This window comes from Squalius cephalus (genome assembly GCF_949319135.1).
Source record: "Squalius cephalus genome assembly, chromosome: 3".
In the NCBI taxonomy this organism is placed as follows: Eukaryota; Metazoa; Chordata; class Actinopteri; order Cypriniformes; family Leuciscidae; genus Squalius; species Squalius cephalus.
Window position 1 is genome coordinate 60,104,524 of NC_137124.1, and position 60,948 is coordinate 60,165,471.

The 60,948-nt window shown below is 44.4% G+C and overlaps 1 protein-coding gene across 1 annotated transcript; it reads left to right on the forward strand.

The window, feature by feature from the left end:
* Positions 1-38,716: 38,716 nt before the first annotated feature.
* On the forward strand, positions 38,717-57,764 carry LOC307154846 (cadherin-1-like). The gene is made up of 13 exons (XM_079864991.1): positions 38,717-38,844; positions 40,185-40,299; positions 48,290-48,540; positions 53,727-53,870; positions 54,001-54,156; positions 54,793-54,937; positions 55,099-55,274; positions 55,357-55,485; positions 55,578-55,763; positions 55,847-56,091; positions 56,590-56,741; positions 56,813-57,037; positions 57,153-57,764. Exons 1-13 carry the CDS (start codon positions 38,803-38,805, stop codon positions 57,389-57,391), a joined length of 2,205 nt encoding a protein of 734 aa, XP_079721117.1. The 5' UTR covers positions 38,717-38,802; the 3' UTR covers positions 57,392-57,764.
* Positions 57,765-60,948: the final 3,184 nt, after the last annotated feature.

Below are 60,948 nucleotides of genomic sequence, written 5' to 3' on the forward strand. Positions count from 1 at the left end.
GAGTTGTTGCAACCAAGGCCTTCGGGAAGGGCTCCATCCTGTGTGATTTCCACGGAAAGGTGATCACAGGTGCTGAGGGCAGGGAGATGATGGCAGAGATGCAGGACGAGCTGGGCCACCTGTGAGGAAGTCTGCATCGATGCGGAGACCTTCCCCTGCGAGTGCCATCCGTCTCTGGGAACCACAGGGAGATGGATTACGCACTCCAAGAAGAACTACAACGTGCAGCCACGCCACTGCATGCTGAAGCTTCAGGGAGGAGACAGGCACGTCCTGCTCTTTCAGGCCACCAAGGACATTGCGAAAGATGAGAAGATCCGCTTCGACCACGGCGTCAAGAAGAGGTTTTTTTGTGGGGAGGAAGTGGAGCTGGAGTGGCTGGACGTCTGATTTGTGAAAGATTCTTGTTTTATGTCACAATACTGGGAGCTTGTGTATGGACTATGGACTATCTTCTTATGTTTCGAATCAAGAAATCGGACGACGTCATCTATATTATTCCTATAGACCCCCTCTAACCTTTCGGCAGGAAAGCCCATGGTGATAATGTTGGGATAAATATAGGTTAAATCCAAATCGAACCCATCCTCCTGGTACCTCCTCTTATTCCGACTGACTATTTCTTTAATTTTAGCAGTCATTGCCATGACGGCCCCCCCCCCCCTAGCCCCAGCCCCAGCCCCCTGTAAAGGTGTGAACGTCAGCCTGAGGATCAAAGTTTATCAACACTATCATTCAGAAGTTTGGGGTGAGTCATTGTTTTATTTCTTTTTTGGAATAAATTAATGCTACTAAGCAAGTAAATGTTAAATGGATTCGAAAAGTGACAGTAAAGATTTAGATTGTTATATATTGTTATATGTTATGTTAAATATTTTTATTTTGAATAGAATAGTATAGGCTATTATTACTATAATTAAACACAAATGTCGCTAGCCTGACTTCGTCATACTCATATTCTAGTCAGAATGTGAGTCTGATACTGCTCCATAGAGATTTGATTATGGGGCGTGTCTCAACCGAACCAGGAAAAAAAAAAACTCTGCACTCAATTGGATAGACCTACAACCAATCAGAGTAACGGAGTAAATGACGCATGTTCTTCATTCATATTTTCAACCAACAAAATGTCGCGGCTCTCTGTTCCTCTTTTAAAATGAATGCGCTGTGCATATCTTCTATAACAGACGCGATGGCGGAATCTACACATGATGTTTCATAAACAAAGTTCGGGAGGAGCACGTACAAATAATCAATCCAATATCAACTTGTCATCAAACAATACCATGTCTAACGTTACCCTTTATCAGCATGAGGAAGCATATTCTCTCTGTCAACTTACCTAACACTCCTTGACAGTTTTTCAGCATCCCTCCACCACCCCGAATCCTCACTCTTGTCTTGTTCTCTCACAACCAGGAACACGGGGGAGTATGGCTACCGAGCCCACAGCCCTCTCCTCGGACAGAACGTCATATACGCATTTAGTCTATCTGACTTATTTGTGTGAACTCGTGAAATCTTATAGGCTATAAGCATTTATTCTATCTGACTTATTTGTAAATGTGAACTCGTGAAATCTCAATTCTCCAGCTGCCCTCGTCTTTGTTGTAAACTAATTCAAATCAAGCGCTCTTTGGTGACGTGGGTGATTACGTTACCGTTGCTCATCTGTCAATCATCGTATAAAGCCCGCCCTGACATTGTGATTGGTCCGAACAATTTTTGTTCGGGCATAATAGCTCCTCAACGGAGCGAGTCCAGACCGAACTTCCCGACCAAAAAATATTGTGGGCGGGGTTCGGGCTGGCACCCAGGCTAAAATGTCGCATGAATGCAAAATAAAACGAAATTGAATTTATTAATTTATAAAGATTTTATTTTTAAGAAATGCTCACAATGACTTTGTCTCCTCAGAAGACTGAATTGCCTGGGTGTGTATATATATATATATATATGTGTGTGTGTATACTTTGTTTCAGACAACAAGATGAGAAACAGAGTGTCCAGCGACAGTGGGGAAGACACTTCCTGTGGAAGTGGGAGTTTGGTAAGTAGAAATAATATTGATAGAAAATGCTTTGTCATTTGGCCAAATCTTAATCTTTATTAACTTGATTTATAACAAATTAAAGCTTGTGGTAATAATTCACATTTCATTTATTTTTTCAATGTTTTTTTTTTTCTTCTCCAAGGCAACCACTGTGATTTTAAGCCGCACTGTGAGTACACTTGTCATTAAACAGTGCCTCTGTTTTAGACAGAGATTATCCTATGATGTGCAGTCGGACAGATGTTGTGTTTTATTTTGCAGGACAGTGAACATACATCCTCCTCTGAGGAAATCATAGGAGGAGGTAATATTCCTCCTGTTCTTCTTCTTCCTCCTCCTCCTCCTCCTCCTCCTCCTCCTCCTCCTCCTCCTCCTCCTCCTCCTCCTCCTCCTCCTCCTCCTCCTCCTCCTGCTCTTCCTCCTCTTCCTCCTCCTCCTGCTCTTCCTCCTCTTCCTCTTCCTTCCTCCTCTTCCTTCCTCCTCTTCCTCTTCCTCCTCCTCCTGCTCCTCCTCCTGCTCCTCCTCCTCTTCCTCCTCCTGCTCCTCCTCCTGCTCCTCCTCCTCTTCCTCCTCCTGCTCCTCCTCCTCCTCCTCCACCCAACAGCCCCAATCCCCCCCGCCAAGGAGCAAATGATGACGATTTTGAGGTAATGGATATATTCAGTGTAGGCTGTCAAACTCTCTAGTTGCAATTCTGGTGTTAATTATTCGTTAGATTTTTTTGACAGCAGGATAAATTAGCCCATGTGTTGGTCATTCACGGTGTATTGTGGAAGTGTCTTTGCAATTTATGCAAATCTTAAGCTTTTTTTCTGTGTTATTAATTTTTCGTTTGATTTTTATTCATCTTCAGTATTTTGCAGACGACGAAGAGGAGGATGAATAATTATTTGTTTTAAATAAAAATAAATATTTTATATATCATGGTCTACTCTTCTCATTTTTAAAATGTATTTCCAACATAGCCAGTATACAGTATAATTGTTTAGCAATGTTTTATTGATCACCCATATCTAGTTTTCAGTCTTTTTTTTTTTTTTTGACGCAAACAGAAAATACCTGTATTTTAATCTGAGCCTAAACTTACTAAGTGCTTCTGTGTGTATTTATGCACACCTCCCACAATCTCTAACACAAAAACTAGGCCATTCATGAAACTTGCAGAAGCACCTTTTCTGAGATAACTGACTCACAAATAGCAGCAATTACAACAGTGTTTCACCATTAATGGCCAATTCTCACATACGGTGACATGAACATGCATGCCGGGCGGTCACTGGCCTGTTATAATGGCTACTTTAAAGTTTCATTGAGCTAGCTATATCACAAAAGGTGCTTCTGAAAATGCTAACAAAGAAAATGTGCATTGTCCCTTTTAAAATAAAACAAATAATAAAAAGAATGGGCAGTTAGGTATGCAATTTATACTTTAAAATAAACTAGGTCAAATTTGTCAGGCCTGTCCGCCTAGGGTCAGAGGTCAGATCTATTAAAGTTTTTGGTATGTATTTCTGCCCAGCATTTTCAAATATATGTGATACACACATTTAAAGCTTAGCTCTTCCTCTATACTGCAAGCCTGAGACAACCTGGCAGCTGGTGACCAATGTGCAGGATAAATTAGCCCATGTGTTGGTCATTCACGGTGTATTGTGGAAGTGTCTTTGCATTTTATGAAAATCTTAAGGTTTTTTTTTTTCTGTGTTTTGTATCAATTTAAAGCTTATAATACATTCATATAAGAAATATGTATTTTTTATAAGATATTTGTTATATGTTGCATTTCTGATTCTCCAGGTATCCATACAACAAATTATTATGGGCCCATGAAAGTTGTGTGAAAATTATTTGAAACAGATGCTGTTTTGAAACAATCTGTATTGTAAAAAGCACAATATTTTTGCTATTTCTGTTGGATTAGAAATATTACACAGAAAGGCATCACTCTCACGTTCTGAAGCGCGGCCACCATTTTTAATCGCGCTCGCTGGTTTTCAGCAAATATCTCAGCTAAAACAGCACCAAAAACCATAAACAATGTACTGTTCTTTTCAGATAGATTATACGTTTACAAAGAGCTAAGTTTGTAAATATGATCATATGATCATATCACACCAGTACTCAGGTCATTACACTGGCTGCCAGTTACTTATAGGATTGATTTTAAAGTATTATTACTAGTATATAAATCATTTAATGGCCTAGGACCTCAATACATTGCAGATATGCTCACGGAATACAAACCCAACAGATTACTCAGATCATTAGGATCACATCAGCTAGAAGTTCCAAGAGTTCACTCTAAGCATGGTGAGTCTGCTTTTAGCTATTATGCCAGCCGCAGCTGGAACCAGCTTCCAGAGGAGATCAGATGTGCTCCTACATTAGTCACATTCAAATCCAGACTCAAAACACTTCTGTTTAACTTTGCATTTAATGAATGAGCACTGTGTCACTGTTTGTCCGACTGTTTATACTGTGTCTTATTTTAGTCTTTATTCTAAACTGTTTTAATTATTTTTAGTTCTTTCTCGTTTCTTTATTTTAAACTGTTCTTTATTCTAAACTGTTTTAATTATTTTTAGTTCTTTATTGTTTCTTTATTTTAAACTGTTTTGTATATTCTTATTTCTTCTGATTATTTTTAATAGTATGTAAAGCACTTTGAATTACCATTGTGTATGAAATGTGCTATATAAATAAACTTGCCTTGCCTTGCCTTGCCTAAGCAAACGACGGATACGTCGTGTTTCCGCTGAGATATTTCGCCGTGGGTTACCGTCGCGCCCAGGCTGAGCCAGAGGCCTGCTTTCAGTGCTTAACACACGGGATTGTTTGTTTAGGGAGAAGGTGAGTGCCTTTTTTTCATTTGTAATGAACATTATGTTACGTCCCACATAAATCTAGGGGTAAATGGGGACGCAACAAAAGTAAAACCAAATTTTAGAGAGCGTTAATCTAAGTCCTGCCACAGCACCACAAGCCACAAGTATCCAGAAAAAGATTTGGATCAAATACAAAGAAAAACATAAAGGAAGCAATAGTTTCAGGAGAGGATAAGGCCAAAATAATAAACCAAAGACAATATAACTGGAATAATTTACCTCTAACTAGACTAACAAAGAAAAGAAAAGAAAAATAACAGAGTTATACCCTAACTCCCTTACTAGCCCGAAAACAGGTTCAAACAAAAGGGCATCCACCTCCCTACAGCTTCCAAATAAAACCAATAAACCCAAAACACAAATACGCAAACATTAAGGTAGCTGCTAAAGAGGATGTTAATAGTAGCAGCTATTAATCAAGCAACAAACTCAAAAGATAAAGAATATAACCCTCGTTAACTAACATAACAGAAAGTAGGTGCTTGGAAAAATATCACAATGAACCAACAAGAATACTACAATACCAAAATAGAATAATCAGCAGCTCAATAACCACCAATTGTAACTGCAACAACATGCTGGGCAGGAGAAAGACAACGTTCTGGAGAAAGCTCTTGGATGAATGTTTTCTCGCCGTCTGGAGCTCTGCTTTTATGCTGGCTCACTCTTAATTGGTAATCAGTTACAGCTGGGAGCGATCAACTACCTGCCAGGCAGATTGAGTAGAAGGAGCAAAAGAAAAAGAAACAAGACACATTAGAAGTAAATATAAAATCAATAATTACTTCGTCTCTGGACGTAACAATTATTAACTGAAAACAGCTAGGTGATACAGATGATGATGATAATAACAGTGAAGACGACACATGATGACAGGTAGCCAATGAGAACAGGCCTGATGAGACATGCATAGAGAGACATGCAATATTTATTATTTGTGCTGACGTCATTGCCATTTAGCTCAAAATAAGCTCTTTAATTTGATAGTCCTAGTTAGTGTTTGTGTGTGTATCCATCCTGCCTGCACCTGTTAGTAAAAGTTTATATTGGAGATAATAGTTTGTAAAACATTTTTGTGGTTGTTTTTGCAAAGTGTGTATTACATTAACCATTTTTTCTATTTATTTTTCATTTAGAATTTTCCTAACAGCAGGATTTACACCCTCTGGCCTCACTGCGGGAAGGCGCCGAGCTCTCTTCCTGGGCATCTGAGAGCGTGTGTGCATGTGTGGAAGAAGATTCAGGCCATTTTTGGAGCTGATGATCCAATTGTCAGGTGTGTGCCTCACTGCTTTGTCATTTCCTGTTGCAGTACAATACTCAAAATTCCATCAAATGTGCGTGTGTGTGTGTGTATGTGTCAGAGGTCTGCACGGGCTTTAAACTGAAGCCCGAACCCGGCCCGTACCCGCGATCATTTAACCCGACCCGACCCGACCCGACAATTACATTTACATGTTAAGCCCGAACCCGACCCGACCCGAGGTCCACTCTGTTTCTCACACCAGCCTACCTAGCCTACCATTTTTGCAATATGTTGTATTTAATGATTGCTTGAAACGGTAAGGCCATCCTTAAAAATATTTTGGTTTGCAGTAACAGCCAAAAAAAGAAAAAGAAAAAAAAAGGTTGGTAGGTCAGTCTGTATTATTATTTTTTTTTCGAGATTCAATGTAAAAAAAAAAAAAAAAGTACAATTTTGGTCATGGTGATTACGTCCGTATGAATTTAAACAAATTCGCATATCGGGACTTCACTGACAGTTTTCCAGAACTTCGTGCCAAGTTATATATATATATATATATATATATATATATATATATATATATATATATATATATTAAATAACAATTAGAAAACCTGTATAAACTGAACACCGAAGAATAATATTATAGCGGTGGTGACGTGTTCATGTAACATGTAAGGTGCGCTGCCAATAACGCGCCTAAAAGCTGTCAGAACTGGGAAAAGTAGCCTAATGATTATTAGTATGTCAAATATATCAAGGAGACATTTCAATTGTTTATTAATAAACAAGTGTTTTCTGTGTCAAAGATTAAGTTGACGATGCTGATTCGCGACCTTCGCAGTAGTGAATGCGCCAGAGAGAAATTCACATTTCATTACATAAGCAGAGAACTGTTTTCTTTCGTTTTGAATTGTTTTGTTTAAAAGTACACATTTCATGCTTTCTATATATATATATATATATATATATATATATATATATTGTCTCAAGTCTGTGAGGCAAGTAGCTTATAGCCTGCTGTGTTTCGGACCAGCTCCAGTTCACGCGCCGGCGACTCCGTGTCCTGATTATATTGCCTGCTATAGCCTATTTAGCTTCTTATTCGGCTCCATGCATTCTAAGTGCCTACAGTATACAGATCCATGTGCATGTGTACCATGTATTTGCTACATAAAGAAATAAAAAACACCTTAAGGACATCGATCTCATTTTGTATATTGACACATGTCATAAAGATGCTCCTTGTTTGTTATATTAGGCACCCTAAGGTGGCAGAGATCAGTGTCAAAATGTTTTCTAACTGTTCAAAGACAGCAAATACATTGTTAAACAAAAGATTCTTTTAGAGTTCGAACATGTTTATTCATTAAACCTGTTTCTCAAAGTGAACAAAGGGGGTGGAAAAATTGAATATCAGTATAAAAAGGTTAAAGGAGCTGTATGTAAGAAATGTATTTCAATTAATCATAAAATGGCCCTGATATGTCACTAGACATTAAGAAATCATGTTCATTTCAAATACTTATATCACTGACAACAGTAGTTCGGCCAGGATATTGTCATTTAAAAAGTGAAGTTGCAGCCCTCAACTGATGTTGATGTTGTCATCTTGTGTTTTGGCCTGAAGCGCCACCCTCCACCTATCTACCAATCACGGAGTCAGTAGTGTTTCGGCATCCGGGTTGCCAGCTCTGCTCTAGTTACCACACCTGCAGCTACAAACGTTCCTGCTGGATCCTGCAGCCTATCTGGCAACCTCGAGTCAGGGGGAGGGGGAGGGTATACACCGCTCTACAGTAATTTGAAAGTGATTGCAGTACCAGTTTTGGCCACAATCTTACATACGGCTCCTTTAAATATACATTCAGGTTAATAATAAAGTTACTATTTCTTTAGTTTTGTATATAGTTCTCCATGTTTTGTAATGTAACCTTTGATTAATCTTGTTAATAAAATGCAATTTCCCTTAACCTAATAATTTCATTTTTTTTTCTTTTTTTAGTCAGGTGATACAATATTTTAAACCTTGACCTGAATAGGCCCAATTACAGGATGAAAATGGGCCAATTTTAAACCACTTAGTGGGCCATCTACACGAATTATGGGCCATCTACACAAATTATGGGCCATCTACACGAATTATGGGCCATTTTCAAATCAAAATTGGTTGTGATCATTGGGCCATCAATGGTTGTTTACAGGGCAATAAAATATCTTAAAATAAATACAACAAATAATAAGAATATATTTATTAGATGTGTGGTCATGCTTCCTTCCCTGATATGGTCTTAATTTAATATTCAACGATATTATTAATCTGCCTATTTAGGGTGGACAATGATGCAATTTTCTTCTAGAAACAAACTTTGTTGTATTATTTTCATGTTATCAATGTGAAGCTGCTTTGATTCAATCTGTATTGTAAAAAGCGCTATATAAATAAAGGTGACTTGACTTGACTCTTACAATAGGCTTCATAAAATGCATAATTTTAGAGATATTATCCATTCCACCTAGCCTGGGTGCCAGCCCGAATGCCGCCCACAACATTTTTTGGTCGGGAAGTTCGGTCTGGACTCGATCCGTTGAGGAGTAATTATGCTCGGCTCCCAGAAGGCCGAGCCAATCAAATTGCCAGGACGGGCTTTAATCGATGATGGACAGATGATCTGCGGTTACGTAATCACCCACGTCACCAAAGAGCGCTTGATTTGAATTAGTTTACAACAAAGACGACTGCAGCTGGAGAATTGAGATTTCACGAGTTCACACTTACAAATAAGTCAGATAGAATAAATGCGTATATGAGATTTCACGAGTTCACACACAATAAGTCAGATAGAATAAATGCGTATATGACGTCCTGTCCATACTACAGTATCAGACTCACATTCTGACTAGAATATGAGTATGACAAAGTCAGGCTACATTCCACCTCATTATAAACCTACACAATAACTGCCCATTCTTTTTATTCTTTATTTAATTTAATTTACAATATAAACTTTTACTAACAAGGAATAATGTAAAACTTTATCTATGATAAAACTTTTCCAGATGCTGGCTCCTCCCACCCGATAAACAATAGCAATCAACCTGATTGGTCTGCTTCACGATGACCTCACACACTGTATACACACTGCAGCTGGTGAACCACACATTCACGCTGTTTTCAAATCAGATTACAGAGACAACCTTCTGACCTTTGCAAGGACATCTTGAACTTTTTGGGAAAATGGCATCTGAATCAGACAAGTAAGTTCACATTTCTTTTCTCTAGTTGATTTTTCCTATCTGTGTTGTGTCTGATCAAATATTTGTTCCATGTTATTGCCATGCTATTGTTATATGCTGTTATTTGCCTATTTGTTATTTGCTTGTTATTGCCTGTTATTGTTATATGCCAGTTGACAAAGTATGGATAAAAACATGATAAAACTAATGTTGAGCAAATTGTGAAAAACTAAAGGATAGGTTTCACTCTTTGTTTTTCTACACTGTAAAAAAGAAAAGTTGACTTAACCTACAATTATAAGGCAACTTGCTGCACAGCTTTTTTTTGAGTTTACTCAACTATAACATCTCTATAGTTAAATAAACTCTATAGTTGAGTAAACAAAAAAGCTGTGCATCAAGTTGCCATATAATTTTAAGTTAAGTTAACTTTTCTTTTTTTTTACAGTGTATTATCTCTTTAAAGTAAGACTTGCTTCTCATCCCAAAAACTAAAATAGGTCAAGGGTCAGGTGTGAATTGGTCAGTCACTTTAGCACACACCAGGCCTCTGTCTTAAGAAGGCTCATAAACTGGTTCTGGTAGCATTACAGTAGCTTTTTATGATAAGTTTTGCTGGTCAAGGGTCACATTAGGCCTCTGTTTTAAGAATTCTCTGTCTTCATTCATTTTCACATTTGTAAGATTTGGTGTGTCTGCTTTGTCTCACAGCCAGAAATCCGACCGTCGCATTGTTCACTGCTTGCTGTGTGAAAAACCACAGGAGATGCTGACGACGCATCTGAGCCGGGTCTGCATGAAGAAGAATACACCCGAAGAACGGCTGGAGGAGGCGAAGAGGGCCAAGGAGTCTGCCAAGGTGTGGACACGGCAAGCCAGGAACTGGGACTACAAGGAGATGGTGAAACGTTACCCACACAGACCATCCAGGCTGGCTCTTCTGGAAGAGCTGCGCCAAAGAAACTTTTTTGTGGCTAATGCTCCTAACCAGGCAGACCTGGAGTCCGAAGAGACGTCCACCAGCACAGCTGCCGTTCCCACAGCCAGTGAACCTTCTGGAGCAGCCGGTGGCGTCTCGGTGGCAGAGGATAGCAGCTCCGAAGGCAGCACCACCGATCCAAGCGACCGAACATGGCAAAAGTAAGTTCTAAACCTCACACACATCAGTACAGAAACTGTGAACAAACTGTAAGGTTGCTTTGAGCTAATTTTCTTCTGTCTGTATTTTTTTCAGAGATCAGTCGCAGTACAGCACAAGTGTCAGGGTCAAGATGACGCAAATGGGGCTCTATGAAAAGTTCCCTGCAGAAGAGGCCATGCTGACAGACTTTAAGGGCTACTTGATCAACACCCTGCAGGTCCCAAACTGCCAGCAGGAGGTAAGATACATCCCATTTGCGTTTCTTTTTAGTCTGTTCCGTATTGCTCTTTGTAACCGGGAAATGTTTTAATTTATAGTAGCACAGCACGTGTAGAGCAGCTATTACACTCCATAAAAGAAGGGGACTCAGATAAAACACAGCTTTATTAGGGGTGTCTGTGTGTGGCTTTTCTTCTCACTGCATCATCTCACACTTCTTTTTTTCTTTCACCACAGGTAGACAACGTCTCCAGGATGCTGAGGTACATCCAGCCAAGTGGGGATGAAGTCAGCTTGGACTTCCTGCTAAAGTCCACTGAGACCAAGGATTACCTCACCCAACTCCGGCGCGCTGACATGGGCCCAGCCACCATTCTGAACTACATCAAGAACATGATCCGGTTTGTTCAGTATTTGAAGACCCACCTGAACTTGGCTGCAGCAGATCCTGACTTCTACAGGAAGTGCCAAGCCTACCTCGACCTCCTTGCTTCCATCAGAAAGCCAGTGGCCAAGTCCAACAGCAAGGTCACCTGTAAAACCAGGTCAGTTGCTAATCTGCTTTCCATTTGTTTTTCTTTAATGACTTCCTACATGTTGATAGTACATATGTGCTGGCTGTACATCGGGGGTTATGTGATACAGACATGTGTGTAATTCTCCGCCACATTGTTGTCTTGTATGTCATTCTAGGTATGACCGGTTCCTTGAGGGTGAGAAGAGCCTTCAGGAGTGCCAGGCAGTCCTCCGGAAGGCCAAGAAAGACATGCTGTCCGTTTATGGGAGGCTGCTGGAAGGTGACCACGTGGCTTCAGAGGAAAAGACCATGTTCCGCTACTACTGTGAAGCAATCATGATCCTCGGTCACTTCCAGAGACCAGGAGTGGTGGAGGGAATGACAGTAAGTGTTAAGACCTCAGTTTTCGTGGGGGCATCAGCCTAAACAGATTATATTAGGTAGTCTGCGAAGAGGACGTTTATGTCAGTTATTCACTCTGTGTGCTTTTTTCAGACAGCAGAGTGGGACGACAGAAAGAATTCTGGGGGAAAGGTGTGCGTGGCTGTAAGCGAACACAAGACTGTGACAATGCAGATCGCCGTGTTTGCCCTCACAATGGAAGAGGCAGCAGTAAGTACACTTTGTACAGGCTAAATTGCCTTACCATGAAATACAGTAACACCAGCAATGAACCAACAGATATTTACAGATGTATTTATTTATTTTTTGTCTCTGCAGATGCTGGACGCATACTACACATGGATCCGCCCTGACTCCATCCGGCCGGATGTAGACAATGCAAACACGTTGTTTGTTTCGTCGTCGGGCACGAAGATTAGGAGTGCAACCAATGACCTCTCTCGTCTGCACCAACAGTAAGTATTAACAGCAGTCCATAAGACCAAAAAGTATCTGTTGGATTAGCATTCAACTACTAACGGATTTGTGCATTTATTAAACGGATCAGCCTCTAGAAAATTATATAATTCAAGTTTGGGAGTTTCATCTGATATTTCTGCCCCATTGCAGCTACAAACTGCCCAACATCAAGAGCCAGCAGATACGCAGGACCGTGGAGACAGATGTGGCTGCCAACTTCACAGAGGAGCAGAAGGCATCTGTGGCCCACTACATGGGCCATTCGACTGCAGTGGCAAACCAGCACTACCGGACGAAGACCCTGGACACTGTTGTGGCCTCTTCAAACTCCCTGACACGGTATGTAATTATCTGAAACAGTTATAATTATAATGTCTCTCAACGCTCATCCATCAATTTGTCAGTGTGTAACCTTGAAACCTTTTCAATGTTGCAGCTCCTCTTCTGACGACTCTGGCGAAGAGGGCACCCGGGCAGAGAAGAGAAGGCGAGTGGAAGAAGAGGATGGCAGCCCAACACCGGACTTTGACGTTTTCCTACAGGCCTTCCCTGTAGAAATCACTGGCCAGCCACCAAACAAAACCCAGAGAGCAAAAGCTGGGTTCCCCACCGATAGAGTCTTTTATGACAAGTGGAGAGCTCTGCAGTACAGCAAGCGAGAGCAACATCTTTTGTGTAAGTGTAGATACTTTCTTAGCCAATGATTAGATTTGCTCCAACAGAAACATTAAGAACTCGTGTGTGAACCTGAATTTTAATTTAAATGTTCTGTCTTTGACAGCAAAATTCTCAAGACGTGCCCCAACTGCAGCAAAGGTGGCTAAAGTCATAGAGGCAGAGGGGTGGACGGCCAATCATGCCCGCCCAGAGGACATCATTGCGAAGTGGAGGCCGCTCAGCAGAGCACAGGTGGAGAGTGACTGGGCCATCATCAGGGGGTAACCAGGCAGAAATGGTCGGGTCTGGCTGTGAAGGACTTTGGGGAGCAGAAAGGTATGTACAAATGTCTTATGAGCACAGTAAAATCCATCAAAAAAAAAAAAAGAATATAATAACATCATGAACAGCACATTAATGACTCCCTCTTTTTGACCACAGGAGTTGTTGCAACCAAGGCCTTCAGGAAGGGCTCCATCCTGTGTGATTTCCACGGAAAGGTGATCACAGGTGCTGAGGGCAGGGAGATGATGGCAGAGATGCAGGACGAGCTGGGCCACCTGTTTTTCTTCAAACATGGCCCTGACGAAGTCTGCATCGATGCGGAGACCTTCCCCTGCGAGTGCCACCCGTCTCTGGGAACCACAGGGAGATGGATTACGCACTCCAAGAAGAACTACAACGTGCAGCCACGCCACTGCATACTGAAGCTTCAGGGAGGAGACAGGCACGTCCTGCTCTTTCAGGCCACCAAGAACATTGCGAAAGATGAGAAGATCCGCTTCGACCACGGCGTCAAGAAGAGGTTTTTTTGTGGGGAGGAAGTGGAGCTGGAGTGGCTGGACGTCTGATTTGTGAAAGATTCTTGTTTTATGTCACAATACTGGGAGCTTGCGTATGGACTATCGATGTTTTATGTCACAATACTGGGAGCTTGCGTATGGACTATCGATGTGTCATAACATTGGTAGTTCATGTAAATGGAGCCTCAGTTGTGTCATAATATTGGTAGTTCATGTAAATGGAGCCTCAGAGTGAACATTGAAATGATTGACTACATCTATGTCCTGGAGCTGGAGTGGCTGGATGTCTGACAACCCTGACAGACTCTATAGTAAGACTCTCTATAATATCTCTAAGCTATGTAACATGCTATCTGTTTCTGATGCAGAAAAGTTAGTTCATGCATTCATGACCTCGAGACTAGATTACTGTAATGCTTTATTAGCTGGTTGTCCTGCATCCTCAATAAACAAGCTATAGTTAGTCCAAAATGCAGCTGCTAGAGTTCTTACTAGGTCAAGAAAATATGATCATATAACACCAATTCTATCATCTCTACATTGGTTACCTATTAAGTTCCGTATCAATTACAAAGTATTACTACTGACCTATAAAGCCCGCCTAAATGGTTTAGCTCCAGTGTATTTAACAGATCTTCTATCGCCCTACAATCCATCGCGCTCTTTAAGATCACTAAATTCGAGGCTTCTGGTCATACCTAGGATATCTAAGTCCACTAAAGGAGGGAGGGCGTTTTCACATTTAGCTCCTAAACTCTGGAATAGTCTTCCTGATATTGTTCAAGGCTCAGACTCGCTGTCCCAGTTTAAAACTAGATTAAAGACGCATCTCTTTAGCCAAGCATTCACATAATACTTACCTTTTAAGTTAAATCGGATCAAATGCATTAATATTATGAACAGCAGCTATGCTAATTATTTCCCATCTGCTTTTCTGTTGTCATCTCAGGACGCTAGTCCCGAGGTAAATAGAGTTCGTCAGCTCCAGATTGTATCCAGCCTCTCATGGAGACTTCAGATGCCCCAACACCCGTGAAGAGACGACTCGACGCCCGTGGAGAGACGACTCGACGCCCGTGTAGAGACGACTCGACGCCCGTGGAGAGACGACTCGACGCCCGTGGAGAGACGACTCGACGCCCGTGAAGAGACGACTCGACGCCCGTGAAGAGACGACTCGACGCCCGTGTAGAGACGACTCGACGGCCGTGGAGAGACGACTCGACGCCCGTGGAGAGACGACTCGACGCCCGTGGAGAGACGACTCGACGCCCGTGGAGAGACGACTCGACGCCCGTGGAGAGACGACTCGACGCCCGACTTGACGCCCGTGGAGAGACGACTCGACGCCCGTGAATAGACGACTCGACGCCCGTGAAGAGACGACTCGACGCCCGTGTAGAGACGACTCGACGCCCGTGGAGAGACGACTCGACGCCCGTGAATAGACGACTCGACGCCCGTGGAGAGACGACTCGACGCCCGTGAATAGACGACTCGACGCCCGTGAATAGACGACTCGACGCCCGTGAAGAGACGACTCGACGCCCGTGAATAGACGACTCGACGCCCGTGAATAGACGACTCGACGCCCGTGTAGAGACGACTCGACGCCCGTGAATAGACGACTCGACGCCCGTGAAGAGACGACTCGACGCCCGTGGAGAGACGACTCGACGCCCGTGAAGAGACGACTCGACGCCCGTGAATAGACGACTCGACGCCCGTGAAGAGACGACTCGACGCCCGTGAATAGACGACTCGACGCCCGTGAAGAGACGACTCGACGCCCGTGAATAGACGACTCGACGCCCGTGAATAGACGACTCGACGCCCGTGTAGAGACGACTCGACGCCCGTGAATAGACGACTCGACGCCCGTGAAGAGACGACTCGACGCCCGTGGAGAGACGACTCGACGCCCGTGAATAGACGACTCGACGCCCGTGTAGAGACGACTCGACGCCCGTGAATAGACGACTCGACGCCCGTGAAGAGACGACTCGACGCCCGTGAAGAGACGACTCGACGCCCGTGGAGAGACGACTCGACGCCCGTGAAGAGACGACTCGACGCCCGTGAATAGACGACTCGACGCCCGTGAATAGACGACTCGACGCCCGTGAAGAGACGACTCGACGCCCGTGGAGAGACGACTCGACGCCCGTGAATAGACGACTCGACGCCCGTGAAGAGACGACTCGACGCCCGTGAATAGACGACTCGACGCCCGTGAATAGACGACTCGACGCCCGTGAATAGACGACTCGACGCCCGTGAATAGACGACTCGACGCCCGTGTAGAGACGACTCGACGCCCGTGAATAGACGACTCGACGCCCGTGAAGAGACGACTCGACGCCCGTGGAGAGACGACTCGACGCCCGTGAAGAGACGACTCGACGCCCGTGAAGAGACGACTCGACGCCCGTGGAGAGACGACTCGACGCCCGTGGAGAGACGACTCGACGCCCGTGAAGAGACGACTCGACGCCCGTGAATAGACGACTCGACGCCCGTGAAGAGACGACTCGACGCCCGTGAATAGACGACTCGACGCCCGTGAAGAGACGACTCGACGCCCGTGAATAGACGACTCGACGCCCGTGAATAGACGACTCGACGCCCGTGTAGAGACGACTCGACGCCCGTGAATAGACGACTCGACGCCCGTGAATAGACGACTCGACGCCCGTGAAGAGAAGACTCGACGCCCGTGAATAGACGACTCGACGCCCGTGAATAGACGACTCGACGCCCGTGAATAGACGACTCGACGCCCGTGTAGAGACGACTCGACGCCCGTGAATAGACGACTCGACGCCCGTGAAGAGACGACTCGACGCCCGTGGAGAGACGACTCGACGCCCGTGAAGAGACGACTCGACGCCCGTGAATAGACGACTCGACGCCCGTGAAGAGAAGACTCGACGCCCGTGAATAGACGACTCGACGCCCGTGAAGAGACGACTCGACGCCCGTGAAGAGAAGACTAGACGCCCGTGAAGAGACGACTCGACGCCCGTGAAGAGAAGACTCGACGCCCGTGAAGAGACGACTAGACGCCCGTGAAGAGACGACTCGACGCCCGTGAAGAGACGACTCGACGCCCGTGAAGAGAAGACTAGACGCCCGTGAAGAGACGACTCGACGCCCGTGAAGAGAAGACTCGACGCCCGTGAAGAGAAGACTAGACGCCCGTGAAGAGACGACTCGACGCCCGTGAAGAGACGACTCGACGCCCGTGAAGAGAAGACTAGACGCCCGTGAAGAGACGACTCGACGCCCGTGAAGAGAAGACTCGACGCCCGTGAATAGACGACTCGACGCCCGTGAAGAGACGACTCGACGCCCGTGAAGAGAAGACTAGACGCCCGTGAAGAGACGACTCGACGCCCGTGAAGAGAAGACTCGACGCCCGTGAAGAGAAGACTAGACGCCCGTGAAGAGACGACTCGACGCCCGTGAAGAGAAGACTAGACGCCCGTGAAGAGACGACTCGACGCCAGTGAAGAGAAGACTCGACGCCAGTGAAGAGACGACTCGACGCCCGTGAAGAGAAGACTAGACGCCCGTGAATAGACGACTCGACGCCCGTGAAGAGACGACTCGACGCCCGTGAAGAGAAGACTAGACGCCCGTGAATAGATGACTCGACGCCCGTGAAGAGACGACTCGACGCCCGTGAATAGACGACTCGACGCCCGTGAAGAGACGACTCGACGCCCGTGAAGAGAAGACTAGACGCCCGCGGAGAGACGACTCGACGCCTGTGAAGAGACGACTCGACGCCCGTGAAGAGACGACTCGACGCCCGTGGACATGATTAACTAACTGTATTTTTTTTATTTGTACATTTCTGAAATGTATTTTCTATAAAGCTGCTATACATATTTCGTTACTGTTTTAAAAATAAAAATTCCTTTAATCTATTGATTCATTTCATTCTTTCTTTTATCAGAAAGAGAGACGACTCGACGCCCGTGGAGAGACGACTCGACGCCCGCGGAGAGACGACTTGACGCCCGTGGAGAGACGAGACGACTCGACGCCCGTGGAGAGACGAGACGACTCGACGCCCGTGAAGAGACGACTTGACGCCCGAGGAGAGACGAGACGACTCGACGCCCGTGGAGAGACGACTCGACGCCCGTGGAGAGATGACTCTACGCCAGTGATGTTATGCCCTAAATTAATACATGATTAACTAACTTTATTTTTCTATGTACATTTCTGAAATGCACTTTCTGTAAAGCTGCTTTGAAACAATATGTATTGTGAAAAGCGCTATACAAATAAATTTGAATTGAATATTGTACATATATGTATGCTTACATATTAATGCTTACCTTTTATACTACAGTTAAATCAGATCAAATGCATTATGAACAGCAGCTATGCTAATTATTTCCCATCTGCTTTTCTGTTGTTATCTCGGTAAATAGAGTTCGATGACTCAACGCCTGTGATGAGTGGTGAGACGACTTGACGCCCGTGGACATGATTAACTAACTGTATTTTTTTTATTTGTACATTTCTGAAATATATTTTCTATAAAGCTGCTATACATATTTCGTTACTGTTTTAAAAATAAAAATTCCTTTAATCTATTGATTCATTTCATTCTTTCTTTTATCAGTGCCAGTGCAATTACAGGCAGTTCTAGACTTTTTGATTATTTATTTTATACCCTTTATTTATATTGTGCTTTTTACAATACAGATTGTTTCAAAACAGCATTTGATTCAAATCATTTTCACACAACTTTCATGGGCCCAGAATAATTTGTTGTATGGATACCTGGAGAATCAGAAATGCAAGTATTTCATTTTTATGTAGGCAAGGCTAGTTTATTTATTTAGCACATTTCATACACAATGGTAATTCAAAGTGCTTTACATAGATAGAATTAAAATAGTCAAGAAATACTACATAAAACAGTTTAATAAAAAATAGAATAAAGTACAGACGAAATTAAAATAAAAGGAATAAGAATATAAACAACAGTGTACACTTGAGCAACAAATTTGAGATTTTCTGTACTTACCCTAAGACCAATCTTATGGGTTGTGTTGTCTCAGACATGGGCCAATATCAGTTAAAAAAAAAAACATTTCCCTTAGGGCTTAAATGAACCTCATCTCTTAAAGGAGAGCTCCAGTCAATTTTAACATTGAGCTAATTTTTTTGTAAATTTGGAGTGCTGTCAGTACAGAGAACAATGACAAAAATCAGTGTTGCCTACACCGTGTTATCCTCTTTTTAAAATTTGCACCCTGTTGACTTCAATGGGGCAATATTTAAACCTGCTTTTAGCCTCTTAACATCCTTCATGTGTCATTACAAGTGCCCAGCCATGTGAGTGATTCCTTCAGAGTGAACACGGTGAATCTGACTGCAGTAGATGTGAAAGATATGGAAAAAAATGATGTTATTTCAGCCAGCGCACATACCTGTATTTATATCCTGTTTTCGGTCGAAGTCCAAAGTAGTCGATTGTCGAGTTCACGCGCGTGATCATAGGTAACTAAACCTATGCGCGTGGAGAAGATTATCAAACTTGACCATCTAGAGATAGTAAAAGTCGTAACAAGGTTTCCGTAGGTGAACCTGCGGAAGGATCATTACAGGTCTCCAGGCCCGCTGTACCAAACAGCTGCAGCTATGCAAATGCCCTGAAACAGGCTCAACTGTAAATCTCCTCTTTCGCTTTCTGAACAAGATACAATAAATTCATTCACATCTTTGTAAAATACAAATGTTAAGCTTTATTTTGATACAAAATAGATGAAAATAGCTTAGGATTTGGCTCATTTACAAAGTTTTTGGTGAGAATAGGTTCACAACAAAGCTTTGAATGACCTCGACAAGGCCTCACTTGACCCCTGTTCTCTGACTCAGATTTTCAGTTGTGATACACCAAATTGTAGCCCCAAATCCCCCCTTTCCATCAAGCCCAAACACATTAATTTAGCCCAAAGGGAAAGCTAATAATAATCATTACAATATACCCAATTCAGGCAGTATTCTCAGTGCTCCAAAATTTTGTCCAAAAAATAAATTAAATATTAACCAGGCTGTTCAAGATTTTCAGTTGGTTGATACATAAATGTACAGAGGAGATTCAGGCCTTTCCATAGATATCAATATCAACACTGTAGGACAAACAATTCAAGCCCAAGCTGGCGTGCTTATGCATCTATTGTGCATAATTATGAAAATGGCATAATTGGCATTTTGATATTTTCATGATATTCTGGAGTCGTCGGAACCGGCTCTGGAAGATGAGAACAATGGTGCCTGAACCGACTTTCTAACGTGAACGGAAACCGAGAAATTGGCAAAAAAGGATTGGGGTATATTCGCGCTGCATATGTGATGGGGTCCACCCTAAAACTTTTAAAAAACTTAATAAAAAATCAAAACAAGGTCCTGCGAACGAAGCGAAGGCGTTCAGGTGACCAGGGGGCCTGGGGGCACCACGCCCAGCAATAGACTCACCAATCTAATGCAGTCTAGTGCTGAAAAATAAGCCATATTCAGCATTGAGGCGTTATTGGATTGGTTGGACGCTAGCCGTTGGATCTTTGTCCTCTGCGTTCGCCCGGCCCTCTGTCACAACTTACCTTTGGATTCAACGCCCTTGGGCGTGCGGTTTCCGATTTGGCGTTTTGAAATATGCATCATATATGTTGCATATTGAGGGCTGACCCGAATTTTTTTTTTCATATTGAAAAATATAGCTCATCTGAATCGTTACGAGAAATCATACGCCAATCTGCGAAAATCTACTTTGGGTGTAATACTCGAGTAACCCTGTTGAGATTCATGAGGCTTCATTTCCCAATCCCTAGTAGTTGGTGAATGAAGCTGAAGTCCGAATCCAGCGTAGTGACGAAGAACACAGACGACGAAGACACGATAAACAGTCCAACGTGTAACAAAGATCACAGGAGACAGTCAAATCGAGACAGGAACTAACACCGGGAACACCACAACACTCTGACAACAGAGAACACTAGTCACAGAGAATATATACATGAGTAAATGATCAGTGGTGATTGGAGGACACACCCACGCTAATGATACACACAACACAACGATCACACAAGACGAGGACAAGCCAGTGAATTCATGAACCGTGACACAAACTCCTTCTGATTTATATTATTTATTTATTTATTTATAATTTTTTTCAACAATCCTCCTGGAGTTTTGGACCAAAAACCATTACAACAGTTCCCCTTTTTTGCATTAAATCAGTCTGCTGATCTCACAGAAGTGTTGACTTCCTCTTTTAGGAGCCAGCCACTTCCTGTCCAAGCCTTTCACACTCTCATTTGCTCTCTGGTGGAATGAGCTTTTTTCTTCCTAATCTAGTTGTCAGATTAACCTGGAATTGTATAATATATATATATATATATATATATATATATATATATATATATATATATATATATATATATATATTGTTGGCTCCTTGACAAATTCTTCTCTTGTAAGTCGTTTTCAATAAAAGCATCTGCTAAATGCATAAATATCAATGTAGTAACAGTGTATAAAACTTTTCCAATTAACATAAGTATTATGTTTTTTTTTTCGTTTTATGATTAAATCAAGTCCCATTTACCAACATTCTAGGATTATTGTAAAATGTCTATTATACTGTATGTCTGTTCAAATAAAAACTGTTTAACAAAATTCACAAGTTATCTTAGTTAACACAAACCAAACCTCTTAATCTTTGCAATGGATCAGTTTTCAAAGATTGTCCCAGGGATTATCAGACACATGTTTTAGACATCTTAAAACTCAGGTCATAAAACAAAGCTATATCTTTAAGCGCATGCAATTACTATTGTACTGTTTATTAATGTATCTATTTAGCACTCATAGAGCATCCTTTCCTCGTTTTTATCTCAAGTCAAATCAAATCAAATCAAATCAAAGTTTATTGATAAAGCATCTTAAAAACACAGTGTGTACCAAAGTGCTGTACAATGTCAAATGGATTAGATAAAACAGTAAGATACAAGGAAAGAAATAATACAATATAAAAATGAAAAAAAAAATAAAAAAAATAATAATAATACAAATATAATCATCAAATCAAAGCCTAACAGTCCTTACAAAGTAGCAAAGGCCTCATCAAACAAATATGTCTTAAGACGATTTTTAAACATATTTACAGAGGTAGAGGATCTGTAACTGTGCGTTCACACCGCCGCCGACTTGAGCTGCAAAGAAGCTCTGGCCGCCCAGTCAAAGACGCTTGTCAAAAAGTACGGGGAAGCTTGTTGACGCTTTGGCCGCTCTGACGTAGCAGCATTTTGTGTTCGATCATGGGAGAAGAGAAGTGTCACACCATGAAATGTAAACAGAAAAAACAAGCAATGCATTTGGAAATTTAGGATATCGCGCAAGATTTGTCAACACAGAAAACATTTCATCCCTGGAGAGGTTTTTTTTCGACACCATCGTATCAATTGATTTTGATTAATATGCGCGAGGGAGAGAGAGAGCAAGAGTCTTGCATTCAAGACAGCGCTCGGGTGAGTGCGCGCGCGCGGCCGGGGCTCTCTCTCTCTGCTCGTTCTTATGCCCTGTCAAGCTGACAGGACTTTAAAACACATGCAAATGATACACTTTCACTCTATGATGGTTAAACTCTGCAATTAATAATTTTTTCTCGGAACTAATGTTTTGGTAGGAACGAAAGTTTACATCGTATGTTTCTCCGGAATCAGCCAGCGCGAAGGACGTCTATATTCCGATTAGTTGCTGGAGTTTTGCCGCTGCTTGCCGCTGAACCGCGCCATAGCTCATTACCATAAAGTTGAGCTTCTCTCAACTTTCAGATTGACGCTCAAAACGCTCAAAACGCCCAAAACGCAACGCCGAGGAATTTGACGCTCCTTGCAGCTGAGAGAAGCCAGCTTCCATTGAAAATGAATGACTTCCGGTAACTTTGGAAGCTCAAGTCGGCGGCGGTGTGAACGCACAGTAAGTATAAGTGTCACGAATCTGGTCACTGCACTTCCGGTTGGTCACCACCAGAGGTCGCCCACTCACAGCATGGACTCTTGCACTTCACTACAATCCCCATCATTCATTGCATTGATGACACACACAGCTGATTCCACTAATCACACTCACACCTGAGAACTATCACACTCTTTATAAGCCTTGGACTTTTTTCTCCCTGTTGCTGAGTATTGTATTGCGTTTAGCACTCCCCTAGTGTTAGCTACTCTACAGAGCCAGCCAGTGGTCTTAGTCTTGCCTTGTCCTTTGTGTTTTCCTGTGTTCTGATTCGTGCCTGTGTTTCCTGGATTAACCTTTAGCCTAGCCCTTTGGACTCTGTTTGCACCTCGTTTGGATCATTGCTGTTTACCTGGATTACCTCTCCTTGCCTTGTCCCTGTTGGGTATTGTTCGCCAATCGTCTACCCACGCTTTCCCTAAGGTTTATTCTGTGTCATACCTCTGCCATATCTGTTTGCTGTTTATTGACTCTGCCTGTATGATGACCATATTTTGGAATGAAGCCTTGCATTTGGATCTGCACGTCTCACGTCTTGTTCGCCCCGTTACAATAAGGTCTCTAACCATCTGATTTTAAGTTATAATGCAAAAAGTGAATTTGCTGCTAGAAGTAAAAAAAAAATAATAATCTGTACAAATTTAACAATGAATTTATGCTATATTTAATTCTGCTATTTAAATCAGAGATACATGTGAAGGAAGACAAAAGGATTCAAATACAGCATTTTACATGGATCAGTTTGGATTTTTATACTCAGAGTTTTGAACCTTGTAAAATCTGTACCAAAAAAACTGTAACAAACACAACACATATGTTACAAGAATCAATCAGAAATGCTGCAATTCATTTTTTTTTTCCTTGTCTTTGCATACAGTTGTCACAATTTGTATCAAGAATGCACACGAAAATGATGATTTAGGTACCAACAGTCTTAAAAATAACTCAAGCAAGCAGGCAAATAAACGAGAACGGACAACTAGAACTGAAAACACAGAAACTTAAATACACAGGCAGACGAGGTGATTAATGACGACACAGCTGAGCGTGATGGCAAATCATATTAGTGACCAAGACAACAAAGCGGGAAAACTGAACAAAGGAAAACAGGAACTGATGAATGCAAACGTCTAGGTTACTAACGTAACCCCCGTTCCCTGAAGGAGGAAACGGAGACGTTACGTCAACACTGACATATTGGGGTCTCACCTGGGAGCCCAATGACCTTCAAGTGGTAACAAAACAAGCCAATGAACATTGGCCAGTGAGATTTGCATGCCGAGTCACACCTACCCGAACATACGGGTATAAATAGGACTGGCATTGCTCACTTCCTTCATGTTTTGGTGAGGAGCCGAAACAAGAGCCCGGTCATTCAGCGGTGGTTCAGGGTTGTGGAAGGAGGATGTAACGTCCCTCCTTCAGGGAACAGGGGTTACATTAATAGCCTAGATGTTCTCATTCAGTCAGTCAAAGCCACTTGGAAAACCCCAAATCCACTGAACTGTGTTATGAGTGTGAGATGCAGATGCTGGCAAGCTGGCGCGTACCGAGTTAGCAAACTGCTTTCACAATGCCGTAACCTACCCAGCGCCCCATGTAAGCCAGAGTGATCCTCCACGCCAGGAGGGATGGAAGGACAGGGTTTACTCTGGGGGTGGTCAAAGCTGCTGTTCCTACCCCAGGGAAGAGTGCTTCGGAACTCAATTCCCATTGTTTTTCAGCCATGACCAAAACTCTGGGAAAGCGTGCCCAATCCCAAAGTAGGGGAACGCTACGGACACCACACCTTGCCTGAAGGGAGGTAACGTGTGGAATTACACTTATGGACTGACCCGTGGGGCAGTGCTACATATGGAAGGTCTCTGTGATAGATCCTACCTAGCCAGAGAGGAGCTTCTACGGCGCAGACACAGGGCAGAACAGAACCACCCAGGGAAAGACACGGGTTTATCAACAGGGAAACCGCAATGTTGACAATACAGATATGGGATTACAGAGGGGGAATCACATCATATGGACATCTAGTCCAGCTAACCGGCCAGACATGATTGCCGAAGGATACTGGAGGAATTCAATCAGGGCTCGCCAAGAGGGGAACTCACCTGAAGAGCAAGTAGGCGATTGAAACCCCTGTTATGGGGCCGCAAGCAAGAGCCCGAGCCATTACCTGTTCGTACTCAACACACGGGAAGAGTCCGGCTCCACTCTGAGATTGCAGAATCTCGTGAATGTGTTGGGTGTTGGCCAACCCGCAGCTATGCAGATGTCTGCCAGAAATGCTCTGCACGCCAACGCCAAAACCCTGAGTGGAGTGAGCCCTAACCCCGAGGGGGCACGGCTCGCCTTGGGACTGGTAAGCCAAGGCCACGGCATCCACTATCCAGTGCGCCAACCTCTGGAGACAGCCTTTCCCTTCTGCTGACCACCAAAGCAGACAAAGAGCTGCTCTGAGCCTCTGAAGCTCTGTGTGAGGAACACATGGTCCACAAGAGACAGACCACAGGGTAAACACCCTCTGCTGACCTCACTAACACCTCTTTTGTGCGTGAGACATCATTTGCTATTTGTGAACACAGAGCTGGATCGAGTGCAAGAGATAAGCGTGAGGTTTTGAAAGAGTGACTAGTGTGATCAGTTTGGTTTTGTGTGCTTAGAGAAAATGGTTCTTCGAAAAATAGTACCAAGGAGGGAAAAAGTGTAAGTAGAAGAAGACAAGACTAAAACAGGACAGTTTGAGTAGGCTTTCAGCTGAAATTGCAAAGTGTTTGGAATGATTTTATCATAAATATTTTATTGTAAATATTTTACTGCTATGATTTTCTATATATTTCAAGATTATACTGCAGAAATGCACAAAATGTGCTGTCATTCTGTTTTGAATGTCTTTTATCAGTTTGGAAAGTACTGTGTTAACATTTGACAAATGTGCTGCACTAATATAGGGATTTTTAGGGTTTATGGATTTTAGAAGATGCTGTCAATAAATGAAATGAAAAATTATTCACTGTTTAGTTCTCACAGACTTCTGTATCGCTGACTGTGTGAAGAGTTTTGACTGTGGCTTCAGTTTTGACCGATGCGTGTTAGCAATGGAGAAAAAAGAAGAAGCTGAGAATAACAGTTTGGGCTAAGATTCAAGATGGTAATGCAGACTGTAAAAAGATTTTTTTTAAAGATGACCATAATCAATGATTCTTGTTAGCAATTTAAACAAAAGTTTAGTCACTTTTATTTGCATGGCACTTTATACAATACAGACCGTTTCTAAGCAGCTTTATAACAGGAAAATGAAAAAATGAGAGTAAATGCTGTTTTGACCAGAATCTTTTGCAGGAGCAGCGCGCGCTAGTGCTTTCACAAATGCTGCGTTTGCAGTGTGTGTAACTGATCCGCGGCTGTACCATAAACACATACTCACTATTTGTATTTCAAATCCAGAAGTTATCAGAAACTTTTATTTTAAAAAAAGTTTTTTGTCAGTATTGCGATTCTCTTTGTACACATATACACTCTTTAATAAACGTATTCACGTTTAAACACAATTTAAACAACGTATTATTCAATGCATTACTTCTATATAATTATATAAGTTGCTGGTAGTGGTGAAATATTTAACCATGCACTTATATTAAAATCGCATAAATTTTTAATTAAAACTTAAAATTGACAAAAACAGCAGACTCATACCCTTTCTTTAGCATAATTTAAATCTTTATACAATAAATCTTGCATGTCACAAAGAAATTGTTTTTCCACCTGCACGAATGAGACGAGTGTTGTTCATTATGTCGCCTTGTTGAAGTTAATTGTAGTTCCCTTTCGAGGGAACTCGCGATGCGTCGATAACGCTTTGGGAACGCCCCCGGCGTGAATGCGTCTGAAGCATCTATGTCAACTAGTCCAATGGAATGAATGAAATGCGCGTCACGGGCGGGTGACGTCATGACCAGGAAGCTATAAAAGCGCATCCGGTGAAACCGGCTTTAGCTTCTGTTGCCTCAGCAAGCGATCTGTGTAACTCTGTCTGTCTTATTTACTGTTGTCTGTCTATTGAAATGGAAAAGCAAATGTTCAAGCTCTGTGTTCCTCCTTGCCCGCGTTATTTAACGGGTGGGGATACACACGAGCTTTGTGTCATTTGTTTGGGAGTGGAGCATGCGGTGTCAGCCTTCGAGGGGGCTGACTGCCAGCATTGCGAGCGGCTTCCTCTCCGCACGCTCCGCTCCCGGCTGTCACTTTTTGAGGAAAGTGGTCGGCCTCGCGATCCTCAGGGTGCGGGACCCGCGTCTGCCGAGGCAGCGCGGAGAATGCATTCCTGGGGATCGCAAAAGGATCTCTCAGAAGGGTTGGAGACGGGTCCGAGGACCTTATCTCCTTCCTGTCCTGGGGGATCCAGCGCTCTCTCCCCGGTGTCAGAAGCCCGCGCTGCGGCTTCTTCCGCCCGGGAAGAGAGCCCAATGCTTCAGTGCTCCAGCTCTGAGGAGTTGGATGTGCTGAGCATTGACAGTGAAAAAAGTAAAAGCACAATAAGGGAAGAGGATTCACAGTCCTCTTCTCCAGCGTATGAGGAGTTGGTGGATGTGATTACTCGTGCTGTTGAAAAGTTGAATATTGAATGGCCAGCCGAGAAAAGGGACGCTCGTCCTAAAAGCAAACTAGATGAGCGTTTCCTTCCATCTATTAAATCACTTCCACCACGAGGCCTTCCATTTTTTCCAGATCTGCACAGTGAGCTGTCCAGATCTTGGAATAAACCATATTCCTCTCGTCTCTATAGTCCCCATGTTCACGTTTATTCAGATATTAGGGGGCTGAGAGAATATGGTTATGGGTCGATGCCACAGGCTGAACAGACGCTCGCGAGCTATCTGTCGCCTGGTTCAGCATCGTCCCTGAAGGCCTCAGCTTTGCCCACAAAGCCTCTGAAAACTACATCATCTCTCGTGGGCAAAGCATATACGGCAGCAGGTCAGGCTGGAGCATGTCTACACACTATGGCAGTGCTCCAGGCTTATCAGGCTGATCTGCTGGGGGATTTGGACAGAAACGAGGGGGTGGGGCCCGATGAGGTTCGAGAACTTCGTCGGGCCACTGATTTGTCTCTCAGGGCTACTAAGGAGACCGCCAGAGCAATTGGGCGGTCTATGGCAGCCCTTGTAGCCACTGAGAGGCATCTTTGGTTAAATCTGGCAGAAATAAAAGAAAAAGATCGTGCTTTTCTGTTAGATGCACCTATTGATCCCTCTGGTCTCTTTGGTGAGGCTGTTAATTCGGTTGTGGAAAGATTCCAGGAGGCTAAGAAACAGTCAGAGGCATTTAAAAAATTTCTCCCTCGCCGTGTCCAACCCCCTGGGGCTGCTGGGCGTGAGCAGTCCCAGCCGTCAAGCTCCTCATACAGAGCACAACAGAAAGAGAGTGTTGCGTCTCGTGCTCCGCCACAAAAACACTGGAAACAGACGCAGCACTCTCAGCCGAAGCCTTCAAAGCAGAAGCCGGATCTGAGGACCGTCCTTCAGGCTAAGAAGGCTTCGGCTCAAAAGAAAAGGTCCTGACTCCTATGGAGTCAGACCCATGAGGGCAGCCCCACCCGGGGTGGAGCGGATCACACCTCAGCATACGGTGTCCGCTCCACCTCGGTGTCCTCAGGGAGCCATTCTGCCAACCCCGCACCCTTGGTCTCGGGGCGCAGTGGTTCCCAGCGATCGTCTGGTGCAATGTCAACTCGACATTGCGTCAGATATGAACCTTCTGAGGGGGGTTCAAAAACATTCAGTTCGGGTGGTTCCTGCCGATATGTTTCGGGCCCCCGGGCCGAGTGTCTCAATTACACCAGAGGCCAGCCTCGAGAGGCTGGTTCCCTTAGTAGATTTTCTGACAGAGTGGAAGAATCTGCCAAATATTTCTCAATGGGTCCTGCATATAGTAGAGAAAGGATACAGAATCCAGTTCGGTTTGCGTCCTCCTCGCTACAACGGGGTGGTGCCCACGCTGGTACACCCCGAGCAGGCTCTGGTGATGGAACAGGAGGTGAAAGCTCTTCTGGCGAAAGAAGCTATAGAGCAGGTGTTTTCACCCGACAGAGAATCGGGTTTTTACAGCCGCTATTTCATCGTTCCAAAAAAGGATGGGGGGTTGCGTCCCATTTTAGATCTTCGTCTGTTGAATCGTACAGTTCAAAAACTCAAGTTCAAGATGCTGACACTCAAACAGATCGTGACTCAAATCAGATCCGAGGACTGGTTTGTCACAATAGATATGAAAGACGCTTACTTCCATGTCTCCATCCTCCCTCAGCACAGGAAGTTCCTGAGGTTTTCTTTCGGGGGCAAAGAATACCAGTATCGGGTTCTTCCATTCGGTCTAGCTTTATCACCCCGCACATTCACGAAGTGCGTAGATGCAGCTCTGGCCCCGCTCAGGCTGCAGGGCATACGTATTCTGAATTACATAGACGACTGGCTGGTTCTAGCGGAATCAGAACAGTTAGCGGTTCGGCATCGAGATGTCGTCCTCGCACATATGCGGAAATTGGGGTTGAGGCTCAACGCCAAGAAGAGTGTGCTATCTCCATTACAGAGGACCACTTTTCTGGGTGTGGTATGGGATTCAGTCACGATGCGAGCCAATCTATCGCCCGTTCGTGTAGCTGCTATCCTAACAGCCATAAAAGAGCTAAAGCTAGGTCAGTCACGCACTGTGAAGCAGTTCGAGAGACTGTTAGGGCTCATGGCAGCGGCGTCCAACGTGATACCTTTTGGCCTGCTGTACATGAGACCTTTGCAGTGGTGGCTCAGGACCAGAGGGTTTTCCCCGAGGGGAAACCCGCTTCGTATGATCAAGGTCACGCGGCGGTGTCTCCGCGCTTTGGTTATATGGAAGAAACTTTGGTTCCTGTCCCAGGGTCCGGTGTTGGGAGCTCTTTGCCATCGAGTTGCTATCTCGACAGATGCTTCCCTCACCGGCTGGGGAGCGGTAATGGAAGGCCGCTCAGCTCAGGGTCTGTGGAGGAGTCATCATCTCTCTTGGCACATAAATTGCCTGGAGATGTTGGCTGTTTTCAACGCGTTGAGACATTTTCTCCCAGACCTGAGGGATCACCATGTGCTTGTCCGGACAGACAACACATCGGTGGTCTCTTATATAAATCGTCAGGGGGGTCTGCGGTCGCGTCCACTATGCAAGTTGGCACACCAGATCCTCCTATGGTCCCTGGGGAAGATACTCTCTCTGAGGGCAGTGTATATTCCAGGGGGCCAGAATATCGGAGCAGACGTCCTGTCGAGGCAGGAGCTGAGGCCAGGGGACTGGAGACTTCACCCCGAGGTGGTGGAGAAGATTTGGGAGTTTTACGGCAAGGCCGAAGTGGATCTGTTCGCGTCTCAGCATACGACGCACTGTCCACTCTGGTTCTCCCTTACCCACCCAGCCCCCCTGGGGCTGGATGCTATGGTGCAGACGTGGCCGAGGCTACGTCTGTACGCCTTTCCCCCTGTTGCTCTGCTCCCAGGAGTTCTGGAGAGAGTTCGTCAGCACGGAATAAGCCTATTGCTAGTAGCACCACGTTGGCCAAGTCGAATCTGGTTTGCGGACCTGATTCATCTACTAGACGGTCCTCCCTTGGAGTTACCGATCAGGAGAGACCTTCTGTCTCAGGCCGGGGGCACAATATTCCACCCCCGACCAGAGATTTGGAAACTTTGGGTTTGGCCTCTGAGGGGGCCCAACTCATAGAGAGTGGTCTTTCAACCGAGGTTGTTGAGACCATTCTAAGCTCCAGAGCTCCCGCTACGAGGAAATTGTACTCTTTGAAATGGAGAGTCTTCACTACTTGGTGTCACCAGCGTCAGTGGGACCCGGTTAACTGTTCAGTAAACACAGTACTGGAGTTTCTGCAGGATCGCTTTGCGTCAGGTTTATGTCCATCCACCTTAAAAGTATACGTGGCAGCCATTGCGGCCTTCCACGTCCCGGTGGGTGGTGTATCGTTGGGTCGAGACCCCCTGATTACTCGTTTCCTTCGTGGCACCCTGAGGCTAAGGCCTGTAACACGCACTAGGATGCCGGCTTGGGACTTGGCGTTGGTACTGGAGGGCCTATCTGGGGCTCCGTTTGAGCCCTTAGAGTCGGTCTCAGAGAAATTTCTGACTTTCAAGACTATTTTTCTTCTAGCCATTTCGTCCCTCAAGAGAGTCGGAGATCTTCAGGCCCTTTCGGTTTCTCCCACCTGCCTTGAATTCGCACCGGGAATGGTCAAGGCATTCTTGTATCCTAAACAGGGTTATGTCCCTAAGGTGCCAACCATTATTCCGAGGCCTATTGTGCTTCAGGCTTTCTGTCCTCCACCTTTTACTTCTCCGGGCCAGGAAAAGCTGAACTTGTTGTGTCCAGTGCGAGCATTGGATACTTATGTTCATCGGTCTTCTCCATGGAGGAAGTCCGATCAATTGTTTGTCTGTTTTGGATCATCCAAGAGAGGTTGTCCGGCTTCTAAGCAGACAGTTAGTAAGTGGATAGTCGAGGCTATTTCTCTTACCTATGAGTCCTCTGGCCAGCCCTGTCCTTTGGCGGTCAGAGCTCATTCCACTAGAAGTATGGCGGCCTCTAAAGCCTTAATATCTGGAGTGTCCCTCCAAGACGTTTGTGATGCGGCGGGTTGGTCTTCTCCGCTCACATTTGTCAGATTCTATAGCCTGGACCTGGATGCTGCCCCAGGGTCTCAGGTGCTCAGTGCTTAGTGTGGGTTTTTTGACAACAGGCTTACACGCAGGCATTTGGAATTCTGGCGGCTTGGGTATTCTCGTTCCCAAAGCGTTATCGACGCATCGCGAGTTCCCTCGAAAGGGAACGTCTCAGGTTACGACTGTAACCATAGTTCCCTGAGAAAGGGAACGAGACGATGCGTCGCCCTGCCATACTTCCTGCATTCCTGTAATCGCCTTGCTTCGGCAAATTTCGAAGCTAAAGCCGGTTTCACCGGATGCGCTTTTATAGCTTCCTGGTCATGACGTCACCCGCCCGTGACGCGCATTTCATTCATTCCATTGGACTAGTTGACATAGATGCTTCAGACGCATTCACGCCGGGGGCGTTCCCAAAGCGTTATCGACGCATCGTCTCGTTCCCTTTCTCAGGGAACTATGGTTACAGTCGTAACCTGAGACGTTCCCTTTCAGTCGCTCACGTTCGACGTAACGTCGACGTGACGACGTAATTGGGATCACTTCAGGGAGCCCTATCAACTTCGAGTGTCTACAGAACGAGCCAATGAACGTTGGCGTGCGTGAATCGCGTCACGCGCCCCCGCCCCGCAGCGCGGGTATAAACAGGAAGCGGGCGCACGCACACATTGTCTTTCACTTCGGAGCCGAGCTTCTATGAGACTTTTTGTCTATCAGAATCAGCTGTTTGAAGACTTCAAAAGAGGATCATATCTCTGTTGCTGTGTTGGTGTGACGGCGCGATCAGTGGTGGCCGCGAGCATTGCAGCTCTCAACTGCTGTTTTCACAGCACTGTGTTTGTGTCTGTGTGTGTGTGTGTGTCGGTTCGGTGGGCGTTTCCCCTGTGTGTGCATTCACACTGCGGCTACCCCTGGGTGCCTCAACACAAAGAGAGTTTTTCAAATCCTTTTTTATTTTCAACTAAAAGAGCAACACAAGCGTGACCCTGCGTCTTTTTCAAGATGTCTTTCCGCTTGTGCGTTTCTGGGTGTGGTCGTTCCCTGGCGCCAGCAGATGGTCACAAGAGTTGCCTCTCGTGTTTGGGCATTCAGCACGCTGAGGCAGCTTTTGTGGATAGTTCATGTTCCCATTGCGGGAATATGACTATCACAGCGTTAAGATCGAGACTCGCTTACCTCAAGGGAGGTGCAGTCCCCTCGCCTATGCCCCGATCTAGAGTCTATTCTGCCCCGCAGAATAGACCTACTTTGGCGCATGACCAGGGTGATCTGAGGATTACCGTGAGGGCTTCCCCGTCGAGTCATTCTCCGCGGGCCCCTCATGCCTCACATACGCTGCTGCCATTGGAGCCCCTTAGTGAACGTCTTGGTCCTTCCCCGGAACGACCAACCGTTTCCTTTGGGGCCCCAGCTGACGATCAGATGTCGATCGCAGCATCGGAGGGGGAGCTGTCCTCTGGAAATGACGACTCGGCTGCGTTGCCCCCCTCGGGGTGTGTAGCGTTGTCCGAGCCAGATCCAGAATGGACTGCTATGCTTTCCCGGGCCGCCGAGAAGGTCGGGCTTGCGTGGAATCCTCCACCACGTCCCGAACCTTCTCGGTTGGACGATTGGTTTCTCGGGGCGGGCCGTGCTGGTTCTCAGTGCGCCGCCCCGGTACCTTTCTTTCCGGAAGTGCATGAGGAGCTTTCTAGGACGTGGAAGGCACCGTATAGTGCCCAAAGCCGTTCTAGTGGCTCCTCACCCCTCGCCACCCTCGACGGCGGGGCAGCTAAGGGGTATGTGGATATCCCCCCAGTGGAGCGGGCCGTCGCGATGCAACTGTGTCCGGCGTCCGCTTCCTCTTGGCGGGGTAATCCACGCCTCCCGTCCAAGGCCTGTAAGTTTTCGTCCGGTCTAACGGCGAAGGCTTACAAGGCCTGTGGACAGGCTGCTTCCGCCCTCCATGCCATGGCGCTCTTGCAGGTCCACCAGGCCCAGGCGCTCATGGACATGAACGAGGGTGGTTCTGACCCAGAGCTCCTCCGGGAGCTCCGTGTGGCAACCGACCTTGCCCTCCGGGCGACGAAGGAAACCGCACGTTCAGTCGGTCAGGCGATGTCCAACTTGGTGGTCCAGGAGCGCCACCTCTGGCCTAACCTGGCGGATATGAGGGACACCGATAAATATCGGTTCCTGGATGCCCCTCTTTCCCAGGTTGGGTTGTTCGGCGACGCGGTCGAGAGCTTTGCCCAACAGTTCTCGGCCGCACAGAAGCAGACGGAGGCCATCCGACACATCCTGCCCCGGCGGACCGCTGCCGCTCCCACCCGTCCGCCGGCCGCAGACCCTCCGTCTACTCGTCGCCGAGGTCGGCCTTCTGCGGCGTCCTCCGCTCCCGCCAGGCCCCAGCAGCAGCAGCCATCATCCAGGCCTCAGCGCGGAGCAAGCCGCAGGAAGTCGACCCCGCCCGTCCAGGCCGCTGCCAAACCAGGAGGCAAGCGACGGTGCAAACGACCCTGAGACGGGCGGCCCAGAGGTGGATCAAGTTGCTCTTCAGGAGATGGCGAAGGCGCCACTCCTTCCCCCGGTGGAGGGCCGGGCGGAGAATCTTTTGTTTCCTTTTCTTTTGTTCCGCCACTGACCCACGGGTCAGTGGTACCCACATTTTCAAAAAAAGAGCAATTTCTGAAACCTCTGGGCCCCAAGAGGGCGCGCTTGGCAGTCGACGACGCCGCCATGCCTTGTCACTCCCGAGCCCCTCTTTCATCGCCAGCGAACAGCAGTGGCTGTGTTCCGGACGTGCTGTCGCCTCCACACACTCACTCTGCCCTTCGACGGAAGCAGGTATGTGCTGCACCACACACTCAGACCCCACTTCGGGCCGCTGTGCCGTCCGAGTCGGGTCCCTGCATTCCGCCGCGCTGCCCCACCCCGGGTACGTCTGTGGTGCCGTTAGTCCCGCTTGTTCGGTCTCTGGGAGCCTGGTTAACGCTTCCCAGCCCGTCTCGCTGGCTCATCCGTACCATCAGACTCGGCTATGCGATTCAGTTCGCCCGGCGCCCCCCTGCTTTCAAGGGCATCCTGTTCACCCGTGTTCTGGCGGACAATTCCCCCGTGCTCAGGGCGGAGATCGCAGTCCTACTGGCGAAGGACGCGATCGAGCCGGTCCCTCCAGCCGATATGAAGACCGGCTTCTACAGCCCGTACTTCATTGTACCCAAGAAAGGTGGTGGGTTACGACCAATCTTGGACCTGCGCGTCCTGAACCGGTCCCTTCACAGGCTACCGTTCAAGATGCTTACGCAGAAACGCATTTTCAAATGCATCCGTCCCCAAGATTGGTTTGCAGCGATCGACCTGAAGGACGCGTACTTTCATGTCTCGATTCTCCCTCGACACAGACCGTTTCTCCGCTTTGCGTTCGAGGGACGGGCATATCAGTACAAGGTCTTACCCTTCGGGCTGGCCCTGTCGCCCCGCGTCTTCACGAAAGTCGCGGAGGCGGCCATTGCTCCCATGTGCAAGCGTGGTGTTCGCATTCTCAACTACCTCGACGATTGGCTTATTCTGGCCCAGTCGAGAGAGCAGTTGTGCGAACACAGGGACATGGTGCTCAGTCACCTCAGCCACCTAGGGCTTCGGGTCAACTGGGAAAAGAGCAAACTCACCCCCGGGCAGAGGATCTCTTTTCTCGGTATGGAGTTGGACTCGGTCAACATGACAGCGCGCCTCACCGAGGCCCGTGTCCAGTCAGTGTTGAACTGCGTGAGCACGCTCAGACGCAGAACAGCGGCACCACTGAAACTGTTTCAGAGGCTCCTGGGGCATATGGCATCTGCAGCCGCGGTTACGCCGCTCGGATTGCTTCATATGAGGCCGCTCCAACACTGGCTCCACGATCGAGTCCCGAGATGGGCGTGGCAGAGCGGCTCGTGCCGGGTTCAAGTGACTCCGCACTGTCGCCAAACTCTCAGCTTGTGGTCGGACCCTTCGTTCCTACGGGCAGGTGTTCCCCTGGAACAAGTGTCCAGGCACTCTGTGGTCTCCACGGATGCCTCTACCACCGGCTGGGGGGCCACGTACAACGGGCATGCAGCTTCAGGTCTGTGGACGGGGCCTCAACTGCATTGGCACATCAACTGCCTCGAGTTGTTAGCAGTACGTCTTGCACTGAGCCGTTTCAAAACGCTGCTACTAGGCAAGCACGTACTGGTCCGTACGGACAGCACTGCGACCGTTGCGTACATCAACCGCCAAGGTGGTCTACGCTCCCGCCGCATGTCACAACTCGCCCGCCATCTCCTCCTCTGGAGTCAGAAGCATCTGAGGTCGCTTCGTGCCGTTTACATTCCGGGCCTGCTCAACCGTGCAGCCGAGCTCTCACGGCAGCAGGTGCTACCGGGAGAATGGCGACTCCATCCCCAGGTGGTCCAGCTGATTTTCAGGCGCTTCGGGACCGCTCAGGTAGATCTGTTTGCCGCCCCGGACACGTCTCATTGCCAGTTGTTCTATTCTCTGACCGAGGGGACCCTCGGCACGGATGCTCTGGCACACAGCTGGCCCCGGGGCCTTCGCAAGTATGCGTTTCCCCCAGTGAGCCTTCTTGCACAGACCTTGTGCAAAGTCAGGGAGGTCTTGTTAGTTGCGCCGTATTGGCCCAACCGGACCTGGTTCCCGGAACTAGTGCTCCTCGCGACAGCCCCTCCCTGGCCCATCCCTCTGAGAGAGGACCTGCTCTCTCAGAGACGGGGCACCTTATGGCACCCGCGTCCAGACCTCTGGAAACTCCATGTCTGGTCCCTGGACGGGACGCGGAGGTTCTAAGTGACCTACCCCCTGCGGTAGTTGACACCATCACTTCCGCTAGAGCCCCCTCTACGAGGCGCCTCTATGCATTGAAGTGGAACCTGTTCGTTGACTGGTGCTCCTCTCATGAGGAGAACCCCCGATCTTGCTCGATCAGAGCCGTGCTTTCCTTCCTGCAAGAAGGGCTGGAGCGAAGGCTGTCTCCCTCCACCCTTAAAGTGTATGTTGCCGCTATTGCCGCACATCACGATGCTGTTGATGGTAAGTCTTTGGGAAAGCATGACCTGATCGTCAGGTTCCTGAGGGGAGCGAGGAGACTGAATCCTCCTCGCCCACTCTCTATACCCTCTTGGGACTTGTCTCTGGTCCTTTCGCACTTCAGAGACCACCCTTTGAGCCTCTGCAATCAGCTGAGTTAAAAATTCTGTCCTGTAAGACAGTACTCCTGGTTGCATTGGCCTCTATCAAGAGGGTAGGGGACCTGCATGCATTTTCGGTCGACGAATCGTGCCTAGAATTCGGCCCGGATAACTCTCACGTCATCCTGAGACCCCGGCCCGGATACGTGCCCAAGGTTCCTACCACTCCCTTCCGGGACCAGGTAGTGAACCTGCAAGCGCTGCCTTCGGAGGAGGCAGACCCAGCCCTGGCTTTTCTCTGTCCCGTTCGCGCTCTGCGTCTGTACGTGGACAGAACGCAAAGCCTCAGGACCTCAGATCAGCTCTTCGTCTGTTACGGAGGCCAGCAGAAAGGGAAGGCTGTCTCCAAGCAGAGGATGGCCCACTGGATAGTGGATGCCATCGCCTTGGCTTACGAAGCCCAAGGCGTGCCCTGCCCGCCTGGGTTGAAAGCCCACTCCACTAGGAGTGTCGCTTCTTCCTGGGCGCTGGCTCACAGCGCCTCGCTGACAGACATCTGTAGAGCTGCGGGCTGGGCGACACCTAACACGTTCGCTAGGTTTTATAGCTTACGTGTTGAGCCGGTTTCTTCCTGTGTGCTCGCTTCTACTAGCCGGTAACACCGAAGTTCCCGCTCTAGTGTCGGCTTGCTGCGCCACTCCCTTCCTAGGAACGGATACGTGCGCTTTTTACTCCAGTCGAGTTCCCCATTGGCGAACCCTGTGAGTTCCTCCGCACCCCTTCGGCAGTCGGACGTTGCGGAGCGTCCGACGCCAGGCCTAGTGCTCGTATGCTTGTGTAACTTGTGCTAGGCTGGGTTCCATATGTGGTGATCCCTGCGGCGATCCCATATGTGTATTCTTCCACGACCAGCTCCCTGCGGTGAGCCCGTGTCTTCCCTTGGCAGAGTCTGCTCTGCCGTCACTGTCCGGTGTGTCTCCCCCTTCGGGTGGAGCCACCCCAGTGACATTCCATATGTCGCACTGCCCCTTCGGCCAGTCCATATGTGTATTCTCCACATGTTACCTCCCTTCGGGCAGGATGTGGCTCCGCAGCGTTCTTTCCCCTGGAGAGGTACGCTTTCCCAGTGTTATCCAAGAGTTCCGCTGTGTGGGGTATAATGGAACAGCAGTTGAACTCCCTCTACGCAGGTCTTCCGCCCCAGCAGTTGGGGGTCTGAGAGTCTTGCGTAGGGCGCTGGATGTGGCAGCAACCGTGGCGTTTTCCATGGGATCCCAATTACGTCGTCACGTCGACGTTACGTCGAACGTGAGCGACTGAAAGGGAACGTCTCGGTTACTGATGTAACCCTCATTCCCTGAAGGAGGGAACGGGAGACGTAACGTCCCGTCGCCACCGTTGCTGACCATCGCTGCATGGCCGTCACAAATCTCGGCTCCTCAGCGAAAAACAATGTGTGCGTGCGCCCGCTTCCTGTTTATACCCGCGCTGCGGGGCGGGGGCGCGTGACGCGATTCACGCACGCCAACGTTCATTGGCTCGTTCTGTAGACACTCGAAGTTGATAGGGCTCCCTGAAGTGATCCCAATTACGTCGTCACGTCGACGTTACGTCTCCCGTTCCCTCCTTCAGGGAACGAGGGTTACATCAGTAACCGAGACGTTTTCCTTGATTTACCCCAAAAAGATGACTGTGAAAAATAGTAGTATTTAATTAAATGCGTTTATGGTGAAATTACTACATTTTCAGGTCAATCTGTGTTCATTTTGACCACAAAGCATGCGCTGTCACGCATCCGCGTGCAGTGTGAAAGCTCTAACCTGTTAACATGGGTACGGAAAAAAATACGCACGTGTAAAACGGGCGTTACAGTTTTACTCCAGCAAAATAATCTTCTTTTTTTTGCTTTGTTGCCTTTTGTACAACACTGTCAAAAAGTATCACTCGGTGGGAATATTTTTCACCAGGTTTCTAGCTGAAAGTATGTGACTGCCCTTGATGTTATAATGTTAACAGATACAGCCTTATTAAGATAGTACAGAACTCTTTGGCTCCAGTCATGTTATTAAAATACTGCACTAAATTGTGAAATACTAAAATAATTGTGAAATGAACCTTACACTGACAAATTCAAGTAGTTTACATTTTGAAATGAATCATTTTTTGAACCTGACACCATTCACACTCAAAACAGGAAATATACCCATGACCAGCAAACACAGTTAACACTCCAACCCCCAGTGAAAACTTAAAAGCCATCTAGGAAGTAGGACCTGAAGGACATTTCAAGACATTTTGTTTCGAATCGAGACAATGAAGATTGGGAGATTGGGAGTTATTATTTTCCTCTGTAAGGTAGGATTTTATCCAAGATGATTTCCAAAACCTTTGGACGTCTGAGTGATTGTCCTCATCATCTTCAGAGAATATGTATATATTTTTAATTGTATTGCTTGATAAGCTGATTTTATTTGACATTATAAATGCACTTTCTTTGATATGTTTAATGAAGTTTAGAGCTAGTATTAAAAAGCTAAATTTCTTAACATCCACCAAAAAGCAATACCAAAGGTTTAAGAGAGAAAAATAAAATGCCTTTTGTTGCCGCCAATGTTATTTTTATATGATAAGTCACCTTAATTTTGCAGGGGTTGATTTTATCAAAACAGGTTTCTGCCTTTTTCCTTCTGTTATATGGAGTCAAATGTTTTAAGACTTTTGGGTTTCACTTTATTTTAAGGTGTCATTGTTACAGTGTAATTAATTATATATTTAAGTACTGAGTAATATTAAGCAACTACATGTACTTACTGTAGGATTAGGAATTGGTTGAGGGTCAGTTACATGTAATTATGCATAATTTACTGTTATTTCTATGGTAAGTACATGCAACATATGTAACAAGGACACTGTAAAATAAAGTGTTACCGACTTTTGTTAACTTTTGTTATGACATGATGTAACCAGTGTGTGATTGTGGTGCTTCATTTACAAATACATAAAATCTCTGCAGTTTCTGCACCAATAATGTGCAACTTCACATTTTACTTATGAAACATCTAATTCATTTAAATTACATTGGAAATTTTTCTAGACATGACGCTTCATCTGTCAACAAAGGTTTATTTGTGAACTCTCCATGCACACTGTGCCTCGTTTACAAAACAAAATAATCCGCACAAACATATAATCTTCCAACACAATCCGGGTTGTCTGACTGACAAAATAATTCATGTAATTTGAAAGATGTAGTCATTTAATACATTTGGTAACACTTTATAATAACGTTCAGTTGAACTAATCATTTACAAAACATTCATAAATGATTAGCAAGTGATATACTAACATTTTATGTATGTTTTGTAAATTCTGTTACAAGTCATTTACAAGTGAATATACAAAACATACATACAATAATTAACATATCACTTATTAATAATTTATGAACGCAGTCATGTTTCTAATCACTTGTAAATGACTTGAAAAAATTATTAGTTTATCATTAACTAACCACTTATAAATGACTTACAACTGAACGTTATTATAAAGTGTTACCATTCATCTTGTGGCAAAACAATGGGAAATGATCACAGTTTAGCCCAAACATACTGCTGTTGTGCTGGAAGTGATTTAATTATCCAAAAGTAAATTTCAAAATGTGTAAATGTTACAACATTTAATATGTTTCAAATTAGGTCCTTTTGTGTGGATTTGCGGAGGAGTCTTCATGTTCTCCAGGCTTTGAGTCGGAGTCGCTGGTTTTTAAAGTGCACAGAGATGACCTTCACCAAGAAAAAAGACTAGGAAGAGGTAAGCTGTGTTCTCTTTAAATAAAACACTGAGGCAACTGAACTTTTGGAGTTTTTATATAAATATTTTTAGTATTAGGCTAAATACTATTTCTACACAATGCAATCTGTTTAACTGAGGTTTAACTGTGAACTACAGCAATCGATTTAAATTGTATGCATGGACTGTATCTACTAAATTTGCTTTCATCAGTGTTGAGTGTTGAGAGGTCTCTTGAGTGTAAGCGTGGTAGTTCACTGGGAAAAACTAGGTTGCTGCTGGAGGAGGTGTTAGTGAGGCCAGCAGGGGGGCGCTCACCCTGTGGTCTGTGTGGGTCCTAACTCCCATGCATAGTGATGGGGACACTATACTGTCAAAGAGCACCATCCTTCAGATGAGACATTAAACCGAGGTCCTGATCTCTGTGGTCATTAAAAATCCCAGGATGTCCTTTGGAAAAAGAGTAGGGGTTTAAGTTAAGTCAAGTCACCTTTATTTATATAGCGCCTTTAACAATACAGATTGTTTCAAAGCAGATTTACAGAGATAACAGGAAAATAATGCAACAAAATTTGTTTCCAGTAGAAAATAGCGTCACAGACCCAACTTAAGTAAGCTCAGTGATGATTCATTTGTGTTGTAAAAAAAATTACCCCTCCTTGAACTGCCACCTTATGGTGGTGGAGGGGTTTGAGTACCCGAACGATCCTAGGACCTATGTTGTCCGGGGCTATATGGCCTTGGTAGGGTCTCCCAAGGCAAACAGGTCCTAGGTGACGGGTCAGACTAAGAGAGGTTCATAAACCCTTTATGTTAGAAGTAAATATAAGGACCGTGACGAACTCCGCATGGCGCAGCCGGGGCCCTACCCTGGAGCCAGGTCCGGGGTTGGGGCTCGTATGCGAGCGCCTGGTGGCCGGGCCTCCCCCCATGGGGCCCAGCCGGGCTCAGTCCGAAGGAGCGCTCCCGTGGGCTCACCACCAGCAGGAGGGAACGTAAGGGGCCAGTGCATAGTGGATCATAGTTGATTATGGTCATAGTGGTGGGGCCCTCAACAACCCGATCCCTGGACACGGAATCTAGCTTTAGGGACATGGAACGTCACCTCGCTGGCGGAGAAGGAGCCTGAGATTGTGCGTGAGTTTGAGAGGTACCGACTAGAGATTGTGGAGATCACCTCCACACACGGCTTGGGCTCTGGAACCACACTCCTTGAGAGGGGGTGGACTCTCTACCACTCTGGAGTTGCCCATGGTGAGAGGCGGCGGGCTGGTGTGGGTTTGCCCCCCAGCTCCGCCGCCATGTGTTGGAGTTCACCCCTGTGAACGAGAGGGCCCGACCCTGCACCTTCGTGTCGGGATAGGTCTCTCACTGTCATGTGTGCCTACGGGCCGAACAGCAGTGCAGAGTACCCGGCCCTCTTGGAGTCTCTGGGAGAGGTGCTGGAAAGTTCTCCGACTGGGGACTCTGTCGTTCTACTGGGGGACTTCAACGCCCAAGTGGGCAGCGACAGTGACACGTGGAGGGTGTGATTGGGAGGAATGACCCCCCTGATCTGAACCTGAGCGGTGTTCTGTTATTGGACTTCTGTGCTAGTTACAGCTTGTTCATAACGAACACCATGTTCAAGCATAAGGGTGTCCATCAGTGCACGTAGCACCAGGAAACCCTAGTGTCGTTCTTCGGCCGTATGTCTTGGACAGTTGGGTGAAGAGAGGGGTGGAGCTATCAACTGATCACCACCTGGTGCTGATTTGTATCCGATGGCTGGGGAGGAAGCTTGGCAGACCCAAACGTACTGTGAGGGTCAGTTGGGAACGTTTGGCCGAGTCCCCTGTCAGAGAGATCTTCAACTTCCACCTCCGGCAGAGCTTTGACCGGAACCTGAGGGAGTCTGGAGAACCTTTGAGTCCGAGTAGACCATGTTCTCCACCTCCATTGTTGACGTGGCCACTCGGAGCTTTGGCCGTAAGGTCTCCGGTGCCTGTCAAGGCGGCAATCCCCGAACCTGGTGGTGGACACCAGAAGTAAGGGATGCCGTCAAGCTGAAGAAGGAGTCCTTATCAGGCCTGGCTGGCTAGTGGGACTCCTAAGGCAGCTGATGGGAACCGGCAGGCCAAGCGGATTGCAGCCCGGGTGGTTGTGGAGGCTAAAAATCGGGCCTGGGAGGAGTCATGTGGAGTCAGTGAGGCCATGGAGAAGGACTACCGGTTGGTTGTCCTACCAACACTGTTTACAGTGGAGGTGGGCAGCTGTTGACCTCAACTGGAGATGATGTCGGACGGTGGAAGGAATACTTTGAGGATCTCCTCAATCCCACTGACACGTCTTCCATTGAGGAAGCAGAGGCCGAGGGCTCGGAGGTGGACTCATAAATCACCCAAGCTGAAGTCGCCGAGGTAGTCAAGAAGCTCCTCGGTGGCAAGGCACCGGGAGTGGATGAGATCTGCCCTGAGTACTTCAAGTCTCTGGAAGTTGTGGGGCTGTCTTGGCTGACACACCTCGGCAACATCGCGTGGCGGTCGGGGACAGTACCTTTGGGCTGGCAGACCGGGGTGGTGGTCCCTGTTTTTAAGAAGGGGGACTGGAGAGTGTGTTCCAATTACAGGGGGATTACACTTCTCAGCCTCCCCGGGAAAGTCTATGCCAGGGTACTGGAGAGGAGAATTCGGCCGATAGTAGAACCTCGGATTCGGGAGGAACAGTGCGGTTTTCGTCCCGGTCGTGGAACACTGGACCAGCTCTATACCCTCTCCAGGGTGCTGGAGGGTTCATGGGAGTTTGCTCAACAGATCCACATGTGCTTTGTGGATTTGGAGAAGGCATTCGACTGTGTACCTCGCGGCGTTCTGTGGAGGGTGCTCTGGGAGTATGGGGTCCGGGGCCCTTTGCTAAGGGCTATCCGGTCCCTGTACGACCGGAGCAGGAGCTTGGTTCGCATTGCCGGCAGTAAGTCAGACATGTTCCTGGTGCATGTTGGACTCTGGCAGGGCTGCCCTTTGTCATCGGTTCTGTTTATAATTTTTTATGGACAGATTTTCTAGGTGCAGCCAGGGGCCGGAGGGTGTAAGGTTTAGGGATCACACGATTTCGTCTCTGCTTCTTGCGAATGATTTTGTCGTGCTGGCCCCATCAGACCAGGACCTTCATCATGCACTGGGACAGTTTGCAGATGAGTGTGAAGCAGCTCGAATGAGAATCTGCACCTCCAAATTTGAGGCCATGGTTCTCAGTTGGAAAAGGGTGGCTTGTCAACTTCAGGTTGGTGGAGAGTTTCTGCCTCAAGTGGAGGAGTTCAAGTATCTTAGGGTCTTGTTCATGAGTGAGGGAAGGATGGAATGGGAGATTGACAGACGGATCGGTGCAGCTTCTGCAGTAATGCGATCGATGTACCGGCCTGTCATGGTAAAGAAGGTGCTGAGCTGCAAGGCGAAGCTCTTGATTTACCGGTCAATCTACATTCCTACTCTCACCTATGGTCATGAGCTGTGGTTCATAACCGAAAGACAAGATCCCGGATACAGGCGGCTGAAATTAGCTTTCTCCGCAGGGTGGCTGCGGGATCCCTTAGAGATAGGGTGAGGGTTACTCTGAGGGAAGGAGCTCAGAGTAGAGCCGCTGCTCCTCTACATCGAGAGGAGCCATCTGAGGTGGCTCGGGCATCTGTTCCGGATGCCTCCTGGACGCCTTGCCGGGAAGGGATTATGTCTCCCGGCTGGCCTGGGAACACCTCGGTGTCCCCCCATAAGAGCTGAAGGAAGTGTCTGGGGAGAGGGAAGTCTGGGCATCTCTGCTTAAACTGCTGCTCCCACGACCCGGCCCCGGATAAGCGGAAGAAGATGTATGTATGTATGTATGTATGTATGTAAAAAAATATATAATAATAATAATTTAACCCCGGCATCCTGGCCAAATTTGCCCATTGGCCTCTGTCCATCATGGTCTCCTAATCATCCCCATGTAAACTGATTGGCTACATTACTCTCCACCAATAAGCTGTTGTGTTGTGGGCGTTCTGGCGTAATATGGCTGCAGTCGCATCATCAGGTGGATGCTGCACATTGGTGGTGGTTGAGGAGATTACACCTTCCATATGTAAAGTGCTTTGAGTACCTAGAAAAACGCTATATAAATGTAACGGATTTGTTAATTGACAAAATTAATTTGTCACACTAGTTCATACTAGTGTGACACATTCCTCTCGATGTGGCACTGCATACTATAGCAGTATTGCAGATGTACCAATTTGATGTCATGAAGGATAAGGATGATGGGGCTTGCTTGACTCCTGAGGCAGTCAAGGAGCTCAGACGACCAAATGACTTGTTGCTCTGATTAACTAAGCTTGTGGCTCATGTCACTGGTCATTATATGGCAGGGTTGGTGGTGTCTGAGAGACATTTGTGATTGAACCTCACAGATACATGAGAAAGAATTCCTTTCTGCTGGATTCTCCTGTTGCTCAGTTGGGGCTTTAAAGCGACGCAGTGAATGCTGTCATCAATAAGTTTCCCGGGCGGGCTCAAGAGTTTGCTGTGCCTGTGAGCCAATCCATCTTCAGCTCTTAGCAACAGGGAAGCAGCGAAGGGGTCCGGACTCCCGCAAGAAGAACTGGGATCAGTGGCTTCACTGAATTGAGCATTCGCACCCTCTTAAGACCATGTATCTGAAGATGGTAGACGTCTGGTTTAAGAAATGCTTTTTATGGAAGGTAAATAAATGGTGAGGTAAATAACCTTTGTGAATCAATTTGTGTGATTCATTTAAATACTCTCCTCCCATAAATACTGTATCTGAAAGGGAAACTCCTAGAAATGAATATGTAATAAGATCAGCCACAGAAATAACCCTTTCCATGCCTTTTCAGCTCTAATTTTTTACTGTGTCTTCAGTAAATCATGACAGTAGTCTTTTAATGCTAAAAGAGGCTTGTTTGCGATGGTGCATAGCGGTAGTAAATCTTGCCAAATAGAGTTCCTTTAGGCAGAGTTTGTTGTCATGATTATAACAGACGCCTTGTTCAGTAGGTTGGGGCACCGTTTATGAAGGAAGTCCAGGCTAACACTAACCCTTACTCTCCCAGACTAGGGGCAGTGTGTGGTATTCCCAAACAAAAATATGAAAAATTTAGTTTTAGCTTCTGTACAGGGCTGACTGATTCATTTTGGTCATTTGTTGGAGATCACAAAGACCAGTTTAAATGTAAGAATCCCCTCTACTAGGAGGTTTTACGCTAGGTGACTATTTGCATTGTGGTGCAGAGAGTGCTACAGTGCTGGTATTCCTTCAGGAGCCATTTTTTCTGCAGGTGTGGCTCCAGCTTACTTGTTGATGAGCATGCACCAGTTGATGGTGTTTCTTTAGGGAAGCATTCACTTGTCTCCTGTTTCATGTATGGGGTGACATGGGTGAAGCCTTTTCGTACTGCTTGTGTTCCTTCTTGGAACTTATCTATAGTCTTGGGCTGTGTCCACACTAGTGCGTTTTCGGTTTAACACAGTATTTTAAAATGAAAACGATCCTCATCCATACTGGTGTTTCCCCGTGTTTCAGAAAAGATCTCCGTCCACCCAATTGACCAAAAACGCATGTCACAGGATCATTCATGCACACTGGGCATTCAAGTATAAACAGTTGCCAATTGTTGCCGATTACTCTAATAATAGCTTGCCTCTTGCGCATGTAGGCGGCTGCAGTATTATAAAATGCAGATTTTAACTGCACAAGGGCTACGTTTACATGCAACCAAATAATCCGTCAGTAATCGGATTGACGGCTCAATCTGACTGAAAAGCATTCATGTAAACACCTTAATCAATCTGATTGAGCTCGAGCCGAATGAAATTTCGATCTGATTGAAAGGGGTGGTTTATTCCTTTTCTAATCCGATCGAGAGAACATGTAAACACTTAATCAGATTGAAAACCGAAACTGAAAGGACTGCGCATGTGCATTGTGCAATGACGTTGAAATAGCGTAATGATGTATGACACACGGAATGAGCTGTTGTTCCTGTAGAATAAGGGGCCGTTCACATATCGTGTCTTTTGCATGCTCAAGTTAGTTATTTCAAATGTAGACGCACGACAGACGCCACGGGAGTGCAAGCACTTTGGAAAGGAGACAGCGCCTTCCACGTGTTTTTAGACTAGATATGTGAAAGGCCCCTTAAGTGTCATATAAATGTCCCGTCATTCTTAAATTTTCCTTTCACTCTGGATTTCACGACTGGATTTGGGCGCAGGGAGGGGCATTTTTACAGCGTTATAAATATAAGCAGCTCAGCACAACGGTTCATATGCTCATTGTCTCCAAATTATTACCAGAAATGAATAAATATTAAGTCTGCTGTTTAAAACAAAAAAATAACCAATGTAGGAAAATAGCAGGAAACAGCAGGAAACCCTTTATATTTGTGCAGTGTGCGCAAGTCAAAAAATGTATTCCGATTTGAAGCTTGTGACATTTAAACGCGCACATCAACCCGATCCCATGTTAAGCGTTCATGTAAACACTACGTTTGGATTCATCAATCGGAAGGAATTCAGTCTGATTGAAACAAAAGTTGTGCATGTAAACGTAGCCAATGGCTGCTAAAAAAGCACCACAAAGTCAGCAAAACTTGCAGTTCTGTCTCCATGTTATTGTTTGAGTAGCCTTAGGCTATGTTTTCACTAGCGTGTTTTTGTTTTAAAACGCATAACTTTTGCTGCGGTTATGCCTGGGTCCGGAGTTTTCGCCCCTCGAAAATGGAAATGCTGCAGACCCCGTTTTAGTTTGAAAACTCTGGGGTTGCATTTCAGTGTAGACGGACAAAAATGGAGACTTTTGAAAATGACGGTGTGGCTGCCCACATTCACTCCCTGATTGGGTCTTCTAGATCATTACATATCCTTCCCTGATTCATTAAGCCCCTACCATATGACCATTACGCTACCAGAAGAATATAACAGACCAGCCACGATGACAGTGTAGTCGTTTGTTACTTTGAGAAAACAATTCCACCTCTCATTTGTCCACACAAAGGCATCCTTGCTTTTCCTCGCCATCATTGTTGTACCAGCTGGTCTGTGAATAGCAACCAACTGCAGAGTGAACAACCAATTTCCTTTTTACACTTGTACGCGCAAACTCGCATGCCCAGTGTGCATGAATGGTTATGTGACATGCATATTCGGTCGTGTAGTGTGGACGGAGATCTGAAACGCAGTGCGGTTGTGTTGTTGTCCAGGCCTTATCTGAGAATTCATTCGGAAATAGATTTTGCTCTTGTGAAGGTTTTGTTGAGACCAAAGCCAGGTTACATACCTAAGCTTCTTCTTCTTCTTTTAATTTCACAAGTTGTTGTGTTGCAGTCATTTTCTCCTCCGCCCTCTGAGTCACTGGAGAATGAGCTATTACGCAGTGGCGTAAATCTCATCAGTTGTTTGTTTGTTTTGGTGGCTGCAACAAGTGTGTTGCCACTTTGAAACAAAGGATGATGACAAAGGATACCAGAACAAGTGACAGGTCTATTGCACTTACACTGGAAGATAATGCACTTTTTTTGTCCTGTCCTTTGCAATGGTTATCAATGTCAAACATCATCATTTCAGATTCAGTTCTGCATTTTAATACAGTTATAACTCCGAAATCTTTGCAATGTTACATTTTTATTTAAACTTTTATTCAAATTATGAATGGGTTATATACAGGAAGCGAACAAAGAGTACTCCCTTTATGAACAATGAAGCTGATATCACGGCCTATCAGCGGGTAATGGATTGGCCCTTATGTATGATAAAGTTGGTTTCATTACGTTTTAAAAAAGGAAGTATTGACTTGCTAACCCTGATTCCCTGACTAATTGCAAAGTTGTGCTACTGGTACTTTTGACAACACTATTTCAGACCATCGTCACACCTGGAGGGTGTTCCCATAGCATCAGCTACGGGAATACTTGTTCCCCACTCCAGGTTTACATACGTGACAAGATGCTTTATTGAGCCAATTGAATCTCTTTTTCTGACAGTCATTTTTAATGCATGCGATGGAAGAACAAGAACGCTCTTCCAGTCCTCTGACAAGCGGTTTGATGTGGACACGGATGGGATTGTAACGCTGAAGAGACAAGTGACTCTTCATGAAGACCACAAGGTGTTTTCTGTGGATGCTTGGGACTCCAGTGGCAAGAAGTACACGGTATCTGTCAGAGTTGAGGATGTCCATCATCATCATGAGGACCATCACATGGACACGGTCATGAACATCTCCTCTTCACAGGTACAAACAAGTTCCTTCCAGAAACTGCTGTCAGTACAGTACAAGCCTGTCCTGTTTGCTTTTGTTTCCATAGCTGCTTTGTTTGTTGCCATAGTGATTCATTACTCACACCTGTTCCTCATTAGCCTTTTGTTATCTTGTGTATATAAGGGTAAGTTTAAACGACAACGATATGTTTAAAACAGAGAAGTTTTCCCTTCCCAATTCACACGGATCCGCTAAAACGATTAAAAACCCTGTATTCTGCTGCTAGACTACACTATATAAACACTATAGACTGAACACGTAATACGTATGTGCATGACATCATCATCTTCAGAGATTCGCCTTTTTGTTGTTTACACAGAGACCGTTTTCAAAAACTTGCACGTTGAAACTTTTTTTCAAAACTATTGCTTTTTCAGGCACCCAAAATACCGCTGTCATGCAAATGAACGGCAAAAATGCACAAAGAGTACGCCCAGCATTACAGTAAGGCCATGATTGAGAACATGGTCCATTATAGTGGCCTTTATTTCATCGGAAATGTGCTTGTTATTGGCCTCTTCTATCTCTTCCTCTGTTTTGCATCCCTACCCTTCCACCACCATACACCCTTTCACTCCTCTTCTTCTTTCTGGTTATAGAAAATGGAAAGAAAAAATGTGCTCTATAAATTATGACAACTTGTAAATAAAATAAAATAAATTGTCAGTTACTCACCCTCATGTTGTTCCAAACCTGTAAGAATTTTGTTCATATTCGAAACACAAGAGAAGATGTTTTTAATGAAATCTGAGAGCTTTCTGTACCTCCATTGACAGTCCATGCAACTACCACTATATTGTTGCAAAAAGTTCATGAAGAGATTAGTCCATATTTTCTGAAGCGACACAATTGCTTTATATGATGAACAGGTGTTTCACTAGCCTGTCTGAAATCCTGTGCTGACCAGCTGGCCCCTATCTTTACAAAGATCTTCACCAGATCACAAGTCTCTTCCTGTTTCAAATGTCCCACCATCATCCCCATCCCAAATAAATTCCAAAATCACAGGACTGAATGAGTACAGACCTGTTGTTTTAACGTCTGTGGTCATGAATTCATTTTAAAGACTGGTGTTGGCCTGCCTGAAGGACATCACAGGACCTTTGCTGGACCCCCTTCAGTTTTTCTCTTATCGAGCAAACAGGTCTGTGGATGATGCATTCAACATGGGACTGCGCTGCATCCCACAACAGACCGGGGACTGTCTGTTCTCTGTTCCTAGCTCCATCTGTCAATGAATCACCAGCTTTCTGACAACTAGCTAGTGAGACTGGGAAAAACTTTTGCTAAATTGGGAAAAATGAAGGGAAAAATGGTCGGCGCACCCGGGGCATGATCTAAAAGGGTTGTCTCTATTCTCTTAATGAGTAATGGGTATGTTTTTGGCTTTACGTGCAATAAACCAATCAGAGTCTCATCTCCCATTCCCTTTAAAAGCCAGCATGGCGGAAATTGCAAGCGGAAAAACTGAACGCTTCTCTAGCGAGGAAACAGATCTGCTCGTGCAAAGGTTAAAGGTTAAAGCGTGTAAGCAGACCATCTATGGGGCAAGTCGGATTCCACCATATCATTGTGTACACAATAGTAATTCTTTACATTGTAATCCTTTTATTTTAAATATTTGGCATGATTGTGTGCTGTTGCGTCACTGTGTGTGTAATAAGCAGAGTGTATAAGCAGAGTGTGTGTGTAATAAGAAGAGTGTGTGTGTAATAAGAAGAGTGTGTGTGTAATAAGAAGAGTGTAAGCGCGTTGTTTGGAACTATTGTCATTGGAGAAATAGAGCAAAAACAGATAATATTTGGAATATTATGTCTAAAATGTCACATCACAATATTCACTCTTTGTTTACTGAACTGTTTTATAAAATCATTATCACATTTCCAATCGCGCCAATATTCTGGAAATATTTTTTAATATCATATGTTATAGGCTAATTATAAAAATAACTCATACTAGGGCAATTTTTCCACCACATTTTGAATTTTGGGTGCATATTAATTCTGCTGGCATTTTGCCCCCAACCCCCTGATAACATCTAACCCTGCTTTAAGAGAAACATAAAACGACAAAACATTAACAGTTTTCTATGTTGTTTTTTGTCATTGGAAAGAACGACATATTTGGCTTTAAAGCATGATTTGAAAGAAATGTGGCAAATGTTATACAAAACATATGCCATCATTAATTATCATTTGAATATTGACAACATTAAGCTACATTTGAAAACATAATTGTGTATAAAGAGGCATGCTGTTTTGACCAATATTCTCTCTAGATTTAATGATAGTCAAATTAACTATAACAAACAGGTTAAACAAGCCATAGCTTACTTTTAGACGTGGTGAATGAAGTTCGACTGTTCGAGGTTGTGATGGTCGTCCGATATCCCTTGCCTGTTATTATGCGTACAGCAAATCTTCTTGAATGAATATGGTCAATTTCTAGTGTTTATATCCAAAAAGAAACAATGCTGGGAGATGTTTTTGTATTTAGCGCACACTCACCGCGATGTATGTTTTTTCTGGGCTTGTGCAGCGTCACACAATCGCGCAGAATCTGATGACTGGCGTCAATGGTTCCGTTGCTTTCATTTTGTTCATCAATTGATGTTGCGATGATTTATATAAAAATGTATATCAAGTCATTCTCGAGTCATGCAGTTCAAGTCAAGTCAAGTCTCGAGTCATTGGATCTCAAGTCAAAGTCAAGTCGAGTAATTTTCTTAATTTAGTCAAGCAAGTCTCAAGTCCTTAAATTTGCGACTCGAGTCTGATTCGAGTCAAGTCATGTGACTCGAGTCCCCATCTCTGGTAATAAGCAGAGTGTGTGTGTAGTAAGCTGAGTGTAAGCGCGTTGTGGACCCGCCTATAGGCTCATATTACTAATGCGCTCTTTAAATAACAAAAAAATACTGACTTTAGACCAGGTTTCAGTTGGTCAGCGGCTCATTCTATATCAGTTCGTCAAAATAGCAACGCGCCAAAAATGTGCCTGAACATACACTTGTTCTCAGACCAGCAGCCCATGGGCGAATAGATGAGCACAAATGCATTTGCTATTTAAACAACGTGGAGCAGGAGGGGAAGATGAAAACTGCGTCGGACTGAAACTAGCCGGGTGTATGATAGGGCCCATAGAGTCTGTCCTCTGCACTTCTATTACTGTCTGCTTCAGCTCAGCTACCAAATCAGACCTCAGAAGACTACAGAGGATAGTCCAGACTGCCGAGAGAATCATCGGTACACCCCTTCCCACTCCCCAAGAACTGTACTTATCCAGAGTGAGTAAAAGTGAGTGATTCATTTCAAAACCCTTAGACGTACAGTATGGAATTTTTCACCACTAGGCGACCTCTTAACCTCTTTACAATAACAAAGGCGTAGTTTGATGACGCAACACATGCTAAGAATTATGGATGTTGTCGTCAACGTCAAGCCGGCCGATCTAATAATGTTTATGGATGACTGAATACATCTATGCTTTTATCATGACTGTGATATGAAGCAGTTCGGGATTGCTAAGAGACAGCTCTCAGCTCCACACGCGACGCGAGTCCCGCGGATATAAAAGGAATACGGACATTTCATTCCTCCGAACTACACGCAGAATTACTACTCACAGGTCAGTTTATTAGACAAATTAAACTTGTGAGGTAACGCAGCGCTGTTTCACTTGCTCTAACATTACACTATCACACTAAACTGCATTTGAATGTGTTGAAATGTATGTGTTAGTTTGTCTGTATGAGACTAGCAGTAAGCTAGATCAACATTAGAATAACATACAGATCATATTCTAACATTTTATCATTGTTGAACTATATAACATTGATTAGTTTTATTTAAATGTGCTCACCTGTTTAATAAAGTACATGTAGGAGCGGTCGAAGTCTCGGAGGTGGAGCTCTCGTTTATAAACTGTCTATGGGAGCTCTCGGCATCTCGAAAACACTGCGCTGATATTGATTCTCGTTTTAGTTCTCCTTTTTTATCCAAAGTCTGCTTGCCATGGTCCATAATGTTTGAACGAAACAACAACAGCTTGCAGATAGACATTGCGAACTCCAGAGTTGTCTGCGTCTGTCGCTTTGGTTAATCAGAGAGCTCTGCTCATAGCTCTGGTTACCATGGCAGTACGAGTGGAAATCATAGGCGGAAACCAGGGACAACGCGGATATGACGCCATTGACTGCGACAAAACGGAAATAAAGAAACGTGCCGTGTTTAAAAATTTAATTAAAATTTCTCCTGGTTTGAAAGTTGTTGGAAACAGTCGGGATAATGTAAGTACACAACTAAAAAAAATATATATAACGTAGATATAGTGATTTTTGCTAATTTTAAAGCAAAAAAGTTACATATTGTGCCTTTAACATGTTAAAATAATTTAACACAATTAATGAAAATAACTTATGTGAAGTACGTCATTAACGTAATTCGTCACACAGTTAATCACACTGAGCATCTACAAGTGTCTGTAACCCTGGTAGGAGGAAATTTCCACGATTCTGCATCTCTGTTTGCAATCAGATCATTTTAAACCGTTAAACTCTGTGAAAGTTTCCAGTAATCAAATTCATTCAAACAATCAGTCCAAAACAGCACTAATGTAAAGAAGGCCAGGCTGATTACATCAGAGATATCAGAGAGAATAGAGACTCACATTGTGCTTTTAGTGTATTATTCATTCTAGAGCTTTGCTTAAAATACGAGCTCTGTCATATTCTGTGATTGTTTCTGAAGAGAGCAGTTTTGGTGACGTACAGGAGTCGTACAGTAAGCGTGTGAGAGTCTGTTATATTGATGCACAAACAACAAACTGTGAATGTGTGCTCTCGATCACCGATCGCATGCTGCATTTCTGTACAGACACATTTCAGTTTACACACACACTCAGGATAATGTTTGCTGTGTTTAGTAATTGTACGTTAGTAGCACTCATTTTTATATATATTATTTTTGTTATCTGTGTCTTTCTGTCTGTGCACTGGAAGCTTCTGTCATGAAGAAAAATTCCTTGTGTTGTAAGCATACTTGGCAATAAAGTTCTTTCTGATTCTAAAGATGCAATTATCCAGATATTTGATGGATTGTGTGCTGTGTTTAACTGTAAACAAAAATGTTTTGTTGCTCATTGTCTTTTACTAACATTTTCAGATGGAATCTCCCGCTGATGATCTGGTTCTGACGTTTCCAAAGTCTTCAACGGGTCTGAAGAGAGCAAAGAGAGAAGGTTGGGTTATTCCTCCATTCTCTATACTTGAGAATGGCAAAGGTCCTTTCCCACAGAAACTGCACCAGGTGAGAGAAAGTCATGAAGGGAAAGTTCAAATTAAGATGGTCGAGAGAGATTTGTCTGTTATTGACAACTTTTGTTATTGTTTCTTATTAACATATTCTGTTATTGTATATTATTGCTTTCTGTATTTAGATAAAGTCGGACTATTCTAAGGAAGCTCAGATGGAATACAGGATCACAGGTGAAGGAGCGGATCTGGAGCCTAAGGGGACTTTTACTATAGACAGATTATCAGGGAATCTGTTTGTGACTCGGCCACTCGACAGAGAAAAAAAAGCTTCATACAGAGTAAGTTGATTTTTTAGTGCATTTCAGCATTGGATTATCTACTCGGTCTTAGTTTTTTGAAAGCTAAGATAAAAAAGTATAAAGAAAAAAGGCCTTGTGAAATAGCTTGACACACAGTTTACTTATTCATGTTTGAAGATACTGTACATTTATTGTAATTATACCTACTAAAATTTAAGTCATAACTACACTTGCATATTGACGTATCAAAGCTAACAGACATGGAAATAAAAAACTACAACTCTAATTTATTTGTGTTTTCAGACAACCTCAGATATTAAAAGTGCAGTGTGTAGATTTTAGCGGCATCTAGCGGTTCGGTTGTGAATTGCAACCAATGTAAAACAAAAGAGTGACGAAACACGCTCTGTAGAGAAGTTTGTCCGTTTAAGTTTCTACTGTAGAAATATGGTGCCGCAAAATGGCGACTTAACGTGTAAGGGGTCCCGCAGTGTATGTAGATAGAAATGGCTCATTCTAAGGTGATAAAAACATAACGGTTAATTTTGTAACGTCTTTATAGACCACTCAAAACATAGTTATTTATGTATATTATAATGCATTTCTGTCAACAGATCCTCATAAATATTACACAATGCACCTTTAACATGCTTGTATTTCTTCTCATGTCTTTAGCTTCTAGCTCATGCTGCTGGAATTGATGGGAATTTTGTAGAACCGTCAATGGAAATTATTGTATATGTGCTGGACCAAAATGATAATAAGCCTGTTTTTACACAAAATCCATTCAATGGAAATGTTCCTGAAGCTTCTGATATAGGTAGGTGTATGATGCAGTTTCTCAATGAAATGGTTTTTAGCAGTTTTTTTTTTCTTTTTCAAATGCCTCTTCAGTTTCTCAATGAAATGGTTTTTAGCTGTTTTTCCCCCAAAAGCCTCTTCAGTTTCACCAAATCAGTCTTTCTTCTTCTCTCACTGAAGGTCATGAGTTTATGACAGTCACAGCCATTGATGCAGATGATACTGAGAATACTAACAATGGTGTTATCAGTTACTCAATCGTCAAGCAAGATCCAGAATTGCCAAAACCAAACCTGTTTACAATCAACTCTGTTACTGGAGGAATTCGTGTGAATGCTTTAGGCTTGGACAAAGAGGTGAGAAATGATGAATGGATCTCACATTAGTGAAGAATAATTTCATGTAAACAAACTCACCTGAAAACATCTTTCTTTTCAGACAATTTCCAGATATACTTTGTTAATTACGGCTACTGACAGGGCTGGAGAAGGTTATGTAACCACTGGCACAGCTGTTATTACTGTGACTGACAGCAATGATAACGCACCTCAGTTTGAGCAAACCACGGTAATGTATATTAATACATTCAGAATATTATAATATAAGTGTTAATATAACTTTATTTGTAATCATTTACACCATACTTCTCTTTGTTTTAGCACACTGTATCTGTCCCAGAGAATAAAGTAGGGGCTGAAGTGGCCAGACTTACAGTTACTGATGGAGATGAACCTGGATCTCCTGCCTGGTCAACCAAATATAAGATTATTAGCGGTGACAAGAGTGGGTTTTTCAGTGTCAGTACTGGACCCAGCCAGCTAGAGGGCATCATCACCACTGTAAAGGTACTGTGTGTTGCTCATGTGTTTCCACAGGAAATAGTTGTGATGATGTTCCTTTAGTAAAATACACTTTCTTTTCCATTCAGCCCCTGGACTTTGAGGAGAACAAGCAATTCATTCTGTTTGTGATTGTTGAGAACGATGATCCATTTGTCGGTTCTTTGGCCACTTCCACTGCCACAGTCACTGTGAATGTAATTGATGTTAATGAGCCTCCGGAGTTTAATCCAAAGGAGAAGGTTATTAACAAACCTGAAGATTCACCAGTTGATAGTGAATTGGTTACTTATAAAGCCACTGATCCAGACATTGGAAAACCACAGAAGATAACGTAAGAAATATTTTTTTCCCCTCCAAGACAATCAAACCATTTTAATTATTCCATTTGAAAATTCTCACTGATTTCTCTAGAGATTTAGATCTTGTAAAACAAGAACAATCCCATAGTCTTCCATTAATGGACTTCATTATAATTATGTATTTTTTTTTTTTTTTTTTTTCGTCAAACAGCCTCTCTAGCACTAGTAACCACTAAGAATCCAGACAGCAAAACAGTGTCTGCCCCGATCCGGCATTTGGCACATGAGGATTCCACAGATGTGAGCCGGGTCTGTGCCGACACTGTGTTGCTGTCTGAGAACCACCTTAGCAACTGTCTACCTATTAATGCCTATATCCTTTCCCATGTCAAATCTCTCATACACAGAATTCAAATCATAGCATGCCTGTATATCCTTTGAACTTCAAAAGATTTTAAACCACCAGGCAAGACTAAAGTTGTTCTTGCTGAACATTTCTAGTTTTAACCTGTATGTTTGGTTCCTTCCAGGTATAAAATTGGCACTGGCAGTGATCCTGCCGGCTGGCTGAGTGTTACTCCAGACACTGGAGTTATTAAAGTCAAGAGCCTCATGGATAGAGAATCTACCTATGTCAAAGATGGCAAATACAGAGCTATCATTTTGGCGTTGGATAATGATGGTAATTTGTGTTTCCTTTTTTAAGAGGAGAATTCTTGCTGGCCTTTTTCTGATGTCTGTGCTTGTGTGCAGGTGAAGCTCCAGCAACTGGCACAGGAACCCTGGTAATTGAATTGGAGGATGTAAATGACAACGCTCCTGTCATCAGTGAAAGGAATATAAGAATGTGCAATCGTGGTTCAGCCCCAGTGCTTCTCTCTATAACGGACAAAGATGGACCTCCTTTCGCTGGTCCCTTTAGAGCTCATCCCCACGGAGAAACCAGTAAAAATTGGTCCACCTCGATGAATGGCACATGTGAGCAATTACTAATGTTTTAAAGAGATATTAATCTTATTTTTCATTTGTTACACATTGAAATATCTGGCTGGCTTGGTATACATGTCTAACTATTATAATGTTCCCATTTTAGCAACTGGTGTCTTTCTGACACCAAAGTCTGCATTGGAGAAGGGTGTCTACAATGTTGTCCTGAAAGTTATTGATCAGGGTGGGATGGATCAGGAAAGCACCATTCAAGCAACTGTGTGTGACTGTGAAGGAGAAGAAATGCAATGTAGTGACCGTGACAACGCTTCTTGCCTAGCAAGCAATACATTCTGTCTATTGCTAGCATCGCTCATGTTATGTTTGTCTTTTACATCCTTATAATTCATTAACAATTTATTCGTAATTAATTTTTACATTTACTGACCATTATTTTACATTATATCTATGTAATCTTAACGTTGCTGTAATCATTGTTATCTAAAGGATAATGTACAGCCATATGGTTTATTATATTTACATTTTTTTATTGTATTTATTTTCACAATTGGTTTTCACATTATAAAAGCTTACAACAGATCATCATATACATGTACTGTTTTTTAAACATTTCTCAACATTTTCTGTTGACTTATTACAAGATCCAAAATTTCAATTTAACTTTTTAACAATTTTTTCATAAGTTTATTCTTTATTTACCTTTCTTATAAAGCAATAACCTTTCATAATGTTATGAACATTAAACTTTCTAATTTACATCTGTTTTTGTTTATTTGAATACATCTGTCAATTAATCCAACAGATTGAATGTTTAATCATGGAATGTTGAATCAGTGATTTGTTTAGTACATCTATACTGAAAATATAGCTTTTATAGAACTGATTTGCAATTTCCAAAACAGATAACCAAATATAATAAATCTTTGTTAGAGTTTAAGCAATTTGGTAATTACACCAATGTTCAAAGTGTGTGTGTGTGTGTGTGCGTGTGAGTGTGGGTGTGTGCGTGTGTGTCTGTGCGTGTGTGTGTTTGTGTGTGTGTGTGCGTGCGTGTGTGAGTATGTGTGTTTGTGTGTGTGTTTCACAAAAAATCACAGTAATCAATCACTGTCCTGTAGAAAATCACAGTAACCAATTATGGACTATATAGAGAAGGAAAACACAGTACACTGGCCAATTGCAGCACTTAAACTGACCCAGTTCTAATTTAAGTATTATTATTTTTACTGTGAATAAAGAATACAGCACACTAATGTATTCTTTAATAAAACTTAAAAAGATGTCAAAAATCACCAGAAGTTTACAGAGGGTTTTCAACACAGCAATATGTGATGAAACTTCCAATAAAGTTCACCATTGTTACGGGATTCTCCTGTGGCCCCATGGGACAGTAAACTAAAATTGCATACACACTTCAGAATCTCACCGGAAGAAGTAGGTCATCCGGGTTCTTTTTGCTTACTTTTTTATGAGTACTTTGGACATACATCTTTTGTCACTGTTTTTTACCTACTATATATTACGGAAGTTTGCCATTTCTACTGCAGCCAAAGTCAACAAATAATGACAGGGAAAATACGAACAGAACCAAATCAAAACAGAATATACACGTTGCAATTATCTGATTGATGTTTTCATTCAATTTTTTCAAATCAGTCTTTTTTTGTGTGTGTGTGTGTTATTTAAACGTGTTATTTAGGGGTGTTTTTTTTCTGTTGTAGAACATGGACAGTACCAGCCAAGAGTTTGAACCAACCCTCACATTCACTTGAATGAGAAAGTGAGTCCAATTTGTGACTGGTACTTTATATCATGACCACATAGTGGCGATTATATTTATGATTATTTATGTTTTTGTAAAATCAAGAATAACTGTCTGAATACCTGTAGTGACTAGCTTCAGTATTACTGTAAAGCTGCAATACTGCATTGCATGAGGCAAATTGGCCTATACTTACAAAAAATGTTAGTCAAAATTAATATCCTACTGGCCAAGCAAACTGAATCATCAGTCAGTATTTATGCCTCTACCAAAGCGCCACAGCTGCTGACCCCATCCAGCGCCCTGTGTAAACCTCCTACTCCCTCTTACCTGATGAGACAGGGCTTACACAGAGAAGTCCATCACTGCTGTTCCGAATCAGTGAGACTATTGGATAACACTGGGAATGCATGCCCTTTCCATTGGAAAGGAATGCTGCGGAAGTCACATCTATGGAAGTAAAATAATGTCAAATGTTTTTGAAATAAAAAAAGCCTGTTGAATTGCACTACTTGAAAAAAAAAAATAGGCATTGCATTAACCATGCTTGCATTTTAATGCATTGTATTTTTAGGGCTTGCATTTTTATGGCCTGAAATTCAACATGGTTGAATATTTAAGCTGTGAATATTTCAATTAAAAACATTTTGAACACATTTTCATTATTAAAAATTCAATTATCCATATTCACCTTTCATATTTCACTTCCAAAATATTCAAAATGTTTAAAAATACAACCTATAATATTCAACAGGCAATTTTCGGTCCATTTTATTTCGCTTTGCAAATTCGCTTCCACAAATTCAGTGGTTCAAATTCGACAGTAAATTCAACGGAACTGCAGGAAAAGCAGTAGATTACCGAGATATTCTCCATCTGCTGTTAGTCGAACTCACCAGCAGGAAGTGCAAAAGCGCGTGTTGTGACGAAGACCAGCAACAGTTAGAACAAGTCATTCATTCATAAAACTCACTTTACAGCAATGTAAGTGTATTTGTGATTATTATGAAGGCGGTTTTATGTTAAATTCAGTGTCTTCACGGTTACTTTCCATGTGTAGCCTACAAGCATCTTTCTCTTCCGTGAACAAGATTATAATGTTATTCCCCGATGCGGATACAGATCCAATATTAAATTTTTGAGGTTGACATATATTTCTCTTGGTTGTTTAGTGGCCTTAACTTTATATTGTGGTGATGTGCTGCATGCAAGCTATTATGTTTCCCTCAATACTTAAGGATTCCCCAGCTGAACATTGAAAACGCTTAACGTAGCTTAATGGACTAATTACAGTGATATTAAAGACTAAACTCGCAGGCAAGCAGATGGACTCAGAATAACGTGCAAAGCTTAATGCTGAGCGTTTCCCAGTGATAGACTGGCATAAAATTGGCTTGACGTTGGACATTCGCACATTTAGGGACCGTCTCTAAAGTGTATACGACTTTGGTATACACGTTTCTAACTTCAATAGCATTTTCTAGAACGACTTACAGTCATAAAACCAACTGTAAAGTGTTCATGTAGTGTCAGGCATAATGCGCTCCCTTTGGATTTTTGATATTTATTCAAATAAATTAAAGTTTGCTATTGAAGTTAGAAACGTGTATGCCAATGTTGTATGAAACTTTTGAGACGGTCCCTAAATGTGCGAATGTCCAATGTCAAGCCAATTTTACATTTAGTCATTTAGCAGACGCTTTTATCCAAAGCGATTTACAGTTAAACTAACAATAGGAGGACAACAATATGCAAGTGCTATGACTCTTCCCAGTTTAAGCTAATGCAATAGCCTACACGTAGGCATAGCCTACTATACTATACTATAGAGAGAGAGAGAGAGAGAGAGAAAAGAGAAAGTGTTAGTATTGATCAAGTGTTGATTTTATGCCAGTATATCACGAAACGCTCTGCATGAAACTTTGCGCGTTACGTTCATATTCTTAGTCCATCTAGCCTATACACCCTACATCCCCAATAAGGTGCGAGTTTGGTCTTTCATATCACTGTATTAGTCCATAAGCTACGTTAAGCGTTTTGTCCCGACGGAAGGGGAATCCTTGAGTATGAGGTATTGACGGAAACCGATTAGACATTCTCTGTTATAATCCTGTTCATAGGTAGAGAAAGCTGATGACATGTAGGCTACACAGGGAAAGTAACAATGAAGTTATTGAAT

Bases quoted from the DNA above. Each gene is read 5' to 3' on its own strand.
- LOC307154846 (XM_079864991.1), top strand. From the start codon at position 38,803: ATGAAGATTGGGAGATTGGGAGTTATTATTTTCCTCTGTAAG. The intron at 53,871-54,000 runs GTGAGAGAAAGT...TTCTGTATTTAG, and splicing joins TCCCACAGAAACTGCACCAG to ATAAAGTCGGACTATTCTAA. The intron at 56,092-56,589 runs GTAAGAAATATT...GGTTCCTTCCAG, and splicing joins GGAAAACCACAGAAGATAAC to GTATAAAATTGGCACTGGCA.